The sequence below is a fragment of the Piliocolobus tephrosceles genome, chromosome 8 (assembly GCF_002776525.5).
Source record: "Piliocolobus tephrosceles isolate RC106 chromosome 8, ASM277652v3, whole genome shotgun sequence".
NCBI lineage: Eukaryota > Metazoa > Chordata > Mammalia > Primates > Cercopithecidae > Piliocolobus > Piliocolobus tephrosceles.
The window spans coordinates 143,522,232-143,593,856 of record NC_045441.1 but is presented as its reverse complement, the minus strand read 5'-3'; the positions used below and the strand labels follow the sequence as shown (position 1 = coordinate 143,593,856).

Genomic DNA, 71,625 nt, shown 5'->3' with positions numbered 1-71,625 from the left:
ATTGAAGCAGAAAAGGAATTGTTAAAGGAATATTTAAATATTCCTTTAAATTATTAAAGGGATTATTAAAAGAATTATATATTGTCTAGCTCAAGGAAAGGAGGTGGCGTGGGGAGGAGAACGAGTTTCCTAGGCTACCCAAGTAAGAAAGATGCTGGGGAAAAAAGACACTGGGACCCGCTCCAGAAGTCTCTACCGCCAGCACCACTGGCTGCACACACAGATGGGACCTCGGGCTGGAGGCTGGAGGCTGGAGGCTGCCACTGGACCTGCTGACACCTCTGCCCATGGGAATGGTGTGGTCATCCAGGACGGTGTCTGAGTCATCTGTGTTCTGGGAGTCACGAGCTTCCCGGCAGGGCAGGCTTGCAGCTGGGTTCATGGGTGTGAGTGCCCCTGTGGGCAAAGCGAGTGCCAGCCCCTGCACTTTCTGAATGTAATGTAGCAGATCCCGTGTCCCGAGCTGGGGGATTCACCAAACACTGGGAAGGTTTTAGATGCCTGGTGGCCAAAGAAAGGATGGCAATGTCCACCGTGGCAGAAAAGCTCTCTGAAAGTCCAGGAACCACTGCTGGAAAGCTGTGCTTGGGAGCCGGGTCAGTGCAAGAATGGGAGGGTGCCCTGTGTGGCTGCAAGTGGCAAATTCAGGGCATAGCCAGGGTACACAGTTCAGCCAGATCAAGTGGCCTGGCCCAGAGCACCATTATTAAGTTCTACTATGGAATGGTGCTTGTGAAGCAAAGGGCATTCTAGACCATGTAGGGAATATGCATTGAACACAGAATATGCTAAACTGAAATAGTGTCGGCTGCTGTGACGAACCTGCCGCATTGCATTCTGGGAATGTACAGAATGTACAGAACTTGAGACATTAAAATGAGGGCCATTGATGCTCTCATCATCCTGGAAGCCAGAAGTTTGAAGTCAAGGTGTTGGCAGGGCTGGCTCCCTCCGAGAGTGGGAGGAAGAGTCTATTCCAGGCCTGTCTCCTGGCATCCCGTGGTGGCTTGGCATCCTTGGTGTTCCTTGGCTGTGGACGTGTCACCCCAAGCCCCGCCTCTGTCTTCTGGGGTCTTCTCCCTGAGAGTCTTTGTCTTCACAGTGTGAGGCGTCTTCTCTCTGGAAAACAGGTTATCTGCTTCCCAAATGCAATGGTGAGACAGGCAGAAGAAAGCCAGTCCCCTTCCAAAGGGGAGAAATTGGAGGGGAGATGCTGTCTCGGGTCCTAAGCAACACCCCAGCCCCACAGGGCAGGTTCTGTTGGGTTCAGGGCCTGCGGTGACTGTGTGGCATGTGCTCTGTGCCCTGCGCCCCTGCACCAGGCTGGAGTCAAGGCTGAGATTCAAAGCAGGGCACAGCCTGAAAGAGCCACTGAGCCTTCTGCAGAGACACAGTGGTAAACAGTGGAACGGTCCGGGCCGTCTCTGAGGAATAAAGACCGCAGCCTCCAGCCAGGAAGTGGGAGACTTGTTCACTCTGGCTCCTGCCACCGCATCCAGGGAAAAGGAGGCCGGCGGAAAGGTTTCGTCCCAATATTCTACAATCAAACTTTCTGACCGCTGATGCACAGAGATGATGATGACACGTATGGTTTAGGCTGTGGCCGAGAGGACACAGGTCCTCACGATTTAGGGGAGTGGAGAGTAGGGACAGCACATGAGTGTCCTGAGTGCCGAGCATCGGTTAGGATAAAGCTAAGTTGCTGAAACCTGAAATCATGGGTGCTGCTCTCTGACAGGACAGCTCCTGGGGGCTGACCTGGGTCAGGGGTGCAGGCCCAGGCTGCCGTCCAGGGACCCAGGTTCTCCTGGGCTGAGATCTGCCACTTTCTGGCAGAGTCCTCCTTGTGGCCCATTGTGGCTCCTGCTGGCTGGAGAGGGAGAGCAGAAGGAGGTGTAACTGCATGCAGGCTGCCCCTAACCTCATCTCCTGGGTGGAGAGCTCAGAGCCACTGTCATGCAGACCCTGCTGGCTGCCCTGCTGGTCCCACAGTAGGTGCTTGGTGAACACACGATTGCTCATAAATCAACGCACAGCAGAGGCCAGCCCTCATCACAATGGAGCGAGCGGCCTCCTCCGGCCCACACTCCACTTACCGCCTCTGGAGGTTCTGTCCTGTGTTTCTGTGGAGCGGCAGTCGGCAGCTCAGCACTTCCTGCACTGGGCTTGCTGACCACATGTCCCAAAAGCAGGGGCCCAAGCGTGCGAGCAGGAAGGACATTGAGGAAAATGCAAGGGACCTGAGAACAGGCTGGGGACACGGGTCACTGAGTGACTGCATTATCCTGAACCTAGGCCAGCGATGCTTCTTTTAAGTCAGAGAAGGTTCCCCAGGGCCAGGGCGTGTTTACGAGAAAACTCCCTTGGCAAGGGGCCTGTACTATAACTTGGGGATATGATTTTGGCACAGTGAACCCAAACCAAGCTACGGGTAGATGGGGATGTGGCAGGGCTCCACCGTTTACCTGACAGTTCAGATGAGCTCCTTGGTCATCATCCTGTAGATTGACCGCCTGGAAACAGATGGTGTTTCATCACTGAGAAAAGATTAGCCTGGTTCTCATGAGGACTCAGGTCCATATGTATCACCAGTTGAGAGAACTGCTGATGGTCCTCAGACAGGGTGCCCATCCCTGTCTGTCCTCACCCATCTCTCAGCCTCCACACGGCCCAGGTGTGACACCCTGAGTTTGCAATGAAACAAGCAAAGGAAAATCAAACAGTGACCTGGACACTCAGCTCTTGGGATATTGTCCTTATAGTAGTTATACCTACACATACATGTGCTGCGTGCATCTCCACAGCTCTGTTGTGTGAGTACACACACATACACACACACACACAGAGGGGAGAGAGAGAGAGAAAGAAAGAAAGAAGAAGAAGAAGGAGGAGGAGGAGGAGGAGGAGGAGGAAGAGGAGGAGGAAGAAAAAGAAGTCCAGAAGCATATTCATGTAAATTTAGGCTGTATTTCTTCCTGGAGGTATATTGAAAGAACAAGTCTATGGAAATTATATATATATATACACACACACACACACATATATATATATACACATATATATACACACACACACATATATATAGCTTTAATCCCCTATAATACCACTGCATTACTTTTGTAATCAGAAAAAATATAATCGTGATATAAATCAAAGTTTAGGTTGAAATATTCATGTCATTGGGATGATTTTCCAGCTTGAATTTATCCACATGATTTCTTCCACTGGATCTTCACTCTCTGCAGGGCCAGTGTTACTCATGCGTGTGGTTGGAAGGAGCCCAAGGAATGTGCCTACTCTGAAATAGTTGCTACCACCAGGCCTGGTAAAGGCCTTAGGGACATTCACAGCCTTAGGGACTGTCCTTGAGATTAGGGCATAGTGTCTCCCTCCAAGATCACGACTGCAAAGCAAAACCATGCCACATCTCCCCTGCTCCCAGTTCCCTGGGGAGGCCTTGGGGGGACAGTGGCACAGTGAGATTGAGACAGACCTGGGGGTGACCTTGGGAGGGCACGGGCTCGAGCCAGTGGGAGACTGTGGGGGTGGGTAGGAGAAAAGATGGGGACAGCCTGAGGCCAGATGGCCACGAGTGCTCAGGCCAAGTGAGGACACGTCGGGAGCGCGGATCCAAGGAGGGCCTCATAGGACAAACTTCCTGTGTGTGGCTGGGTGTGGACGGCCTGGTCCCTTGGCTGCCAGGCATGTGTGGGATCAGCCCAGCCGGCTGCTGGGTCTCGCCTGTGCATCTCAGTGAATCATTGCTGGGAGCTTTCTGGGGAGGCAAATGGGCTTTTCCGGGACAGCACCGCCAGATTCCCCTACCCTCGAACAGCATCCCGTGGCTCGGCCTGCTCCTTCCAGCCTCGCCCCAGCCCTGTGGCTGGATCCATGCTTGTGGCTAAGCCTCTTGGCAGCTCCTCCTGGATCGCTTTCAAGTCCGCGCTACCACTCCTCGCCTCTGAGTTTGTGAACTTCTCAGGGGACCTTCCACACGGTTTATAATATTGTCCTTCCTCTAGGCTTACGCTGGTTGACTTTCCCCAAGTTGGTGTACGCCTACTTCCCCCAGAAGTTTACAGAAGCCGGAAGTCCCATCAGCGTATTGGGAGGAAGTGGTGGGTTTAGGCTCCTGGCCTCCTTGCCAATGGTCAGGATCGGGTTCTCCATCTCCTGTGCCAAGGAAAATATAGGCTTTGGTTATGAGAGATTTTAGATTGTGCTCAGCTTAGTCCCAGGCTTCTTTTTACTCAAAGACTTTGATACTCAAAGTCTTTACTCAAAGACTGATACTTTGACCTTGCCAGGCACTTCCAATTACTTTGTTTAATCATTTTCTTCTATTTTTCTGGGTCTAGGAGCATGGGAGTTCTTTGATGTGGCTTAACCTGGTCTGTACGAGCCACTGGTGCAATGGCTAATGATGCTTATTTGAGGCAAGTGTTTGCTAAATTCTCTAGGTTTCCTTTTTTCCATGTAAAATTCTGACCTTGAGGAAGTTGGGGACTTTTCTGTCATTTAGGCCAACACTGAGCAATTAACTTTTTAACAATCCCAGGGCTTTGCATCTTTGTTTTTTCACTTTGATTCTTTTATGTCTGACAGTGGGAAAAGGTAGCATCTGGAACAAATTAATATGTGGCCCAGGGGCAATTCGAAACAATTTGGGCAAAAGCAAAATCATATTAGCTGCAACATCAGAAGCCGGAGTGACCCTTGACTATGGACACAATTCCTGTTTGTGCTGGGAGAGGCCTTTAAAAAAAAAAAACCCTGAACCTTTTAGGTTTTCAGGAGTAGATAATAGTGGCAGTGGATTCTTTCTACCCTACTCCAAAGTCATTCCATTTCCATCTGGAATCCTTAGCACTTGTCTCCATCTCTTAGATACACGGGTGCTTTTTTATGCTTTCTTGTCATTTTCCATGCACACAGAAAGTGGGTAAAGCAGTAATGCAGGCATAAACCGGAGTTGTGGTCTTGTCCCTCATGACATGACAAGCCTCATGAACTCGGAGACTATGGACATTTAATCTCTGCACACAGCACCAAGCATAACAGCTCACTCACAAACCCTGCGATGCTGGATATGGGGTCTGCTTGGGCTTCAGGGCTTCTCAGCCTCCTCCCCCTTGCCCCAGGCCTGCTAGGGACAGTTTGGTTTTGCTGGATCATCTGCAGGCTCTCACCATGCAGAGTCAGTGTCTTAGCACAGGCGGCCATGGCAAAATACCACACAACTGGGAGTTTCCACAATAGACAGTCATGTCCCCCAGTTCTGGAGGCTGGGAGTCTGAGATCGGGGTGCCAGCAGGTCAGGGTCTTCCTGGGCTGCAGACAGCCAGCCTCTCACTGTGTCCTCACATGGTTAGAGAGCAAGTCCTCTGGCCTCTTCTTATGAGGGCAGTCATCCCAGCACGAGCATCCCATCACCAGGATCGCACTGAACCCCGATTACCTCCCAATGTGCTTGTGTCCAAGCCCATCACACTGTGGGCTAGGACTTCAACATGCAAATTTGTTGGGGGGAGGCACTAACACTGAACTCATAACAACCAGTAGAATGGACTGGAGTTGTGTGGTCTTCGACGTAGTCCTCAGCCACAGGTGGCTTTTGGGAATGTGGCCAGTCCAAACTGAGATGTGCTTACGAGTGGAAGAGGCACACTGCATTTCAAAGGCTTCTTAGAAGACAAAATGTAATGTATCTTATAAGTAATTTCACTGGTATTTTGGATATACTGGGTTAAAGCATAATATTAAATTTCATCTTTCTTTTACTTTTTACACATGTCTATGAGATGATTTCAACTCATGCGTGAGACTGGTGATGCATTTCTTTTTTAAGAAATGCATGTGTTTAAGGTGTGCACATGATTTTGAACATTTATGACCAGCTGTTTTGATATCCATAGACATGGTGATTACGACAGTCAGGCAAGTTCTCATATCCATCACCTCCCCGTCCTCCTCCTCGTCCTCTTCTCCCTCTCCCTCTCCCTCTCCCTCTTTTTCTCCTTCTTCTTCATTTTGGTGGTAAGAGAGTCTAAAACCTACTCTCCTGGTGAATTCCCGGGGTGTGCTGCAGTGCTACGAACTGGGATCGTCCTGTAAGCTGGCCTCTGGACTGATTCCTCCTACCTCACTGTGACTCTCTCCCCTTGACCTGCATCTCCCCATTTCTCTTTAGCCTCCCTGGTAACCCCCTTTCCATCTGCTTCTATATAGCTGGGAATGTTTTCCACTGGATGGGGAAGTAGAAGAGCCCAGAGGGACGGGGCTGGGGAGGAGCTGGGGGCCTTGCTTATGACTGGTTCAAGCAGGGTCACTGTGGGCACAGGGCACTGGAAAGGCTGAGGCAGGGGTCCTAGAGAAACGCGGCTCCTGGTTAGAAGCACCAGAGGTTAGGATTCCTTTTCAATGATCTTTAGTTTCCGGACTTTGAGTCTCTGAATGTGACCTTATGCAAAGAATGAGCCACAAGGAGCCGCTTTTACCTGGCTCCCACACAGGATTCTTGAAGATCTTCACACAGCACAGCATCCCTGCAGGAACAGAAAAACAAGGTTATCACAAAGGTGAAGGCACTGATGGTAAATTCAGTCCTTGCAGGCATAGAACTTTCTCAATCCATCGAGGCTCCCCGAAGATCGTGTTATGGAATAGAGGAGAGGAAGTTAAAATGAGACGTGGCCTTCCGGGTCTCATGTTAACCCTGTAGAGCATCCAACTGTTGTCGAGGTCTGAGCGTTGGCTGGGGTTGGGGAGTGGAACCTCAGACCCACCACATTTTTGAGCCTGGTGGCTGGGAAAAGGGACTAGGAAGTCATAGCTGTCTCATCCTGCTCAATCTTACTGCCCTTTGTATTGGAGAAGGTGCAAACCATTTCAGAGCAGTCTCTATCGTGCTTCTCTTCTCCATTTCTTTTCTGTCCTTTTCTTTCCATTTTTCTCCTTTTCTTTTTCCCCAAGGGAAGAGAAGAAAACTAAACAAAAGGGTTTGGGCCAGATAGTTCAAAATAGAAACAAGATGGCAGGGAACACATTCTTACGACTTCATTGCACCAGTGCAATGCATGAGGCCAGGACGAAACCACTGAGGTGTTAGGGTTAGACTCAGGAACCCTGCAACCAGCAACAGTGTTTCCTCGGGTGCTGGAGAGCAGAGGAATGGCCTGTCTTTTCGGGAGCACAGCATGGATTGAAAACCCTGAACCTAGGCCAGGGCGGGCAGGGCATTCAGCACAGGTGAGCGCCTGACTCTTACGTGAACCCCAAGAGGAAGCAGCATGATCCTCGTGTTTCCGGTGAGGAGACCGTGAGGTAGTCACCTCCTCAGGCCACCCTGCTAGTTGGCATTGAGGACAGGCTGGGCGCCTCCCGCCTCTGTCCGGCAGGTGTGCTCAGCCTTGCCAGGTGTGCTCAACTTTGCCAGGTTGTTACACTGTTTCCAAGACATTGCAACATTGTTGCCATCAAGTAACAGTGAGATAAAGAAGACAGTACTGCAAGCTACCACAACCAGGGGCTGGGCTCCTTCTAAATAATTGGGGAGTGAGAAGCTTGTGGGCCATGGAGCTTCCAGAGCGTCAGGCTTGAGGTGGGTCTCCATCAGCGTTGAGTGGGTGGGGAAGAGCCATGGGGAATAGCACAGACAAGGTACGGGGTGTGGGAGGCACAGGTGTTTTTGAGGGCTGAGGGTCTGTTCACATGGTGGAGACGTGGGGCATGTGGCTGGAAAGTGAGGCGCCAGGAACTTAGTCTGGCGGGAGGCAGTTTTCTGCAAGCAGAGGGGAGGGAGCCAGTGAAGGTTTCAGAAGGATGGTGAAAACAGAGCAGGTGTCTTCCACACATCAGTCAGGAAGTGCAGACTGGGGGCTCCGGGGATGCCCCCATCCAACCTCTCAGCCTCAGAGGAGGAGGGAGCTGGAAAGGAGGAATGCTTCTCCAGGTTCCCACAGCCAGTGACGTGCTGTGGGCCCCACGCTCCCTTCAGCTCCCCACCAGGGGCCACTAGCCCTTCGTGGTTTTCTTGATTAACATTAATTAAAATGAAATGAAAATGTCTGTTTCTCAGTCACCCTGGCCACATTCACTTGTTCCACCGTCACTTGTGCCGGTGACTGCTGTCAGGATGTGCCAGGTCTGGGACGTTCCTATCGCTGCCCAAAGCTGTGCGGCTTCTCCTGTGGCTGCTTCTGCCACGTGGTCTTGAAGGAAACCCACGCTACAGGGAGGCTGGGCACTGCCTGCCCCAGGACCCTGGGTGGGAGGCTGGGCACTGCCTGCCCCAGGACCCCGGTTGGAGTCCCCCCTGGTGGCTCCCTGGGGCTCAGTCACGGCCCCTGAGCAGCTTCCAGCATCCCAAAGGCTCTGCCCTGGGTCCGAGACCATTCCAGGTTGCTCCCTGCTTCCTTTCCTCCTCTGCTCCCTGCCCCCTGCTTGTGCCCTTGGCAATGCCCCGCCCCAGTTCCTGCCCCAGAGCCGCTGGCCAGAAATGGTTGAGGCTTGCAGCTGGAGGAAGTGGGCCTGGGCTGACGAGGTGGCACCACTTTGTCCTAGAACGTCCCACCCCTTGGCCTGGGTCCCTCTTGGGAAACAGGCGAGGTTCGAAAGGTGAGTTTTGAGAACTGTCCAATGGCGAGCTGTCACAGTTGTGTGTACCCTGGAGCTCATCCCACCATGGAAACCTCTGGAATGTCTGTCTCCGCAGTCCTCGGCAAGTGGCCCCAGGAGTGGCAATGTTTCAAACTTTTGGAATATTGTTTTTGGGAAATAAAGTGACTCCTGCTCACTTAGCTGTGCCAAGTCACTTGTTTGTCTTATTCTTTTTGCTCAGCAGGTGGCATTTTTGTTCAGTGATTTTATTTGTATTCGCCTGTGTTCATCAACTATGACATATTAATCATGCAAATTAGGATATGATTAATGAAGGAAAAATTAATTCCGCCACCGTGTCTGGGTCTGCTGTGACAGCTTAGTGAATGCCCTCAATCTCGGATGCCATCAGCAACTTCTCCAGGGCCGCTGCCGATTGATACATTAATGTTCAGGGTAAAGGTTAGAGACTGAAACCCAGAGAGACTTTCCTCTCCAGGCTTGGTGTTACAAGCACATATTTATTTGAGAGTGCACATTTTTGAGGCCGTATATATTGCAAAACCCCGTCCTCCTTCCCACTGTGTTAGCAGTTTGTAGGAGGAGGGAGTTCGTTCTGTCTTTCAGTGTCTTCTAGACTGAAGCCCGCTATGACCAGGGCAAGCTCCCCGACCAACTCCGACTCTTGCTGTTTCCAAGGTTCCGGCTTCTTGTTTTCCAGATGCTATGTGCAGACCACGCGGTGACCCATTCATCCTTGGTAAGTGCTCCTTCTCTTCAGGACTCTACTCTGGAAACATGAGCTAGGGCTGCCATAAGTTTATCTTCATGATACAGAGTCCTGCAGATAATTTAAATGAGCACCCCACGTTGTTTTCTCCCATTTTCCTCTGGTTAACCCTGATTTCCACCCGACACCTGCAGCTGAGCCATGATCTGCTTACTCTTATCTGCTTTCACTCATGTGCTCCGGTGAGCCAGGTCCACAAACAGAACGTTTTCTTGGAACTTGGATAACCTTGCCCTGTGCACCGTGGGAACACCCCCTGGGACAGATTGTACTGTTCTGGAGACTCTCTAGGTCACACCACCTCTGTCACAGGACTTGGCTGAACCTGAGAGAGTGAGTGGGTAGAGAAGGTAGGACACCAGGTGCCCCATCGGGGAGGGGACCAGGAGGGCCTCTGGCCACCAGAGACCTTGGAATCACAGCCTGTGTTCCCCCTGGGCCGACTGTGGATCCAAGCCTGCCCAGGGACCGCAGTTTACCTCTACCCCACCCTGAGGCCATGGAAGGGAGAGGCACAAGACCGGCAACTGAGAGTTTGCTAAGCCACCTGCCTTCTCAGGTCTCTTCACCCTTCCTTTGTTTGTTTTGTTTTTGTTTTTTTGAGATGGAGTCTCACTCTGTCACTTGGGCTGGAATGCAGTGTCATGATCTCAGCTCATGGCAACCTCCGCCTCCCAGGTTCAAGCGATTCTCTGCCTCAGCTTCCTGAGTAGCTGGGACTGCAGGCCTGTGCCACCCACCATGCCCAGCTAATTTTTGTATTTTTAGTAGGTTTCACCATGTTGGCCAGGCTGATCTTGAACTCCTGACCTCAGGTGATCTACCCGTCTCGGCCTCCAAAAATGCTGGGATTACAGGTGTGAGCCACCATGCCCAGCTTCTTCACCCTCCTTTTGATATTTTTGTGACTTCTATTGCTGAGATGCTCTGAGCCTGGGTCTCCACCTTGTGACCTCCCTGCTGTATAGACTCATCCTAATTCTTTCTTTCCCACCAGCATCCCACCGCTTCCCTCCCATTTCTATTTGTCCTGTGTCACCCGCCTTCAGGTGCCCTGAGGCAGGTGGTGGAGAGAGACGAATTGCAAATGAGACCTAACCCCAGACTGGGAGAGGGAGAGGATGCTGGGAGCTTGTCATGGGAGCCGCAAAGCATCACAGACCAGCAGGTTACACAACAGGAAGGACAACCCCACAGTTCTGGAGGCCGGAAGTCCGAGACCAGGTCAAGGTCTGCAGTGTTGACTCCTTCGGAGGCGGTGAGGGAGAATTGGCCCCAGGCCTCTCTCCCTGGCAGACTGCTGGCATCTTTGGCCTTTTGGCTTAGCAGCGACCTTTCTCCGTGTCTTGTTCTTGGTCTTCCCTCCATATGCACCCCTTTCTCTCCACAGGGTATTCCTTTTATAAGGAGCGGTCAGATGAGGGGACGCATTCCTCCAGGATGACCTCTTCTTAGCTAATTGCAGCTGCATGGCCCTATTTCCAAACAAGGTCACCTCCCGAGGTGCTGGAGGCCAGGGCTTCCTCATAAGAATGCGGAGAGGAGGAGATGCAATTCAGCCCCAAACAGGGCAGAGGTCAACAAGGGGACAGCACCTGGTGACAGCACCCCTCTGGCTCTGACAGCCTCCATTCCGCCCACCTGTAAGGGGCTCTTTCCATTGCGGGGTTGTGAATCTCATGGCAGCCCCTCCTCCTGCTGGAGAAAACTGTACTTATGGGGCCTGCGAGGTCTCTGACTCATGACACCTCCCACTGCACTTCTTTATTGTTTGTTTGTTTGTTTGAGACAGAGTCTCGCTGTGTCACCCAGCCCACAGTGCAGTGGCAGGATCTCGGTTCACTGCAACCTCACACAACCTCCACCTCCTGGGCTCAAGTGATGCTCCTGCCTCAGCCTCCCAAGTAGCTGGGATTACAGGCGCCCGCCACCATGCCCAGCTAATTTTTGTATTTTTAGTAAAAACAGGGTTTCACCATGTTGACCAGTTGGTCTCAAACTCCTGACCTCAGGTGATCTGCCCACCTTGGCCTTCAAAGTGCTGGGATTACAGGCGTGAGCCACTGTGCCCGGCCACCTCCCTGCTGCGCTTCTAAGGAGATGGAAGGCTGGGTAGGGGTGGCCCCAGCCGCTACCCCCTCCCTGGAGAGTTTTGAGACCCTGGAAGACACAGGCCCTGGCTGCACAATGGAAATAAACCATGTCACAGTCATCTTACCTTTGTTACCTGGGAAAAGCGTGCATCAGCGAGTGCTCCTTCTCGGGTGTAAATAGAAGAAATCCAACCCAATTCATGTTGGTAGCAGGGGAAATTTATTGGAAAATTGATGCAGCTCCAGGGAAGGCAGGGACACAGCTGCCTTCAGAAACAGCAGGGCCTCTCTTCCCCTCCCTATCCTTGCTGTCACCAGAGGTGGCTGGGAAAATCTTTAAGGAATCTTGAATCTTGAGGTTGAGTTCCTTCCGTGTTCTTTAGGACAGAGACTGGAACAGTGCCGAATTACCCCTGGGTGTTAGAACAACACCCCGACATTACTGCATCCGTCCTGAGTGGAGGGGGCCTCTCCTGATCCACCTGCCCCCTCAAGGTTTTCAGCTAACCTCCCATGGAGCCAAACACGGTTGCTAATGGGATCCTGATACCTGTTGAGGATTGAATGTTTGTGTCCTCCCAAAGTTCTTTTGAAACCCACGGTGGTGGTGCTAGGAGGTGGGAAGTCTGGGAAATGACTGGGTCAAGAGGGTGGAGCTCTCACATTCTCCTCAGCACCTGGGAGACACTGAACGACCGGCTCCCAGGGCCCTTTACTCACCGCCTTTCAGGTTACTGCCAGGACATTCCAGCTGCTCTGGACATGGAAGGAAAAGCTGTCATTAGGGAATCAGAGGTGACTTGGCCACTTCTGGCTGAGGGAACTAGGGCAAGATGCATCCCCTTCGACCCCAGGAGAGTCAAGCTTGAAGGTTTTGCAGGGTTTGTGGGTGGATTAAAACCATGTAACACCTGTTATGGGCTGAATCGCATCTCCTCAAATCCATCTGTGGAAATCCTGATCCCCAGGACCTCAGAATGTATTTGGAGATGGGGTCTTTCAAGAGGCAACTGAGTTAAGTTGGGGTCATATGGGTGGACCTTAGTGCAATATGGGAAGAGCAGGTTAGACACGGACACATGCAGTGGGAAGGCCTGTGAGGAGGTAGGGAGAGGATGCCATCTACCAGCTGAAGAGTGGGAAGACGTGTGAGGAGGTAGGGAGAGGATGCCATCTACCAGCTGGAGGAGGAGGGGCTAGGGTTTGGCTGTGTTGCCACCCAAATCTCACCTTGAATTCTAAGAATCCCCATGTGTTAAGGGTGGGGCCAGGTGGAGGTAATTGAATCACTGGGGCGGTTTCCCCCATACTGTTCTCGGTAGTGAATAAGTCTGTCGAGATCTGATGGTTTTATAAAGGGGCGTTCCCCTGCACAAGCTCTCTCGCCTGCCATCATGGAAGACGTGCCTTTGCCCCTCGTTCACTTCTGCCATGATTGGGAGGCCTCCCCAGCCACGTGGAACTGTGAGTTCATTAAACCTCTTTCTTTTATAAATTACCCAGTCTCAGGAATGTCTTTATTAGCAGCATGAAAACAGACTAACGAATACAGGAGGCCTCCGAGGGCAGCAACCCTGCTAGCCTTGGTCTTGAACTTCCAGCCTCCAGAATGAATGAGAGAATGAATTTCCTGTGTGAGTCCTCAGTCTGTGGGACGTTGTTATGGAGCCTGAGCTGATGTGTGCAACCCCTGAAGCCCTGTCCTCACCCCGAGCAGCACACGACAGGCTCGGGAGATGTCCACAGCGGGCCGGCCGTCCTCACGGAGCACCGCACCTTGGGCATGGACACTGTGTCCCTGCTACATCAGGTCTGTGAGAGACACAGAGCAGCTGGGCTCGGCGTCTCCAGCCTCATCGCTCACCACCTCTTCCAACCCAGGGCTCTGGTCAGATTCGTCATCCTGGCCTAGATTCAGTCACGTCCCCTCAGAGAAGCTGCCCCACGCATCTCACCTCCACAGCCAGGTGAGATGCCCTCAGGCATGCACATTCTCACTGTGTCCGCAGTTCTGAGGCCTCACTGTGTGTTTCTTTTCTTTTCTGGTCTGTCTTCCCACTACGTGAGAAGCTGCCTGAAGGCAGGACCCTTCCCGACTGTCCTGTCCGGTGGGTCCCCCACAAAGATGGTCCCCTGGCAGGTAAGAGGAGCCGGGACATGCTTATGGATGGACACAGAGCCCAGGCAGCAGCGGGTGTCCAGGCCTGAGCTGAGGACATGGGGGCCCTGGACTCCCAGTCACTTCTCTGGACCTCCGATCCCTTCTTCTGGAAACACGCAGTTCTTGGGGAGCTCTGTGAGGCCCCATGGGACAGAGACGTTGATGTCATCAGGCAGCACACGCTGCTGAGCCCCGAGAGTGAGCAGGTGAACAGTACCTGGGCCAGCCTGTGGGAGAGCCCCAGCATGGGGCAGTCCCAATGTGGCGCTGAGGCCAGGGGACCGCCGAGGAGATGGAGAGGAAGGGCCCGTGTCTGGGAGCCTTACCCCAGGTTGGAACTGGGCCTGGGGAGGGGTCCTGAGCCCCTCAGCCCCTCTCTGGGTGGCTGAGAAACCCACCGCTCATCTTTGGTTTCTGAGCAATTTACAGAGAATTGCTAATGGTTTTATGAATCATGGGAAACAGAGAATGCTGTTTTATTTTTCTGCTTCTGACCTCTCAAAAGAAATTTCCAGATGCCTCATACAAGTTGATTCCGTATAATCGAGTCAAGAATTTCATGACGGTGACTCAGCATTTAAATCTCCTAAAGGCAGATATGTAACCCGAAGACAGAGAGTTACCGAACTCTGATTTTGCCATAGTTTCCATACAGGTTAAACAGAAAAGAAGTGGTGCATTGGGTGGGAAAGCTTTGAAACAACCTGGCTCTTTCTTCTCCCAGTTCCCCTCATTCCTGGAGACCTGGCTCCTCTGGAGTCTGGAGGTGCTCCCCGCTGCATAGCCACATGGGCAGCAGCTGAGGGGTGGGCAGAAGAGTTCGGGCAGGCTGGGCCCTCGAGACGCTGGACCGCAGGTGTGTCCCGGTAGGTCCAGGGCCCCTGCATCCTCAGTGCCCTTTAGGAAGCACTCAGCTGGCTTGCACGATTAGCAATTTGGAGCGTGTGAAGCTGGGAGTTCAGAAATGGAGTGCGTTTTGAAGTGGGCTCATCAAGCACCTGACCCCCTTCATCTCCTCTTGAGGACCTGGGCCTGCCTGTCCCCCACTCTGTCCACAGCTCCAGCCTCCCTGCAGCCACCTCCCTCTCCCTGGGAGAATGGCTCTGGTTTCCTTGTCGCAGACAGGATTTGCTTCCAGGAGAATGCCAGGTGCACAGGGGTCTAAATCCGGACTCTCCAACTAATCGTTGATGACAAAGAAGACACCTCCACACTGGCTGAGAGTAGACTCAGGCCTAGAACTGGTCAGTCCCCTAAATGTCATTGCTAGTAAAGGAGAGGGCAAGGGAGGGAGAGGACAGACACCGAGCTTTCAGCCGTGGTGTGCACCGGGGTCACAGCTGGGCCACTACGGCCATCACCAGCATCTCCTCCTGCATTTGGAAGGAAGGCTGCCTGGTTTTCCAGTGTGGTGAGTGCTGTGGGAGTGCTGAGCCTTTCTGTGCGCAGTGGGCGTTTGAAGGATGTCAGAAATGTGGTTTTGCATAAAAGTAAGGCACCCCTGGGAAGTCCCAGCAATTACAGGGGAGGAAACCGAGGCAAGGTCCTTGGCTAGGAGCTGGGGGCTGAGGAGCCAGGGAGCTCTGGATGGAGCTGTGGCATGGTATTGCTCCCCCACACTGGTGAGGCCTTGGATACTTGGGTCACACTTGTATTAGTGGAGGTGCAGTTTTCTCTTCTGCCCCACTCGGGTACAAGGGTGGGGACTCCTCTTCACACATTCCTTAGGTGTCTGGGCCCCACCCTTCCTCTGGGCTGGGGCAGGGGCAGGGGCAGGGTGGAGCCCTGAGGCAGCTCCTTGGGCAGACAGAGCCCACAACTTGATCCACCCGCCCACTCGGACGTGTCGGCCAGCCTCTCATGGAGCCGGACAGGGTTGCTAATGGGATCCTCATGGAGCCGGACAGGGTTGCTAATGGGATCCTGATACCTGCCATGGACCGAATGTTCGTGTCCTCCCAGAGTTTTGATGTTGAAACCCACGGTGATGGTGCTAGGAGGCGGGGCCTCTGGGAAGTGATTGGGTCAAGAGGGTGGAGCCCTCAGGCATGGGATTAGTGCTGTTTTGAAAGAGGCTGGGAGGAGGCTGAGGCAGGAGAATGGCGTAAACCCGGGAGGCGGAGCTTGCAGTGAGCTGAGATCCGGCCACTGCACTCCAGCCTGGGCGACAGAGCCAGACTCCGTCTCAAGAAAAAAAAAAAAAAAAAAAAGAAAGAGGCTGGGAGAGCGCCATCGTGCTACTGCCACTTAAGGACAAGCAGGAAGCCCTCTGTCCCCCAGCCTGGAGGAGGCCCTCACCAGAGCCTGAGCAGGTCGGCACCCTGTGCTGAGGCTTCAGTCTCCAGAACCGTGAGAAATAAATGTGTGGTTTATAAGCCGCACAGTCAGTGGTATTTTGCAATAGCAGCCTGCTGCACAGGCTAAGACAGTCTCCTAGAATGCGAGATTCAGAAGGAGACTGTGTTGATGGGGAAAATGCGCTGGGGTGTGCAGAGGGCAGCGGGGCCAGGGCAGCAAGCCAGGCCCCACTTCTTGCTGCCTCGAACTTATCCTGAGGACGTGGCATGCGGCATGTGGGGATCGGGAGAATGTGTTTGGTGCCTGGGGTGATGCTGGTGAGGCCAGGCAGAGGCTGAACATCCCAGGGCCTTGCGGGGCACGAGGCTTCCCAGTGCTGAACTTCCATGTGAGCAGGATCTGCTTTGGGGCTCCCATGGGCCTGTCCCAGGTAGACTGCTCCCAGGGAACATGGCGTCTGCAGGAGCTCCATCCGCACAACCTCTTCTGGCCTGCTTCCTGCATTCTGTCCAGTCAGTAGCTTGAGTCGGTGGACGTAGGTGCACGTGGGCTGAAGTGGGATGACACAAAAACCCACTGCGCATTAATGACAGCTGCAGCCCCTGTCAGAGGCTGAGGGAGCCCCAGCTTCTCAGGGGAGTCCTGGAAACCCTGGGGACCTGTATCGTATCCTGAGATCTGCCCCTCAGTCCCCTCCGCTGGGTCATCGCAGGAGCTAGATGGTGTGTGCTGCTATGACGTAGATAAGGTGGGTGAAGAGTTCCTCATCCTGGCAGGAGTGGGAGGCCTGAGCCCCGAAGCTGAATGAGAACCCATGCCACTGATGGCTCCACAGTGACCAGGGACGCTGGTCACCAAACCAGGCCTGGACTCAGGGACAGGTGCCAAGCCACAGACACACCCTCGGTTCCACTTCATTTCAGAATCTAAATGTCACACCGGAGACCTGTCAAAGTACCTGGTAATTAGAAGCGAACAAGAGGCAGACGTGGACTACAGGTTAGAGACCATGCGATTCTGGGTGTGACACTGTATGTAGCAGCTGAAGTCAGGGGCACGCCACGTTCAAGGCACTGTGTGTGCTTCTCTTGGGTTCTTTCCCTCTGTCTTTCCTGGGAGGCGTAGGGCGTTGTAACCCCATTTCACCCGAGGCACGGTGTGGGGAGAAACGTCACATTATTGGTCATAGGTGACCGAGCTGGGAGTGGAACCCGGTGCCTTGGAACCTAGAGTCGGGGCCCGGAGCCATCCACCACACAGGTCTGGTGTGTCCATGCTCACAAAGTGCTGCCCGTGTTTCACAGGATTTACACTATGCTGAAGATTCTAGGGGTGTGCAGTACCTGGGCCTGTGTGCATTCCTCTTTGAGCAAGAGTCAACATGTAACCAGCAATATTTGAACAAGATGCTAACAGGTCCACTACGTTCTTGTGTCAATTAAGAAACAAAAACAAAGATGTCCCTGGTACTCCACTGGCTATGGGATCAAGGTGACACTCCCTAGGGTGGCATAAATCCCTTAGGTCTCTCTAGAACATTCCATCCCTGATAAGCTTCCAGATATTTTACACGTGAAGTATACATCTTATTCTTCCTGTCTCCGCTTAGCCTTCCATCTGCCTGCAGCACGCTGTCGCTCCTCCACTTGCTAAAGATCTCGTGTTCTTCTCGACCCAGTTCCAGTACCGTCATTTCTGTGCATCTCCGACTGCCAGGGCCTGTGTTCCTACGCCCTGTGGAAGGGTGCCCAGCGATCACAGTCCCTCCACACGCTCTTGTCTCTTCCGAGGCTTCAATGCCATCTTTCGCAGCTTCTGCAGTCTACAAGCCTGGAACTCTGGACTTGACTGTGTAACTAATGGTGCATCTCCACTTGATATCCAAAGGCCTCTTCAACTGTACAAAACAGAAGCTCGACTTTCTCTAGGTTCTCACATCCAAGTAAATGGCACTGCCTTTTGCCCAGTTGTTCAGGCAGCACCTGAAAAGCGTCCTTTATTCTTCAATGCCTCCCATGCTGCATATCCACACCAAGCAGCAGGACTGTCTCTTTCTCCAAAACACACCTGGATGGGGCCTCTCCTCGCCGCAGTAAGCCCCTGGGCATCACTCACCTGGAGTGTGTGGATAGCCTCTGGTGGGCTCCCTGCTGCAGCTGTTCCCCATCCTCTATTGCACAGAGCAGCCAGTGAGCTTTGAAACACAAATCAGGGCCTGACACTGCCCTGTCCTAAGCCCCAAGCTCTCTCTTGGCCTCCCAGCTTCCCCAGAACAAATCCTAAAGTCTCGACGTGGGCGATAGGCCCAAACCACGCAGCCCCACCTGCTCCCAGCAGGCCGTATCTCTTCCTGTTCCCCAAACGTGACAAGGTTGGCATCGCCCATGCATGTGGGTTTCCCTCTGCCTAGAACCCTAGTTCCCTGCCATTAAAATGGCTTTATCCACATCACTCAGTTCCAGCTCCAAAGCCATTTACTCAGTGAGGGTCCCCCACCCACTCACCCACTCACCCACTCACCTCACCTTATTTTTTTCTTCCACACCACTGATTACCATCTGCAATGGAATGAAATTATTTACCGAATCTTATTTTGTATCGTCATACTTCCTTAGCAGACAAAAACTCAAAATTACGAAAGTAAGGACTTTGCCTTGAGTGTTGTTCTACACCCAGGTGATCAGAACACAGAAGCCTTTGATAACTTTGTGCTGAAACAAGAAAGGCTGTTTCCCTTGTCAGATCATTAGTACCTGAAATCAGGAAACTGCCTGCTGGAGCCTCTGTTCCTGGCATACACTTGGTGCTTAACACATGTTCGTTAAATACATGAACAGATACCTAAATAACATCATTCACTTTTTTCCCTTCTCATTGAGTGAGATGGTTTAGCGGAGTCCCCACACAAATCTCATCTTGAACTCTAGTTCCCATAATCCCCATGCACGGTGGGAAGGACCCAGTGGAAGGTGATTGACACCCCCATGCTGTTCTCATGATACTGAGTGAGTTCTCACGAGGTCTGATGGTTTTATAAGGGGCTTTCCCCCCATTCGCTCTGCACTTCTTGCTGCCACCACGTGAAGAAGGATGTGTTTGCTTCCCCTTCCATCCTGATCATGATCGTGTTTCCTGAGGCCTTCCCAGCCCTGCAGAACCATGAGTCAGTTAAGCCTCTTTCCTTTATAAACTACCCGATCTTGGGTATTTCTTCTTAGCAGTGTGAGAGCGGACTAATGTATCAAGGTTTTCAAAAGAGCTCTACCCACAGATCTTTTAAATTCCATTCTTTTCCTTTGGCTTCATAAATGAGTGAGCTTTCTTAAGGCTTATTATCAAGAGTGGCTTTCAAGTTTTAGGAGCACATTAGGTCTCTGAAGCCTTGTAAATTTCTTTTAAGTCACATGAAAAAGATCTTTACTCTCAAGGAGACACCTGGCTATGCCGGGGCCTTTGGGTTTGCAGGGCTCATCCTGCACTTTCGAGGTGAATGAGAAAATGATGCTCACCCCCTGGCTGCTTCAGCCTCCACGTGTCCAACGCTTAAATGGACAGACGGCGTTCTCCCTCTCCGGCCTCATTATTGAGGGCAAACTAGCCCCGTGACGGAGGCGGGCAGAGGACATTATGAGCTTATCCAGCCCTGCAGAGGCGACAGGCTGGGGATGTTCTCTCCCTAAGGCCAGAGATGCTTCTGAGGATGATAAGCTGATGCAGGCAGGGGTGGGTACTCTGCACAGAGGGCAGAATAGTGCCAACCCCTGGGACGGGTGAGAGGAGGGAGCATCCAGGAGCTGGGCCTGCAGAGGGAGGGACGGAGAGGCCCTGGGCCATGCTGAGGGTTTGAACTTGATCCTGAGGCCATCGGGGGCTGCAGGAGGGCTTTAAACAGAACATAACTAAATGGTAAGATGTAAACATCAGAAAGTTATAGACGGCTGGGGCAACGACACGGATGGCAACGGACAAGAAGCTGGAAGCTGCTGGGAAGCTTTTGGGTGATCTGGGTGAGGAGGGAAGGGTGCTGTGCCAAGGATGGGGGAGGACAGCCACCACTGGGGTGGAGATGCAGGACTTGGGACTGGCTGGGGGGCAGTGAGTCAAGATGGCCCACCCCTGGCCTGGCCACCAGGAGCACGGGGGTGCCATCCAGGAGTGAGACATGCAGACAAGGGGCAAGCCTGGAGGGAGAGATGAGTGCAGCTTTGTTTTTAAAAATTTTTTGTAAAATACACATAAGAAAATTTACCATCTGAATCATTTTTAGCTCTACAGTTGAGTATACTCGCAATGTTCTGCACCGGCTCTCTAGGGCTTTCTTGTCACGAAAGTAAGCCCTGTCCTCCTTCAACACTAACTCCCCATTCCCCTCTGCCAGCCCTGACACCCACCCTGACACCCACCCTTCTACTTTCTGTGTCCGTGGGTTTACTGCCCTGGGGGTATGTAGTGGGATCGCACAGTGCTTGTCCTGTGGCTGGCTCCCCCTGCTCGGCGTAATAACGCCAAGCCTCTTCTGTGTTGTGCCATGTGTCCGAATTGCCTTTCTTTTTAAGGCTGACTAATCTGTTGTCCTGCATGTGTGGGGCACACTGCGTTTGTCCCTCATTGACTGACGGACACGTGGGTTGCCTCCACCCTTGGCTGTTGTGGGTGCTGCTGTGATGTGGCTGTGCAAACTCCTCAAGTCCTTGCTTTCAGTCCTTTGGGGGAGAGACCCACAAGTGAAACTGAGGGGTCACGTGGCACTTCTGTTTCTAAGTTTTGCGGGAACCACCGCCCTGGGCCTAGTTTCTGACGTGTGAAGCTGAGGTCCCTGTGGATGGCACGTATAAGTGCGGAGCTGAGAGACTGGCATGGGCAGGAAGAATGGGGGCAGGGCCTGGGTGATGTCACTGTTTATGGGGAGACCCCCCTTGGCCCTGCCCTGGGCCCTTTCAGCCTTCACTTGTCTCCTGGCCTCTTGGCTCCCCAAGTCACCCCAGACACCACCGAGGTGATCTGGTCTTGGGACCCCTGGGGCACAGCACACAGCATGTGCCTCAGGCCCCAGGTGCTGGCTGCTTCTGCCCTGGGCTTGCTGCTGCTGCTGTGGATTTGGGACGCGCCCAGCACCTAGTGCTGCTACAGAAGAGTCCTAGGAGCGGGCCTTGGACTGAGGATGGTGAGGAGCTCTCCCCTCTTTGTCCTCTTGATGGGCCACCTTGGGCCTCAGTAGCTCAGGGGGGCTCTCAGCCCTGCGAGAGAGCACAGCCAGCTGTGTTTGGAGCCCTCAGTGGCCAGGTGGGACCTCGACGCTGCGTACTTGCCTAATCAGCCTCCTGGCCTTCCCCACCCCTCCTTGGGACTTCCCAGCAAGCGGCAGAGACAAGCTCGGCCTCAGGCTCTGCTTTCAGGGAACCAGTGAGGACAGAGCCAGGAGGAGAGCAGGTGGCAAAACAGGACGAGAAGCCAGAGAGACTTGGTCACAGAGGAGACCGCCCTCATGGAGGGTGCCCGGCTGTGTCTCATGCCACTGAGAAGGCACATTAGAGAGGGGCCCAGCAGCACCCTGGCTCCCTTGGGGGGAAGATTTGCAGGGCCAGGAAAGCAGAGACGGGAGGAAGCCAGCCCCCGGGGGCAGTTTCTGGAGGATTCGCTGCCTGCTCTGGGAGGGAGTCACAGGGCCACGTTTAGGGGGATGTGTTTCTAGGTTAGAATTTTTTCTTTTCTTTTCTTTTTAAGATTAGAGTCTTGGGAATATTTCTCTGCTTATTAAAAATAATAAATTGAAAGGGATAGGCTGGAGTAAAAAGAGAATCAATGGACCAAGGGCCTGGAGGAAATGGGACAGGACCCAGCAGGTAGGAGGGGCTGACTACAAACAGAAGAAGAGTGGGGCCCTGGGCCACTGAGGGCTGAGGGGCACAGACAGGGTGGGGTGGAGGGGTGTGTGTGAGAGGCAGAAACGAGAAACAGACACAGAGAGAGGCAGAGACAGAAACAGACACAGAGACAGAGAGACAGAGCAAGCAAGAGAGACAGAGAAAGAGAGGGATAGAAAGAGATAGAGACAGAGAGAGGCAGACAAAGGGACAGAGAGAGAGAGAGGTGTAGGAAGGCTGAATGTGGGCTTCACTCTGGCTTTCTCATTAGCTCTGTGCACCGGGGGAAGCCCTGTTGCTCCAGCTGAAGAGGGCAGAGGCCTGGCAGCCTAGAGCAGGAGGACAGAACAACTCTCTGAGGATGGCAGCAGCACTGCTAGGCCCCGTGAGCCCTGGGCCGGAGCAGGGATGGCAGTGGCACCCATGTGACTGAAGCTTTCGGAACAGACCTACGTGGCAAGGAGGTGCGCACAGAGCAGGGTGCAAGAGAGCCCTCGGTGCTGGGCCGGGGACTCTGGGAGAGGCTGGAAAGGAAGCGAGGCTGGAGCGGGCTGAGGGGGTGCTGGGTGCCTCGGTGGGTCTAGAAGCACGGAGGTGAAGTTAGAGCTGATGGCTTCAGAGGTGGGGTCGTTTGAGGTGGTGGTGAGTCTGAATGTCACCGCAGGAGTCACACTTCTGGGGATCCTCAGTGATGCTGGGCCCGGAGGTGATGGGGTGCAGTCGCTTTGCCTCCGTCAGAGGCTTGCATGGTGGCCTGGCATTCTCCATGCACAGTGCAATACCGAGCACGTGCCCACTGACGGTTGACAGGGAGCCTGATCTCAGTGCCCAATGCATTTGCTGTCCCTGCTGGGCCACCTAGCATGGCTGTTGAGAGAGACAGTGGGTACATTTGCAAAAGGCGTTGAGTTTGTGAAGTGCCTTCATCTCCAGCGACTGAGCTTACATGACAGGTGCCTCGTACATGGCTGACGAATGGAATTATAGTGGAGAAAAGGAATTCTGGGAACCTGCCCCGGTGGATCTCTTCCCGTGACCACCCCGGGATCTCTTGCTCTTGCAGTGGCATCCTGATTTTCTCTTCTGTTCCCCAGCCTCGGCTGACAGAGGAGGGAACAGGCAAGGTGTGTCTGTCAGAATTAGTTACAACAGCAAGCAAAGAATAATTTCAACTAACAGCAGTGTGAAAAGGATAGAAGACTTCTCTGTCACAGTCAGGAGGCCCGGAAACATTCGATCCTTGGCTGAGACGTGCCCCTGGGGCAGGGACCTGGGTTCCTCCTTAACCCTCTGTTCCACTGTGCTTGGCTTCCATTCCTAAGGTTGCTTCATAGCCCAGGAGAGCTGCCAGGGTGCCAGCTCTTACATTCCTGTTCAAGCCAGCAGGGAGGAAGAAAGATTATGCCCTTCTCTTTTGGAGCACTTCCAAGAAGGTGCCCAGGCCAAGTCTACTTCCATCCCATGTTCTGAACTTTGATGTGGACACAGTTCACTGCATGAGGGGCTGGGACACAGAATCTTGATTCCAGATGGTCACAGAGAGAGCTCCAACTTGGTTTTTCCTGACTGAGGAGGACAGGCAGAATGGATATTGGACACGGTTGACTGTGCCCCAAAGAGAGGCTAAAGAGCCGCATCTTAGGATGATAAAAGGTCACTCAAATGTGCTGTTGCTTCTTATTCTTTCAGGAAACAGGGTAATAATAAAAAGGAGAGTGCGGGACTTTGCCCTTAAAATAATCAGCCTACTGGAGCCAACTGATGCAGGGGAAAAGCGTTTGCACTCATGGGGAAGAACAGTAGCCTGATCTCTGGCCTTTGAGTTTTAATCCACAGCTGATAGTAAACCTTCTTCTGATGTTTATGACGGGCATGAGTCCAATCCCTGACCAGATCAGCCAACGCCATTCCTCCAATGACACAAAGGAACGTCTTCCGAAAGCATGGCTGGCACCTTCCTGTGATCTTCCATTGAAGCTCGCTTATGTCAGCCTCAGGCTATGCTGTTGCCCTAGTTTAATCATTAATCACCTCACTTTTGCTCTCCAAAGTTTCCAGGCTTTGAGAGTAGTCTGAACCACCTGCGTCAGAAGTGCCTAGAAGCTTGCTAAAACGTGGATTTCTAGGTTTCGTCTCAGAAATAGTCATCAAAACCCCTGGACGACTGGGCGCAGTGGCTCATGCCTGTAATCCCAGCACTTTGGGAGGCTGAGGCGGGCGGATCACGAGGTCAGGAGATCGAGACCATCTTGGCTAACACAGTGAAACCCCATCTCCACTGAAAAATACAAAACAACCAGGCGTAGTGGCATAGCGGCGGGAGCCTGTAGTCCCAGCTACTTGGGAGGCTGAGGCAGGAGAATGGCATGAACCTGGGAGGCGGAGCTTGCAGTGAGCTGAGATTGTGCCACTGCACTCCAGCCTGGGCGACAGAGCGAGACTCCGTCAAAAAACAAACAGGCAAACAAAAAAACAAAACCCTGGACATAGGGTCTGGAACGTTGCCTTTTAAAAAACATGCCATAAAACTTGAGAAGCGGTGTTCTCGTGCTGTGTCTGCATCACCGCAGGCCCTCCATGTATTTTACAGATAAGAAAACCCAGGTCTGGGGATGAAGGGACAGAGCAGGGACTTGGACTGAAGTCTCCCAGCTGTCATCCTCGTGTGTTCCCCTACGGCCACCTTGCTGGAAGGTTGAGGCTCTGGCCCTGGTTCCTTGCGGTTCGGTGCCCTCCAGTGGAGCCCTGACTGGTGCCCATGCCACAGCTGCCTCCTGGGACTGTTCTAAAAATCAAATGGGGTAACAGCTGCAAAAGGGCTCGCAGTCAAAAGGGCGTTCGGCTGAGAGCGCGTTTGCCACGTTTACCTTCTGGGTGTTTTGGGTGAGGCCGTGTTTTTGTATGCTTACATTTTTGTTTAAGGATCTAATTTACGACCAAGACGTACCACACTAGGCATCTGGTGGGCGCATGGTGCTGCTGCATTGGCTGAAGCTGTGTGTCTCTGCTGAGTGAGAAGTTGAGCACATGGGAGGGTGGAGGCCTGTCCTGGGTCAGGCTGAATGGTGGCTGAGAGGTCGTCGGGCTCAGAGACGCCAGCCCACCAGAACCCCGGCATTCCCAGCCTCCTTAATGTGCTGGTCGTTCCCTCAAATTATCCACAATCCAGCACCACCCAGAGTCCAAACTGACGCAGCTGCGTGTCTCTGAGGGCCCAGGCAGAGCTGTCCTTTTGAAGCTTGGCTCTGGGCTGTGTCTGCACCAGAAACCGGCTCGGCTTGCCTGCCCTGCCCTGTCCTGTCCTTGCTAACAGCTCCTATTTTCTTTGTTTAAGAAAGAGCATAAATATTATTAGTTGGCAATTTAGTTACAGAACCTAACAGAGATGTCTGGAGACAGATTTAGTGCAGAAGCCAGTGAATTTGAGTCTGCCTGTCTAGTGCCAAGTTTAAAGCTACTTAAAGAAAGCTTTTTTGTTGTTTGTTTTCCTTTCCCTCTTCATTTGGTGAAATGTCCAGGAAGTGTACGACTGGCAGGTTGAAAAGGTCCTGGGAGAAAATAACTCGTGTTGGAGCAGCAAAGTCCTTCCCACTGGAACTTTCTCGACAAGTCCTTTGGGTCACACATTACTTTTACTAGACAAATCTCTTTTCACTGGATGTCTCCAATTTCAGGATGTGTGACAACTCAGACACCAGTTTGTTGGTCTGAAGTTGCCTTCATCACATTCCATGATGAAGGATTTACCAAGCAGATGTCTGGATTATCAATGCTTTGAAGTTCTGTAAGGCCCATTTTGAACTGTGGGAACTGAAATGTTGGTCGATTAGAGGCACTGACGCTCTGGGTATGGCGTGACAGAGTGTGAGAGCCATGTGCAGGGCCTGGGTTTGGAGCCTGGCTCTGCCCCTTGCAGGCTTTGGTCATGGGGTCCCTGTGAGCTGCTTACTCACCTGCCAGGGGAACGAGCGAGTCCTTCAAAAGGAGGCATTGAGAGCCGATGACACAAAAGTACCTTAATACACCTTTGAAGATACTGCCTTGGACTCAGCTCTACCACGAAGACTAAGACGTCTGTTTGTCTGCCCTGTGAAAGCATTTAAGGACATTGCTAATTTCTGCCATCAATACATTTACTGGTCTTATTCTATTGAGTCACTATAAAACTGGCAAGAAGCAAACAGTCTTCAAAAAAGCACTTTGATGCTCATATTACCCTAAATCACTGTGATCAATAAGGATAGAAATCAACAAGGAACAATGAAATGTGCAGGCCCTAAAACAGAAAAGACGGAGGGGGTGAAGCCTCCTGCCTCCTTGCTCTCCCCAGCTTTGCAGCAGGTCCTCAAGTGAGCAAGGGCTGTGGGAGTTTTCTTTTGCTACTATTATGGTAAATTACCACAAACTTAATGGCTACAGACAACATAAATTTATCATCCGAGAGTTCTACAGTTCAAAAGTCCACTACAGGTCTCACTGGGCTACGACCAGGTGTCAGGATGCTGGATCCTTCTGGGGACTCCAGGGGAGCCCTGTTTTCTTGCCTTTTCCAGGTTGGAGGACTCCCACCTCCCTGGGCTCGGGCCCCTTTTGTCTTGCAGCCTGCAGCAGCATCTCTCTGACTGCGCCTTGCAGCACGGCCCTTCCTCCAACTCCTCTCCCGCCCTCCTCACCAGAAGCACCTGGGATGACATTCACCCACTGGAGGATCCAGGAGAATCTTTGGTCTCAGGGACACCGATGAGCAACAGTCATCCTCTGCCGTGGAACCTGACGCATGCTCGCGTTCCAGGGATCCACACGTGGATGTCTCTGGGACCGTTGTTCCCTCTACCACGGGATGGTTTCCACGGGTCGAGGCAGAAATGCCGCATGGCTTGGCCGAAGCAGCTGCAGTGGGTAGCCAGGGGTGCAGGCCTCTGTCCTCCACTTTTAGGCTCTGGTCAGGCGTTTAATTCCTTGCTCCGGAGATATTCCCAGTGAGTCGGCTCTCGTTAAATCTCAGAAAAATCGGTGCTGTGGAGTGGACGAGACTGATGTATCATTGTTTAGGCCTCATCTGAGCCCATGAATTCTGTCTCAGTGATGGGGACCAGCCCAGGTTGCTGTTTCCACAAAAGAATGACTCTAACAGCAGAAATGCAGAAATGCGTGTGGAGTGAGAGACCTCTGGCCTGCCATGTTGGGGAGCCCACCGGCTCCCAGCAGTGTTTCTTGGGCAGTCGCTAGGCCACCAGCGTCTGAATTCCAGGGAACTTGTTAAGGAAGAAACCCGCTCCCAGTCCGGTCCCTCAGAATCAGAGTCCCTGGTAGCAGGGGCCAGGGAAGCTGCATTTTTCCCCTGTGATTTTTACACACAATGAAGCTTCAGAACCGCCAGTGCACGGACATAGACATGGACGGGCCAGCCAGACGGACGGCCACTGCCAAGACGAAAACCTGGGAGGCCTGGTCGGTCTGTCTCCTTCAGGGAGTGCTCAGGAGAGTCGAACGCACCTCATTCCTCGTGGCACTGATGCCCACGCTCACCCTGAAACTTGAGCCAATGTGAGAAACAGCAGCGTGTGGTGATCCACGGGGTACTGCAGGCCACAGACCCCGAATGCGGTTTTTGTGATGGGAGTCCGAGGCGGAATAGCTGCTCTAGAGCCATGAAGGGATCAAGCACATTTCCAAAGCCCCTACTCTGCATGATGACCTTATAAAGTCCACGTTTTCTTTCTTTTGCTGGTAGATAGGATCTTTTCTAACCTTTCCCCCTTAAGATTCATACATATTTCCCTTCGTCGGCATGATTTGTGATGGTTGCACAGTGGGCCGTCCCGTGGGAAGGCCATCATTCACTTCACCAGGCCCCTTTCCTGGGCCTGTAGGTAAATCTACATATTCTTTTTGACGGAGGCTTTTTGGCAACCACACACGAAAGTGACGGTCTGGGCCGGGCACGGTGGCTCACCCCTGTAATCCCAGCACTTTGGGACACCGAGGTGGGTGGATCACCTGAGGTCAGGGGTTCGAGATCAGCCTGGACGACATGGCAAAACCCCGTCTCTAGTAAAAATACAAAAATTAGCTGGGCGTGGTGGCGCATATCTGTAATCCCAACTACTCGGGTGGCTGAGGCGGGAGAATTGCTTGAACCCAGGAGGCGGAGGTTGCAGTGAGCTAAGATTGTATCACTGCACTCCAGCCTGGGCCACAAAGCAAGACTCCGTGTCAAAAAAAAAAAAAAAAAAGAAAGTGATGGTCTGTAGCTGATGCAGTTATCTAACATGCCACACCTTCCATTTTATCATTTTTAATACGGAATAAAATCCGTCCACAAGCTTCGAGGAGACAATGTTCAAGGCTGATGTGGTGTAGGTTGTGTTTCGTGAGGTACTGCCAAGATCACAAGAATTTGACTGTTTTTATGAAGATCAATGACTCTGATCCCCACAAAGGATTCCTCTGTGAGTGAGGGATCAGATGACAGCCCGTGGACGGCTGGCATTCCTCAGCGTGCTGGTCAGACGATGCTCCCCCCACTGAGAATGGCAGGGTTCCCTCGGTGGAGGAGGTGAGCTGATTGGGTCAGCCGGGAGCTAAGTGAGGTCACAGGGAGGGACCCCGACCCTGTGGAATCGTGTCTTATTAAGGAGCGAAAGAGACACCATCTATCGCTCCCCAGGAATCAGCTCCACGTGGTGGCGGGTTCGGGGCAGGGGCAGGTAAACGTCAGGAAAGCGCCAGACAGTGAATGTTTTAGGATTTGTGACTGTGTAACTCTGCGGTTGTAGTGCAGAGGCAGCCGCGGGTGATACCTGGGCAAATGGGCCTGGCGTGTTCCCACGAAAATGTGTTTACTGTAACAGATGCCAAGAGGATTAGGCCACCGACTTTTGCGTGTGCTCTTCGGGCCTGCCGCCTGAGCAGAATGAGGGTTCCCGTGGTGTTCACATCATCAGGATCTCGTGTTCTGCGCGTAAAACAAGCTCGTGAAGTCAGGAGACAACATGCATCCTTAGCAGGCAGGTAGCTCGTGCAGCATCTCACCTCCCAGCATAACAAGCGCTTCTCCATCCATCCATACAGAATTCCACTCTGCAGGGGGCAGTGTTGTGATGGAATATGCTCTGAGAGATGGAGGAGGTGACTTCTGCCAGGAGTGATCAGGAGGACTTCTTGGAGGAGGCAGCACTTGAACTGGTCTTGAAAGATGATGAGATTTTAATGGGAAAAGAGATGATGGAGAAGAACCTTCCAGCAGGAAGGAGCTGCCTTAGCAAAGATAGGGAGGCTGGAAAACGTGAGAAGTGGCACAGGGAGATCAACACAGGACCTCTCCCTTCTGAGCCAAGCTGACACCTACTTCTTGCCATGAAAGGTCCCTCTTCTGGAGACTATAAACTATTTATTTTTAATAGAGAAACTGCCTGAGTTTGAGTTCTGGCTGCCACTTATTTAGGTAAGAAACAACTTTTTGGGCCTCAGGTCCTCACCTGTAAAATAGGCTGAATAATAGGATTGTGCCTCTCTCCAGTGGGCTGTTAGAGGTTGGACTGCATCCCCCCAGTACTCACATGCTGAGGCCTAACCCGGTGTGACTGTACATGGAGACAGGGTGTATAGGGAGGGGATGAAGGCTAAGTGAGGCCACGGGGGAGGGGCCCCTACCCTCTAGAGTCGTGTCTTTATAAGGAGTGAAAGAGAGACCATCGCTTGCTTCTCTCCTGTGTGCAGAGGAAAGGCCAGGTCAGGACACAGTGAGGAGGCGCCCCGCAGCCCCAGGCAGAGCCCTCACCACGCCGCCAGCCCTGCCGACGCCTTGATCTTGGACTCCCGGGCATCTGCTGCATAAACCTCCCCGTCCGATGTATTTTCCCATGGCAGCTTGAGCAGAATGAGGCTGGCGCTTTGGAAGAAGGAGCTTCACATGTGAGGAACTTGGAGAGTGGGACGTGCCGTGTGTGCACATGTGGCTGCTGTTATTGTTATTACCAGGAGTGGCGTATTCCCAGCCTCTGGAAGCTAACCTCATGGTTTTCTTTCTTCTTCCACATTTCCTTTTTCAGATCATGTCTGCCCTTAGCCTGACATCCCCGCCACGTAGGGCTCCAGGACTGCTGTGGCCTCAGCAATTCTGGGCTCCTGGAGGCCCTGGTTCATTGTTCTCCCCTTTCCCCTTGGCTGGCCTAGATGCCATGTCCTCTTTCTTGGGACGGTCCTCACTGACGGGCCCCATGGGAGGAGGGAGACAGGGCCAGCTGCCATGCGGGCACAGCTGTCATGGCATCCCCTCCTCCAGACATTGCCCACCAGCCCTGGCTTCCCTGAGCTTCTCATCAGCCCTGGTGGAAGTGAGCAGACGTGATTACTGATTCTTGTTTTCCCCATCAGGAGGCCAGGGCGGGGGAAAGGCAGTGTGCCGCTGAGTGGTTGGTCGTCTGACTTAGTGCCAGTCACGCGCATGTGATCTAGGGTCTCGGGGCACGGTGCTGGGACAGCTCAGCTGGCAGACCTAGGACAGGGCTGGAGGGTGGGGGGCAGGACGGGGGCCAGAACTCTTCTCCCTCCCTCCCTCCGGACTCAGGGGGGTCCCTTGGGCAAATTCCTTGTCCAGACAGAGATGTGTGGGGCGAGAGACCCCCAGTCTCCCTAGGAGAAGTGAGCAGGTGGGGCCCAAGACAACAGCCCCCTGTGGCAACCTCCAGCCCCAGGATAGTGGCCTGAACCCTGGGTCACCACGCTTACTCCACCCAGTGCAGAATTCTCCAGCGCCCAGCCTTGCAGAGGCAACGCGGCTCTGACAGGACCTGTAACCTCTTCCTGCCACTTCTTTGTCATGCAACCAGCCCTTCGCTTCAAATCTCTCAAAATCCTCTTCCCCAGGGCTTGCTGCCCTGGTCCTCGGAGCAGGCTGTGGACATGGACTCAGTCTGCTGAGCTCTTCCTCCTCTGTGTACCGAGGCCACAGCCCCCACTCCGATCCGCAATGCAGGCTCTGCCTGTGCTACTGTCCCTTGTCCTTCCCTTTATCAAGCCCAAGGGACCCTGTAACCACACGCCCTCCTCAGGGCCTTTTCATTGGAATTCCCACGCTCTCTGCATTTCTAAAGGACTGGTCGAAACCGCAGGGTTCTTCTGAGCGGTGAGCTACTCGAGTGAATCGAAATCACACTTGGTTCCCCCAAATCCCATCTGCAGCCACATTTGTCAGGAGTGCGGCTGCTGCAGAAAGTGTCTCTGGAGCTTGGGAAGCAGGCGCGGGGCCACTCTGAACTCTGCTGTGCTGATCACACCCCCTTTCTGCATCCTGCAGGCACTTTGGTCGGACCCTTTCGATATCCAACACTGATCAGTTGTAATGAACGGCACTGTTCCCACACAGGACCTCTAATGACTACTGAGTTCTTACGAGGAGTGCCTCGTGCTTTGCAGCATCTAACATCTTGATAGTGACCTGCTAGTGCCCGTCCAGCCCGTCAGCAGATCACGGTCACAAACCCTGGGAGAGGTGGGCTTGCTATGCCACTGGCCCTGCTGATTCTCCATCCAGCAGCCGCCTCCTACTGCAGGGTACCGCCGCTCCTTTCTTGGGTCCTGGCATGGCTCATGGCAATTATCTCCCCTCCCCGACCCCCCACAGCTGACGACATGTTCCCGTGTGAGACTCTGTGTCTCCCGAGAAGCAGACACCAAGACAGGATGAGATGGATTTTATTGGGAAAAACACCTGCAGGAGAAAACGGGTGAGCACTGGTGGCAGCTGGGAGCACAGACCGCCGCGGGGTCTGAGCCTGCAGGAAGGGGGTGCGTCCTGGGGGCTGCAGTGGGGTCATCAGCTGGGAGGTGCTGGGGCCACTCAGGCGGCTCACACTGCTCAGCAGGGGAGGCCTGCAAACGTTCCGCGTGTGAGCCACTGGTGACGTGAGGTCGGCTATGCTGCCCCCCGTGGAAGCTGGCCAGCCCAGGCGTTGGGGCACTTTACTTCCCAGAACCGGCCACCGTTACTCCCGCCAAAGCCAGCCCTCAGCAGGCTCCCATGCCTCCCAGGACAGGGCCTGCCTTGGTGTCCCCTGCACCCAGGACTGGTAGGAAGTCTGTGGGAAGCGTGGGCGATTCCCGCAGCAGCAGCGGGGCCGTTGATGAGGCTGCCGTGGCTGGGGGTGCGGGAGGCTCAGTTTCATGGCCTCCACTCTGCAAAACAAAGCCCCGGTTCCTCCCCTCGGTAACCTCTATGGCAGGGGCCCCACCACCTCTGACCTTGTCTCCTGAGCTTCCTTCCCCTGCACAGGGCTGTCCTGGCCATGCTATGCACCTTGTTACCCCAGGCCTGATGCCAGCTGGCTGTGTCACTGGCTCCCATGTGTAGCTTCCTCAGTCCTCACTGCAGGTGTGAGGGGCACTGTGGCTCCCAGGAGCTGATGCTCAGCACATGGCTTGGTGGAGACGGCCCGTGATGGGAGAAGGGCTCTCTGGGCACCGGGGGCAAGACTGCAGCCAGGCCTGGCACTGGGCGGGCCGGCGGCCTGGGAGACAAACTTGTCTCCATTTCTGTCTCTGTCTCTTTGTATCTCTCTCTTTCTCTCTCTTTTTCTTTCTAGGTCTCTGCCTTGGTCTCTCTGATTCTGTGTCTCTGTATTTTTTTCTCTCTTGGTCTGTCTCTGCTTCTCTCTATGTCTGTCTCTCTCTGTATTTTTTTTTTCTCTCTCTATTGGTCTGTCTGTCTCTGCTTCTCTCTGTTTCTCTTGGACTCCGTCTGTCTGTCTGACAGGGTCATCAGAGCCTGAACAAGCCCCTCTCCCAGTGACCTTCCAGGTGGTGCCAGGCCTGCAGCAGGCACCTGGATGGGATCAGCTGCTCTGCTTCACGAGGCTCCCAGTGCCATCTCAGCAGGTAGCTGACGTGGCCTCTCTGTCACCTCCAGGGCAGCCAGTGCCCCTCACTGGAGGCCTCTTGATGCGAGAGAATTCCCCGCTCTTTGTTCCTGGCGTTCTTATTGCGGGGACGCGCCTCCCCTGTGCTTCTGGTTGGCAGGCAGGTCCCACGTGCTCCATAAACGCCCTGGACGAGGCTCGAGTGGATCATAGCGTCGGCTGTGGAGTTCACTTTGTCTTCCGTAGTCGCTCATACTTACACTGTGGCACGGGCTTCTGGCAGGCTATGTGTGTGAATCCTGTTTTTCTGAGAATTTATTACTTCGGAGAGGCTGGAGATGAAGGCCCCCAAGGTCTAGGAAGAAGGAAATCCCTGGGAGGGAAATCCATGCACTTAAATGGTGCTTGTGGAAACTCTGACTTCCAAACGCCACTGCTCTCCGATCCCGCTCCTTCCTTCCTGCAGCAGCTGTGGAGCAGCCCATGGAACATCACACGGCATCCAGCCAGGGGTTCGAGCCCAGGGTCCAGGCCAGGGTCTGCTGCCCACCAGCTGTGGGCCTGGGCAAGAGCGCGGTCCCTGCCCGTCTGTGTGCTTTCAGGTTCCCCCTCTCTTCCTGGGAGCTGCCCTGCTGTGGGAAGCCTGATTGAACCCTGACGCCTCTAAGCCCCTCACACAGGTTCCATGGGAGAGTGACGCTAACCTGGTTTATTTGTTTCATAGCCTGTAAATACTGACTGGTCCTTGTGTCTCAGAAATTCTTTTTAAAAAGGCAGTACACTTTTATTTTTTAAGAGAGACCACAGCAAAATTTAGGGTGGGCCTCAGGGGCCTGCAGTTGCCTTCAATTGATGGCTGTGGACAGCAGAAGAGGCTTGACTCTCGCTGAATTAAGACAGAAGAGAGAGGTTCTTCATAAACCCCAAAGAATTCATCTTCTTAGGAGGAGGCGCAGGCACAGGGCACAGAATGGGACAGGCACCCCAGAGCAGTGGGACGGGGCTCCCTGCCTCCCAGCCCCTCCCTGGATGGCCTCCTGCTCCTGTCTCCCCAGCAGCCCTCCGCCTTCTCAGGTGATGTTTATTCATGGCCATGCTTGCCTCCGTTCAGGCTTATTCCTGCAAACCCTGCCAGGGTTGTTAAGGAACATCTAAAAGGCGTGAGGCCCAGAGCTTTGATGCGGCTGCTTAATTGCCTTTACTAATCACACCAAGATCAAGAGGATAAAAACAGCCTCCAGGGTCGGGCGGAGAGAGTCACCTTGATGGGGTTTTGAAGAGCAGGGAGGAGACAGTTCTAATTCACTCCTGGTGGCGGCCTGAAATCATCACTTTAATTAAATAAACTAACCTTAGCCACTAGAGCTATGCAAACAACTTGACATGAGGCTTTAGATTATTTAGAGAGAAGCAGAAAGAAAATAGGAAGGCACTTCCTGGACAGATTTCAATTGTTTTCGTAAGTGCTCTGTCCCCAAGCAAAATGAAACATTTCTCCCTCCTCTTCTCTCTCCCTGCTCGCTCTTCCTCTCCCTATCTTTTCTCCTCCTTTCTTCTCTCCTCTGTGTCTATTTCTCTCCCTTCCTGTCCCCTTTCCTTTGTTTCTGTCCCTCTCTGGTTCTGTCTCTCTGTCCCCCTCCACCAGTGTTTTATCTTAAAACAGAATCTTTGATTGAGAGGCTTGTGTTTCTGAGTATTTGCCTTCTCATTTAGGGATATTCTCCTGGTCACCTCTCATGGTCTTTAAAGCCTGGCTTGAGTCTCCCCCACTGCAGGAAGGCTTCAGGATGACTCCCATGTCTTTCCAATACATTTCTTGTCATTTATCTCAGCCCTTGTGCAGTCACCCTTTGTAGTTGTAAACCAAAAAGTGCCGGAGACAGGCCTCAATCAGCTCAGAGGTTTATTCTGCCAACTTTCAGAATGTGCCTGGGGAAAAGGAACACGAAACCTCAGGAACAACCTGAGATCTGATTTTTCCAAAGAGGATTTTGATTTAATACCGAAAGGGGGAAAAGCAGGCAGGAGGGGAAGGGGAGGGGGTGTGGTCACATGTCTGAATCCACACGTTGCCCTGGAAAGCAGGGGTACAGGAATCATCCATCATGTATTTGTCTGGTGCTCAGCACATCTTTGCATAAGATAAAGTCAGCATAAGAGCAGCTCCCTGTGGAGACCCCTGGCCTGTTCTCTGCAGCGATTTGCTCTGGAGCAGAAGGAAAGGTAGAGGCTTACGGGCCTCAGCTCCCAGCTTAGCTTTTCCCTTTGGCAGAATGAACTGAGTCCTGAGATTTTCTTTTCCTTTCACCGGACTGATTTTAGCACTTCATCTGTGTATTTCCTCTTTCCAAATAGGTCTACGCTGCCTCAGGTCTGAAATGATGTCTTCTCTTTCCTGTTTTCTGAGTGGCTCATTTTGCTGCCCGTCAAATAGGCCCTTTCCCCAGGACCCTTGGGGTCCAGGTGAGTGGAGCAGCCTCCCACACGGGAAGCCCTGAGTTTTCCCCATCTGGGCCGTTCTTTCTGTCCCTGACATCCAGCTGGTCACCAGATCCTGGCGGCTGAAAGTCATTCTCAAGTCCAGCCTCCTTGACCCACCACTGCACCTCGGTCCACGTTCCTGGATGTCAGTCTCTCTGAGCGCGATGTGTGGCTTGCCTCTGCGGCTGAGAAATCCTTTCAAATGCATGCCTTCCCTTGTTATATGCAGCATAGGATCTGACCCGGCAGGACCTCAGCAAAGACTTGTGGCTGCTTTCAGAGTGGACACCTGCCGTCACATTTTCCTCAGCATTTCCCTATGCTGCCGGTGCATTGGGGAGCTATACTCAACCCACAACGGACTGCAGATCTTTTGGCCGCTGCGTTCACAACTTTGTCCGAGCCACTCCGTGGAAGGCATCCCGGAAGTCTATCGGTCTTCCCATGAGCGTTCAAGACTCCCAGATCCCCACAGGCCCTAATACCATCTCTGTGTGAGCAGCTGCCCGTGTATGCGGGAGGCAGAGGGAACGCAGCATCCGTTCGGAGGTGGGTGAACCTCGCGTGTTCTGCACAGGGCATGAGGTAGGTCTTGGAGAGCAGCCCTGGCCCCTCACCAGGGGACAGTAGGTGGGGTTCTAAATTATGAGTCATTCATCTCCTCTTCATATGTCTAAATTATTCATACATTCCTTGTGGTTTGGATGCTAGTCTATGAATATGTAGGCAAATTGTTTATTGTGGCATTTACAGGGATTTTGCAAAAAAGTTATCCAGAAACCCTTTAGGTTCAGTGGTTGAATTTAACAAATATCTACTGTGCACCTACTCTATGACAGAAATTGTGATTGGTGTCAAGGACATAAAGATGAATAAGATAATAAGCACCTGCCTTCAGTGTGCTCTGGGGTTAGCAGGGAGAACACACAATCCAACTGGTCTACAGAGACTGACTTATTATCAACGTTTATCACAGCGTGTGGGAAATATGAGCTAATCATATGTCAGATAATAACACGACCACGCCAAAACCAAACCAAATCAAAACAGGTCAAGAAGCCAAACCAACAAACCAACCCCACCCCCACAACAGAAACTAACTCAAGTAACATTGAACATGGAACCTTGACCACAACCCTTGACCTGCAGACAAAATACCTGCAAACAAATATCTGCAAACTCGACTTGTGGGTTTGCTTTCACTTTGGCGCAGGGCAGCAATTCTGTAATGATTTTCTGTCTTGTAGGATTGAGCAAATACAAGATTCCATCAGTGCTGTTGGAAGCCAGGATTCTCGTTTTTGGAAAAGGGAGATTTTCTTTCTTTCTTTTCTTTCTTTTTTTTCTTTTTACCTCCCTCCCTCCCTCCCTCCCTCCCCCCCCCCTCCCTTCCTTCCTCCCTCCCTTCCTTCCTTCCTTCCTTCCTTCCTTCCTTCCTTCCTTCCTTCCTTCTTCTTTTCTGTCAAAGCACTTACAATCTCCTCACATACTATATAATTTACTTATTTATCATGTTCCCCATTTGGTGTCTGTCTTCCCCCCGGGGGCAGTGCTCTTTGCTGCTTCGTCCAATATGTGTTCACGTCTGAGTGCCTGCAATAGTAGGCGTGTGCATATCTAGTGAATGACGGGCAATGATGGTGGAGATGCAGATTAGGACCAGGTCACGGGGAGTACTGGATCATGAGAGTGACCACATTTGGATTTCAGCCTGTTGGAAAATGAGATGATGCTGGAAGTGGTGAGTGGGCTGCAAGGTGATGAGAGCTGTAGGCTGGGGCAGTGCACAGGACCTGAGGCAGGGGTGTGGTCAGAGGCTTGGGAATCCAGGGGATTTGTTACAAGTGACGGGAACCTGACTCAAACCAGCCTGAGCAATGAAGACAGTGACCTGTCCAAGGGCACCTTTGGTTTGGGTGTGGCTGTGCCCAGGACCTGCTCACCTGGTGGGGAAAGGAGAGGGAGAGCATTAGGACAAATACCTAATGTATGTCATGTTGGCGACTACGTGAACTCGAGGGCCAAGCCCAGGTCTCCTTGTCTCTAAAAAGGGGTTCAGAAGCTTGACCTTGATGGGGGTGAGCAGCGAGAGAGCGGGCGTGTGCTGGGCCCAACACATGACTAGTAAGAGGAGGGTTGGTGTGCCCTTGAGCTCACATGTGCCTCCTGCCCTGCACAGGACACTCCCTCCTAGAGCCCAGCCAGCCCGGCAGGAGGGCAGGGCATGTTCAGAGAGACAGTGGCTGAGTGGATTGAGGGCTGGCCCAAGTCTCAGCCAGGAGTGCTCACTGAGGCCTGGTGGGCTGGACTTGGGGCAGAGCACCTGGCCGCTGTCCCTTCCTGGGGTTTGCAAAGCCCATCGTCCCGCAGCGCATCACGCTGTGCTCTGCCCCGTGTGTGTCTGCACTCAGCTGTGGCCAACACTCAGCCGTGTCCTGGCATCCCCCGGGCAGCACCCAGCAGGACCCAGGCTCTGGGTGGATCTGGATAACCCAAGGGCACACCGGGGAAAGGCTGCCTTTCTCGCTATGGTTCCAAAGCCCAGAGGACGAGTGAGCCCAGCTGTGATTACACAAGACAGGCCACAGAGCCAGTAGAATTTTCAATCAAAAAATTAACATCAATGTATGCTTACCATGGAAAATTTGGAAAACACAGGAAAGAAGAAAAAAAAATTAAAATCACCTTTAGTCTTACCAGAGATAACCAATATTAACACATTGGCGTATTACCTTCTAATCATTTCTCAGAAGCCTGTGTATGCCTGTGTGTGTTAGAAAATTGGGGCTATACTGCAGATGCTTCTGGGGTTTGCATTTTAAACTTTTTTATATTTCAAGTACTATTCCATCATTTTAAACGGCTGCATTATATTTTGTCACACATCAGGGTCTATCAGAATTGATCTAACCTTCATCTATGGGCCTTCCAATCTTTCATTGTTTTTCACATTACTAAATGTAGGAGTGTTTGGGGGAATGGAATACGTGACTCAGAGAGGAAGGCAATGAGAAAACATTCTCCATTCTCCGTGTGCTTTTAACAAAATTCACAGCAGCTTAAGGAAGAGTTCTAAATACGGTAGACAGCAAGAGGCAGAGATTCGTTAGTAAGATGGCTTCTTATCACTCTTCTGAGGGTTTCTGAGACCCCCTTGGAGAGGGGCAAATGGAGGGCAGTTGGCGCAGGGCTCAGGAATGTTCTCTGGAGGGGCCTGGCGTCCTCACCTGAAGGTCGCCTGAACCTTCTCCGGGGCAGCCCCGCCGCAGTGCACACACGTCCTGGGCTTCAGAGGATTAGGACACCTGGCGTCACTGCCTGGAATTTTCCCATCGAGAGACCTGTCTTTGGTCTTGGGATTCTATGGGGGCTCCCTAAATCCCGAATTTTTTGCAAACTGTAGCTCTCATGTTCAGTGTTCTGTGTAGGCAGCACGGTAACAGTCATCAGATTCTGAAATCAGCACGTGACGCCCGCATAGAAGAACCCCCATTTAGGCCCTCTTTTACCATGGAGGCAGGTCACTGGGACGGTGGGTCCAAGCGCTCACATTGTGGGGGTAAGTGGGATGGGGCTGGAGAAGCTTCGGGAAGCATTAAGCTGCTTCTTCCTGAAGCAGTGGAGTTGGGGAGCCGTTCCCAAGAGGGACCCATGGGTGAGCCAAGGAATGCAGGAGGGGGTGTTGTGGGGAGGGGCTATGAGCCCGAGTGTCCAGGACGGGACGTGGGCAGAGCCAGCAGGCTGAGACCCCAGTGGCTCCGAGGACAACCACTGTCCTACATCCAGGGAGAGATGGGGACCGTGGGGTCCTCACGGGGTATGGGCATTGCGGGGGTTTCTGTGCTATGCTGTTCCACACCTCTGTGTCTTCACAAGGGTGAATTGTTTCTGGAATTTTCCTCCTGTGCCTTCATGGGTAGGTGGGTACTGGGGTGCCGGATCTCCACTGCAGCCTTTGTAGGGACTGACCAAGCTCCTCCTCCACTGGCTGAGAGACAGGACACAGGGCTGGGCCCAGTTCCTTCCCTCAGCTGGGGGTGCCCGGAGGCTGTCTGGCTCCAGAGCTCCCTGCAGGGTGGCCCCAGGCCTGGCAGGCCCAGGGCAGCTTCATGCCTCCCTCCCTGCACACCTGTTTCCTACTCTTCCCTTTAAGGGCTGACTTGACTTCCACGGACCAACATTTATTAAGAATTGAGGTAGGTGGTTCCCTGACCTTCATGGATTAGGCAAGTGGAGGAGCAGGCACTCAGATAAAATCCCCGTGAGATGCGCTCACTGCTACAGACACCCCAGCGCTTGGTGTGGTGGCGCCGCCCTTTTATTACGTTTTATGCACCACGCACTGGACCCAGGACGCTCCAGGAATGGCATAGCTGGGGAAAGTTAGATGAGGTCAAATTTTGAAAATTGCAGCTCATTTTTATACTCTGACTGCAGCAGAAACCCCCTTTCTCTGGCTCGTTGGCTGATGAATAGGGAAGTTGTAAAGGTTGGAATGATTTAATAAAAATACATCTCTCTTACTTAAATTTCAAACATACAAAGTACAGTTTCACTTCTATTTTTAGCGTAGGGTGATTTGGGAGTTGGGTTCACTACTGACCAGGGCTTTCTGCCCCTTCTTGTGTAATCTCACTCCTGATTATGATCTGGGACTTCTGGCAGGGTCTCTAAGTGGAATGACTGTGCCAGGGGAGTCCAAATGACTGTGACATCCTTGGGGTTGACAGACACCAACCGACGAGGGCACTAGGGAGCTTTCTGAGTGCTGGAATGTTCTCTGTGTTGAACTGTATGGCCACAGGATCGGAATTCATCAAGTTGTACAATAAAGACTAGTCTTATGTCTTTCGTGGCTCATTAAAAGATTTTAAAACACGGTAGATTGAGAGTTAAAGATAATCGTAGGTGGAATTCTGCCTGACTTTTATGATTGTTTCCATCTTTTATTGGTGTCTCGCCCACACATAATACTGTATCTGGATGTGCATATTTTACATATTTTTTAGAGATAGGGTCTTGCTCTGTCACCCAGGGTGGCACAATTGCAGCTCGCTGCAGCCTCGAACTCCTGGGCTCAAGTGACCCTCTCATCTCAGCTTCCAGAGCAGCTGGACCACATAGGCAGGTGCCACCACACCCAATTGAAATTTTTCTTTTTTTTAGAGACAGGGTCTTGCTATGTTGCCCAGGCTGGTTTCCAACTCCTGGTCTCAAACCACTTTCCCACCTCAGCCTCCCAAAGCACTGGGGTGACAGGTTTGAACCACTGCTCCTGGCCCCAGTATATATATTTAGGCATGCTCTTTACTGAATCTTTCCAAAGTAGTTCATCTACGTTTTCATAGAAACAGTCACTCATTCTTTTTGCACTGTTTCTGCAGTTGCTGTGTTATTTAATTAGATTCCTTGATTGCAATAAGTTTTAGGAACAAACATGACTAACTCCTGGGAAACACGTGGGACATGCTGCTCCCAGCCCCTGGCGCTCAGAATCCCCTGGGTATGGGTCAGCCAGCTCTAGGGGGAGCAAGAAGGTCTCTCCCCAGGCCCTGCCGGTCAGGAGCAGCTCAGCCCCAAGTGAAGAACCACTGAGGGAGATCTGTTGACTGGTAAATAGCCCCTCATGCTCACTTCTGTAAATCTGGATCTTTACCGTGTGTGTGTTTTAATTTTACGAAACAGCTTTTATGGAATGGACCAGCATGTCACCTCCTCACCATTGACATGGGTCTCTGATGTCCTCTGCCGTCAGAGTATAGATCACAGACATAGAAGCCGCCAGCTCTCATCCTGGCTTCCCCATTAAACTGCAGTGTGGCCTCAGCTGAGTCACTTCATTTGCCTCAGTTTATTCATCTATTAAATGGGAATATGAGCATTACACTCCCACAAATGATTGTGGTGAGTATTGATAATAAAACAGGCCTCACCCAGATGGAGCCTGGGCCCGAGGGCTGCCCACTCTGGGCTCCTCAGCATCAGGAGGTCACAGGCGTCTCCAGTGGACCACTGGAGAGCATGAGGGTGCTGATGGAAACAGGCTCCTCTTGTCATTGCACTGCTCCCACCGGGGCCTTCACCAGGAATGAGCTTCAAGAGCAACCAAAGAGGAGAAAGAGTAGAGGGAATGAGGAAGAACATAGAGGACTGTGAGGCAGATCCAGGGACCAATGAGGCACCCAATGCGTCCTCCCCGCTGACTGCCTTGGGTGGTGTTGTCCAGTTTCTGAAGGATTCTCTGCAAGGCCTAGCCCCAAAAGGAGGCTTTCTGAATACATTCAAAGACGCTTTCACTGGAAAAAACAGTACCACAGGCAGAGATGCAGCTGTCATATGTGGTATTGTCAGGAGCTGGATTATGTCCCCTCCAATTCGGGTGTTGCAGCCCTAACTCCCAGGACCTCAGAATGTAACTGTATTTGAAGATAAGGTCTTTGCAGAGATGATCAAGTTAAAATCTCCAAGTCTGGTGGGGAGGAGAACCTGGGGAAATGAATGGTGATATCTGGATGAGGAAGTTTGTACTGGGCAGACGAGGGGGCCCTAGGCCTTCAGAAGGCCCTGTCCAGGAGCTGGGAGCCCCCTTAGGAGGCTCATATGAGAGCGGGGATCCAAGGTCCCAGCTTCACAGGGCCACTGGGGCAGAAACAGCCCAAGCAGCATCATTCCTCATCTGTCAATGCTGGGGGACAAATGAATATTTAAGGGAACATTTACACTAATCTGCAAAGGACAGCTGTGAGGTGGGTAGCGGCTGCCAGGGAAAGTAGGGGATTTGGAGGCTGCTGAGTCAGATGTGATGATGGAGGTCACAGGATCGTTCCTTCGAGGCAGTTTGCCTCTGATAAATATTATATAATAAATAATATAAATATTATATGTATATATTATATTTATAATATGATAAAATATAATGTATAATATAATATATTATAATATATAATATAATAATATATATTATAAAATATAATATATAATATATCATACTATATATTACATATAATGTATATTATCTATATATAATATAATATATGTATTATGTATTAGAGATGATCAAGTTAAAATCTATTATATATGTATTATATATGATATAATACATATATAAATATATTATGTATAAGTAATATATATTATATAACATATTATAACAATATATTACATATGTTATAATATATTCTATTATGTTATATTATATATAAATAATATATTATGTATAATTATTAATATTTTCATCCGTGGTATATTCTTTCTCATCTCCCTCAGATGTTTGAGGACAATACATAAAAATGCACGATTTCAAACCACTGCTGCATTTTTGTTTTTTTGAGACGATGTCCTGCTCTGTCGCCCAGGGTGGAGTGCAGTGGCACAGTCTCAGCTCATTGCAACCTCCGCCTTCTAGGTTTAAGTGATTCTCCTGCCTCAGCCTCCCAAGTAGCTGGGATTACAGGTGCGCACCACCACGCCCAGCTAATTTTTTTTTATGTTTAGTAGAGACGGGGTTTTGCCATGTTGACCAGGCTGGTCTCGAACTCCTGACCTCAGGTGATCTGTCTGCCTTGGCCTCCCAACACTGCTACTTTTAAAATCTTTTCTATTTTCAAGCAGCAGCAGCTACTGGCAGGTTTTTCTCCAAATGACCTTTATTTTGCGTCTAACAAAGTGGATGGCTTTCCGGGAAAATTCCTGATGTGGGTGCGGGGGAACCAGTCGGGCAGGTCCCTTCCCGCAGGGTCCTTGTTCCTCCCCGCAGTTTGGACTCTGCCTGGGAACCAGGCAGTGCCCCCACTGGTCACCAGAGCTGAACAAGCCCACCCCCGATCCACTTTTCTTGGAAGCACTTGGGCTTACAGCCTGGACTTGATTTTGTCAGTATTACGCTCGCAAAGCTGTTTTATTGACTGACAACGTGGAATGCAATAAATGTTCAAGACATCTGTAGCCAGTAATCGTTTCCTCTGTAGGCAGGTTCCCAGGAAGCCCATGACCCGCTCAAGGTCCTCTCGTGACGAGGATGCCACCTGAAACAGTCGGCTGTAGTCGCCGCCGTCCTCCGGCTCCCACTCCGCTGGGGTCTCTCTGCTGACCCGGCTTCCCCAGCACCTCTGGTTCTTCCGGGCCCGATGTCTCTCCACTGTCGTCCTCAGTGCCAGCCTGTCTCCCACACCAGCTCGTAAACTCCAGGGTGGCGACTTTGTCTCATTTTCTTATGTGTTCTCAGCACCTGACCTGGGCAGCCCGGGAGGCAGCTGTGTGAGGGTGAGGTCTGCTCACGTGCCTGCCCTGTGATGAGGTGTCCTGCTCACCTGTGGGGTCATGCAGGGCCGCCGCTCCCCTAATGACATCCCATAAACGGTGCAGAGGTTGTCTTGGGGCCCTCGCAGCTGCAATGTGGCACCGCCGCTGAGTGTCACCCAGAGGACAACAGGGCAGGAGGGGCCGAGCTCTCCACCTCCTGCTCCCCCTCCTCGCTCTCTAACTTTTCCTGCTGCCGTTCTCTTCCTGGGGCTGGGCCTGAAGCCTGAAACCCCGGCATCATTATCTCTGCAAACTCATCTCTGTAAACGCCCAGGCAGGCGTCCTCCCTCCTCCCACCCACGGACCCCCACTTAGTCCAGCTCTTACCTGGGTTCTTGCAGAAACTTCCTAACCGGTGTGTCCAGGAAGCACTTCAAATGTTTTCTCTGCTGCTTCCAGTTATCTTTTAAATCAGAGATAGGGGGAGTCAGGCCCCATTTAAACGTCTCCTGGAGCCGAGTGGGAGGGCAGCTCTTGGGCGTTGCCCGGGCTGGTGGGACCGGCTCCCTACTGACTGCCCCGCTGTCTGCCAAGAGCATTTTCCCCATTTTTCCAGAGTCCAGGCGGTGGCCATGACCCCGAGCACGCCAGGTGTTACCACGGCTGAGCCTCAGGAGTCTCTGGGCTTTCTTCATAGGTGCTGGGGCTCTCAGCCATGACAGGGACACACTAGTCCCACCTCCCAGGAGAAAGCACCTCTTTCCCCGCCTTTCTGGCCCCAGAGGAATACAGCTTTCAAGACAGAGTTTGTTCATGACAGACTGAGACAGAGTTAAGAGACAAACTCAGGATTCAAGCCGAAGACGTCAGGTGCGCTTGGCTGTGGGAGGAGAGATCCACCCCGGCCCTGGGTGGAGTTCTGACAGTGGTGGGTGCCACTGGGGCCGGCTCCTCTGCGCTGTGCCAGCGCCATCTCCCCCAGCCTGCTGCAACGGGGGCTCAGCTGCCTCTTCCAGAGATCGTGGGGGGTCGTCTCAACTGCGGGGTCACCCATCCCAACCATTCTCAGCCAATGACTGACAAAGGGGCTCCGGGCCTCCAGGAGGGACCCACTGTGCAATTGACACGTCAGGGCGGACATTGCAGATGTGAATCACTGCAGAGGGAGGATGCCTGACAGGGACACTGTCTGTCCCAGGAGACGGGAATCCTCACATTTCCCAGACAAGGCCAAACTGGGTGCGTGGGATTTTCCACACAGTTTTAAAGAAGAAAATGTTCTGTTCTGAAATTATCCTAATTGTTGGTATTAAAACGTCATTTATTTATTTCGAGATGGGATCTCGCTCTGTCACCCAGGCTGGAGTGCAGTGGCGCCATCTCATCTCACCGCAACCTCTGCCTCCCCAGGTTCAAGCATTTCTCGTGCCTCAACCAAAAGACTTCCAAAAACCTCAAATCCTGAGCCCCATGCCTCAGGATATTCTTCAATAGCCATTGCAGTAGTATAACCAAAAACAACCATTATCCCTCCCAAATAAATTAAAAACATTATTAAGCCTATATAAGTACCCCCATAATTTAAAATAATTACACAACCAACCACGCCGCTAATAACCAATGCTAAACCCTCCCAAGTCGCTGGGACTACAGGTGTACAGGTGCATGCTATCAGGCCTGGCTAATTTTTGTGTTTTTAGTAGAGACGGGGTTTCACCATGTTGCCCAGGCCGGTCTCAAACTCCTGACCTGAAGTGATCTGCCTGCCTCAGCCTCCCAAAGTGCTGGGATTAAAGGTGTGAGCCACCACGCCCAACCAAAATGTCTTTTCTTTAATCCGGTAATGGTGATAGGCAACGGTGGTGACCTTTTACAAATCGTTGCTTGACAAAAGAAAAAGTTGATCACCTACCTCAGTCCTCATATGTGTTCTGAAACATTCATGGGCACAGCTTCTAGAGGCTGTGAGCCACGGCTCTGCAGGCGTCTGGCTCAGACGCCCTCTCTGGTTCCCCTTGGCCCCCACTTCGGCAGCTCTTCCTGGGCTGTGATGCTGTTTCTGCAGAGTGGCCACCATTCTGCGGAAACGGTCATACCCTCGGGGACCCTCTGCCTCACAGAGGCCCCCGTGTTCCTGGGCCCTCCCTGAGGGGAGCCTTGTTTCTCCAAGGAGATCTTGGGCTCACCGGTTATGTTTCGGGGACCAACAGGACAGGATTCCTGGCTCTGGTGTTTAGAAACACACTCGAGAGAGCCAGGTCGAATGCCCTCCCTGGGTTTGTGACCCTGCTTAGGTGGTCAAGGTGGGGACGCCTGCATGGGCGCTGGGGGGCTCATGCACAGCTTGCTGCCCTCGTCCCTGGATTGTCAGCGCAGACCCCTGGGAAGCCTCCTCGCCTGCTGTGGTCTCTCTTCCAAGCATCTTCAGTGGTACAGTGGCTCAGGCTCCTGCTGTGCTCAAGGTACGGGCTGAACATCACACTCAGGCGAAGGCCAAGTCCCTGACCTCCCCACACCACCCACCCCTGTCTAGTGAGGACGTGCTACTCTAGCTAGGCCATCCTCCTCGTCCACCCCTGGCCGTCAGAGTCACATCTCAGAACTAAAACGTAGAAGCTGATTTTCAGCATAAAGAGCTTGTTTCCACACATCTCAAGATCAGGAAGTGACATGTGCTTGGAGAGATGAATGCTGACTTTTCATGGAGGAAATGGACAAGTTCCTCTCCTACTGGCCTGGCCCTAGGCTAGCTGATCTCTTCTGTGAGATCTGGGATGTGGGGAACTGGGACGTAGGCCCTGCTCCCCTCTGCTCCGGGCACACAGCTGGCCAGAGACCAGTGCTGCAGGAGTTGGCCTGGGTGCGGCCCCCGTGAGCCCTCACTGCCCTGGCCTGTGTCAGCCCTGCACGGTGGAGGCTGCCCTGCTTTGCAGGAGCAGGTGGCTTCCTCTTGGCTGCTCCGGCTTGCTTGGTTCTGTGGTTTGAATGTGTCCTCTAATTTCATAGGCTGGAAACTTACTCCCCACCCACATTCACATGTTGATTGGAGGTGGGGCCTTTGGGAGGTAACTAGGATTAGACAAGGACATCAGGATGGGACCCGATGGGGGATGGTGGCCTTATGAGAAGAGGAAGGGAGACCAGAGCTGGCATCCATGCTCTCTCACCATGGGACACCTTCCATCATGGGATGATGCAGCAGGAAGGCTCTCACCAGATCCGGGCCCTCCAGAACTGTACGAAATAATTTTTTTTCTTTATAAACAGCCCAGTCTGTGGTGTTCTATTATAGAACGCCTGTTGGCATTTTGGTGGGTAGGTCTCCCTTGCGGGGGGCAGTGTCGCACCTAATGAAAGGTGAATAGCGACCTTGCTCACCCATCACCCCAATAAAATCCAGGAGCACCCTCAGTCACTGTGACCCCCAAATGGCATTTGTTGTATCCCCCAAATCCATATGTTGAAGTCTTAACCCCCAGGACCTCAGAATGTGGCTGTATTTGGAAACAGGGTCTTTCAAGAGGTAATTAAATTAAGGTGAGGCCATTGGGGTGGGCCCTAATCTAATCTGACAGTTGTGTTTAGGATGTAGTTTGGGTATTTGTCCCTGCCCAGATCTCATGTGGAAATGTGATCCTCAGTGTTGGAGGTGGGGATTGGAGGGAGGTGTTTGGATCGTGGCGGTGGATCCCTCATGAATGGCTTGGTCTAGCCCCTTGGTGGTAAGTGAGCTCGAGCCCTGAGTTCACACCTCCCGGTCCTCTCTCTCCCTCCTGCTTCCTCATGTGATGAGCTGGCTTCCCCTTCTTCTTCCGCCATGACCGTTCCCGTTTCCTGAGGCCTCCCCAGAGGCAGATGCCATCATGCTTCCTGTTCTGCCTGCAGATCCCTGAGCCAATTAAAGCTCTTTTCTTTATAAATTACCCAGCCTCAGAGATTCCTTTATAGCCAGGTGACAATGGACTAACGGCTTTACAAGAATAAAAAGTTGGGAAGCAGATGCCGATAGAGGGATGACATGAGGACACAGGGAGAGGATGGCCGTCTGCAGGCCAGGGAGGGGCCTCAGGAGGAACCAGCCCTACACACACCTTGATCTCAGACTTCCAGACCCCAGGACTGCGGGGAAGGGAGTTTCTGTTGTTCAAGCTGCTGGGTTCATGGTACTTTGTTATAGGAACCATAGCAGACTAATATGCATGTGTGTGCACACACTCACACAAACACACACACCAACACTCACACGGTGTGCACACACACACTCACACACACACACACCCACACAAACACACACACACTCACACACTCACACAAACACACACACCAACACTCACACGGACACACACACTCACACAAACACACACACTCTCACACAAACACACAAACACCACACACACTCACAAACACACACACCAACACTCACACGGTGTGCACACACACACTCACACACACACACACACCCACACAAACACACACACACTCACACACTCACACAAACACACACACACTCACAAACACACACACCAACACTCACACACAAACACACACACTCACACAAACACACACACACTCTCACACAAACACACACACCAACACTCACACGGACACACACACCAACACTCACACGGACACACACACTTTCACAGACACGCAGACTGACACAGACAGGCGCACACACAGACATACACACTCTCTCACACACAGACCCTCACACAGACGCACATACACACGTTCACACACACTTGCACTCTCTCACAAACACACACACTGATACAGACGTACGCTGACACACGCACAGACACACACACAGTGACACACACATTGGCACACACACAGTGACACACTGACACACACAGACACACACACTGACACACAGACACACACACACTGACACTGATATACACTGACACACTGACACATGCTGACACACAGACACATTGATACACACGCTGACACACACACAGACACTGACACACACGCTGTCACACACGCTGACACACATACACACAGAGGCCCCACATTTCTCTGCCTTTTGAGGTAGTACATCTCTGGAAACCACTGAGTCAGCTCATTGAAGATGGCTGTTAAAATGCAAATGCACTTTGGAAAGGACACAGTGGCGTGAGTGGCAGGAAGGCATGACTTGGCTTGTGAGTCAGCATCTTAGAGGGCGTGCGTCTGGACTCTGAGGTCGGATGGGAGGCTCTGGGCTGCCTCCTGACTGCCACTTCCCTGCTGTGCGGCCTCCATCCAGTGTCTCCACCTCCCTGCCCTTCGTCCATAAATGGGGGGTAATAGGACCTACTGCAGGCATTATAGGACGGTCAAGTGGTTCCATATCTGCAAAGAGCTTAGGATGGCACCTGGAAAGCGTGCAGCGTCTGCCTTCCTCCCTCACTGGGAAGCTCGGGGGATGGGCCACACGGACACGGGCGGCTGGCTGAGGGAGCAGGGAGGGGCAGAGACACGATCTCGAGCCCGGGACTCAAACACTGGGTCTAAAGAGCTATGGAGGCCCTCACGGAGCGTGTGTTTATGGGGGTTGAATGCAGCCACGATGCCACATTAGAAATCACCAACGAGAAACACTAGACATCAAAACTAAGAGCATTTCAAATACCCATTAATTCATTAAAACAATCATAAACCTGTTATATGTCAATGTAAATACCTTATGCCAAACAGCTATATTTTCCAAAACAAAAAGCATTTAGGGAGAGGCGTGGCATTGTCTTCCTGTCTGCAGAGCTCTCGAGTGTCTGACTCGGAAGAGTTGGACTTTCCTGCCTGCTCCTGCATTCCACCTGCTTGCAGAGCACGGAGACAATTCCGTGTGACACAGACGTGCAGCTGGCAAAGTGGGTCCCTCAGGGGGTTTCGGGGATGCCAGGGTCCAGGAGCCTCGCTGAGAGCTTCCGATATGGTCTCGAAGGTGCTCCGCAGAGCCAGGGCAGTGGGGGAGCTGGGGAGCCAGACTTGGGGGCTGGGTGCCCCCTCCCTCATCCAGAACAGCCCCATTCCTATCAGATACATGTCTCGGGCTCCGAGTCAAACGCTGTGTGTACAATACAGTGGACACGCCTGCTCTAGGGCCTGGGGCTACACTGGAAAGGTGAAGCTTTGGGATGGGATGGTGGAGGGGAACCACTAGGGCCCTGGGAGATAAGGGCAAGAGGCCTCAGATGTGCCCAGGTGGGTGAGCCAGGGCGTCTGCAATGCTGCTGGTCCAGTCCCAAAGCCAGCACAGAGGCCCTGCTACCTCCACATGCTGACCCCAGCTGGACTCCAGGAATCGCTCCTGGCAGCAGCAGGGGGTCCTGTGGCACCAGGGCACAGAGCCACGTGGTGCAAGGGTGGCTGCTGCCAGGAGTGGAGAGGTGGCGTGCACACAGGTGGCCTTGGGTGCACAGGTGCCGTGTGCACACACAAGAGGTGGCTGGCCCACAGGATGTTGCTATTCCTCCACCTCCCCAGTGCACTTGGTCCACATACCTGCCGTGCTGCACCTGGTGCCACACCCTTGGGAGCACTGCCAAGGCCCAGAAGTCCTGGGCATGAGTGTGGCCTCCTGACAGGTGGGGCTCTGGCTGTCATCTGGGAGCACGGCAGAAGCTCTTGTCTGGGAGCATGGCTGTCCAAGCCCGTGGAGAATTGTCCTCCAGAGCCACCTCTTGCTGGAGGCAGAGCGCCTGCAGCAGGATGCGGGCCTCACATCTCAGGGCCTTGGCCTCCCTCGTGCTTACCCCTCCTACAGGCTCCTCTGCCCTTGCCGTCCTCACCTGGACCCTCTCCAAGATCCCCGAGTGCCCATCCCTTCAGGAGCCACGGGCACAGTGTCTGTTTCTTGCCTCGCTTTCCTCTCCAGGGTATCCCCTGCTGCCCTGCATGAGGCTTCTTTACCTGCTGTCTGTTCACCCCGAGGCAGGAGCTTCCTGAAAGCTGGAGCACCGACGGCTCGGTCCCTGCAGAGTCCCCAGCACCCAGTCAAGCCGCTGCGAGGAGGACTTGGGCCTCAGGATGCACATGCAGCCATGGAGACCCCACGGGGCAGCCCCTCGGATGATCCCGGCCTTCTAGGTGGTCCCCGAGGGTTTGTTTCTTTCTGGGACTTTCTAACAGGAGGCCGTGCTCCTTGCCTCCGACTCAGCCGTGCCTGTGGCTTCCCCAGTGGGTCGGAAGTTGCCGCTCACCCGATGCTGGGCGTCCTCCTCCCCCTCCTGCACAGCCCCCGGGACTCCAGAAAATTCCACCTCAGCCCGACAGGGCTCTCCCTCCCCCACCTGCACAGCCCCCAGGGCTCAGCCTGACTGGGCTCTCTCCAGGCTGGTGCGGGTGGGGATAGGCCTGAGAAGGTCTTTTCTGGGTCACAGGCAGCCCTGAGCACATGCTGTGCAATGCACCCACCCGACCCACTGACCTCGACCGTTGACCCCGACCCCTGACTCTGGAGACACGGGACCCTCCCCTCAGGAGGTCTGGCCTCACCTCACTGGCTAGTGGCCCCCAAAAGCAGGAGGAGCCAATGTCCACTCCACAAAGCCCTAGGCCAGAGGCCAGGAAAGGCACCCACAGGGCCTGGGGTGAGCAGGGACACGGGAACTCCATGGTGAGGGCCCTTGGGAATTAACCACCCTCTCCCTGGTGGGTGTGGTGGCTGCCACTGTCCAAGCACAGGAAAGCAGGAGAGGGAAGCCCGGCCCCTCATCTGAGTCAGGCAGCCCGGGCCCGACTGGGGCTGAGCCAGCAGCAGGATCGCCCCCCAGCGGCAGAATCCTGATCCCAGACTCGGACACCAAACCCCAAGGGCAGCCCCCAGCCTTCCACCCTGTGTCTCCTCCCCACTCCGCTGGGCTGCCCCCTCCCTCCCTGTCCCTTCCCCTCCCCCTCTTCCCCCAAATCCCCTCCTCTGCCTCCTGCTCCTCCCAGAAGCCTCTTCTCACCCGAGGGCCCTCCTTCAGGCTCTTAGCCCCACAGCCCTCACCCGAGGACCATCCCTGGTTCAAGGCCAGCACTGGAACACTGGGGTGCTCAAGGGCCCTGGGCCCTGGTGAGGGTGGTGTGTGCCAGCACACCCTGAGCCACCTGTGCAGAATCCCCCCAACCTCTGGCCACTGAGTCTACCTGGCGTCCTGTGGGGAAGGTGCCGCTGCGTTCCAGGGGGTGCTGAGAGAGGGGAAGCCTCCAGGGCCCTCTGCCGTCAAGGGGCACAAGCAGATTCCCTGAGCTGCACTGACTCCAACCTGAGCACCCACCGTCTCTCACTTGTACCATGAGGTCCCAGAGGGCAGGAGCTGAGGGTCATCCGTGTCCCTCCAGGATCTGCGCTCAGTGCTGCGTGCTCAGTCATGACTCCTCAGCCATACTCACCGTGCCCAGCTCACCGGACAGACAGGACCCTGGGCTGGGCTTCTTTGCAGCCCTTGTGCTTTGAGTCTAGAGCACAGCCCACAGGGGAAGCTGCCTGCATACACAACACCCTGGATACCCTGACCTTTGCAGCCATCTGAGAGCCTCAGGCTCACGCTCACCCAGGAGATGTCACCACTGTATCTTCTGCAGAGCTGGAGTCAGCAGCAGTAGCAGCTTAGAGCTTTAGACCAGCGAGCCACAGCCAGTCCTCCTCAAGGGCCTCTCACCTTGCCTGGTGTGCTAGGAGTCCCCAGAGAAATAGAACCGAAAGGATATATAGGATATCTGCATAGAGAGATTGATGATGAGGAATTTTTCATGCCGCGTGGAGGTGGAGGCTGACAAGTCCAAAACCAGCAGTCGGCAGGCCAGAGGCCTGGACGAACCACTGGTGTGAGTCCTGTCTGAGTGCAGAAGACCGCTAGCCCGGCTTGAAAACAGGCCGAGAGCGCCTTCTCCCTCGCCAATGCTTTTTGTTCTCTTCAGGCCCCCAGCTGCTTCGAAGAAGCCCAGCCACACAGGGAGGGCCACCTGCTTTGCTCAGTCCACTGATTCAAATGCTAATCTCATCCAGACACACCCAGAACAATGTCTAACCAAATATCTGGGCACCCTGTGGCCCAGTGGAGCTGACACGTTAGAATGAACGCACGCACTGGTAAAGGCTGCCTGGGCTCCTCCCACTCCCAGGCATCAGGCCTCGTGGGCTCGGTTTTACTGACTCCATTTCACTGATTTTACTGTCTCAAGGACAGTCCTCCGTGGAAGTTCTGTCACTGTGGGTTCTCCATGAAATTGCCAGCATTTGGCCTGAGGGATCTCCCAGCTCTGCTAGCCAGTGCTGGTCCCACGGTGCCTCTGAGCATGGCAGGCATGGTGGGGCTGTCCCTCTGCAGCTGCCTGCCAGAGTGTGGGGTCTGAGAGGCCTCGGGCTCCAGCCTGGGAGACGTTGCAGGGAACTTACCTCCGCTGAGCCTCACCCATAGGAGCCAGGATTCTTTGATGGGACCCCACCTCCATGGTCCCAGTTTTAAGCCCATCTGATTGTTTTTATGACTTTACTCTCCCCAGAAATTTGCTTCCAAGCAGTACCAGCTGAAATCAGCACCTTTTAAAAAGTCAGTCGAATGAAAAACAGTTTTATGTTTTAGGTTTTGCCGCTTGCAAACCTGAGGCCACCCCCTGCTCTGTCCTTCTGGATATGCAACAGCGGAGCCATGAGATGGCAGCAGCGAAGGGGTCTCCGAAACGACCTAGTGATGCAGGAGTTAAGAAGGAATTACTTAGGCAGAGAGCAAGGGTATGGCAGTCCTCCGTAAGGCTTTCCTTTTTAATGAAAAGCAGCCCCAAATCATTTTCTAGCAAAGAGCAGCCTGCGAGCTGGGAGCTTGCATGGGTGAATGCCGGCAGGAGCTAAAGACTAGACATTTTCATTTATTTATTTTTTTATTTAGAGACAGAGTCTTGCTCTGTTGCCCAGGCTGGAGTTCAGTGGTGCAATCTTGGCTCACTGCAACCTCCACCTCCTGGGTTCAAGCAATTCTCCTGCCTCAGCCTCTCGAGTAGCTGGGATTATAGGCATCTGCCACCACGCCCTGCTGAATTTTGTATTTTTAGTAGAGATGGGGGTTTCACCATGTAGGCCAGGCTGGTCTTGAACTGCTGACCTCAGGTAATCCACCCGCCTCAGCCTCCCAAAGTGCTGCGATTACAGGCATGAGCCACCGAGCCCAGCCAGGGCTAGATATTTTCCGGATGGCAGTTCCATCTTCACTTCTCTGCCAGCCACGTGTTCTGTAAGGAGCAGACAAGATGGCCCCGATCAACTGGAAAACCCATTTGCATAATAAGAGCAGCCTTCTCCACGCACCGTGTAAACCTCACACCTGATCGAACCAATCTGTGATCCCTACATAAATCAGACACTGCCTCCTCAAACGACTATACAACACAGTGCATTCACCACCAGTGGGTTGTTTCTGCTTGGAGACCCCTTCCTCCACAGAGGAAGCTCTTTCTCTTTCTCTCTTCTACCTATTAAACCTCTGCTCCTATACTCCTCCTGTGTGTCCCTGTCCTAAATTTTCCCGGCAGCTGACAACAAATCCCAGGGGATCTACCCCAGACAATGTGGCTGCTTCATTAGGATACTGAAGCCTGGAGAGGAAATGAGAGTCTCAGGACTCATTCCACACCAGCGGGTCCATGGGCCCTTCCCTCCGACCTGCCCAACACAAGCTCTCCCCCAGCTGTTTGAAGAAGGGAAGGAAGTGAGAAATAAACTTTAAGCAGACATCAATGTCAGTTGAAATAAACATCAAGCTTTATTGACTTAAGAGGTAAATATTGACAGAACTGAAATGCCAAATCAATATTTACCTCCAGGGATGCTATAGCCTGAATTTGAAGTTGGGCTATGTGCACATCAACGCATCTCCAAGTCCCAATGTCTTCATCAGCAGTATGTGATCATTTCAGCGACGGGCTAAAATTGAAAGGTGTGGTGAGAGATTTCCAGAGGGTCCTCTCATGGAGGGCTGGGGAGAAGTTCATGATCACCATGGGGGGTCATCAGCACAGACCCGGAGGGTCAGTGTCTGAAAACTGCATCCCCCTGGCACAGAATGACCATGACCGAATTTGCTTCACTTTTTGCTGAGTACTCACCCGACAGACCATAAGATTCCAGCCAGAAAGGCACTGAGCACCTGTTTGCCAGGCCTTGTCAGCACCTAGCCGTGCAGAGCCTGCACCAGCCCTGAGATCAGGAAGCAGAGAACCCATGCCTCTGGCCCGCCTGGCCTCTCAGCCATGGGAAAGACAGCCTTCACTGGGACAATGGCTTGTTCTTTGTTGGCTTAGAAAGAGGAGTTTTAGAAGATGCCAAGGCCAAGAAAAGACTATGAGAGACAAGAAACCAAAAGTTAAAATCAGGCAATTCTATCCCCTAACTTCCCCTGCTGTGAATTGGAAAAAGTTGGCACTGGGCCATCTTCAAGGGCCCGTACCCAGCCTCCAGCATCCTGGAGCCTGTCTGTGAATCTGCTTTGTTCCACCAACTATCCTTGATGGATAAAGACACTCAGGCTAAGGAAGCTGTCCTGCTCCCTCAGATTCCAGACAGCCTCGTTTTCTGCTTCTATGCCTGGTAAGTTTTCCACTAGAGCAGTGATTCCCAAACTGGCTATACATTAATCAACTGGCGATGCTTAAAAAAAAAAAAAAGATACCTCCACCCCCCATCTATTGCGTGTGAATGTCAGTGGGGAATATCCTGGGTGATTCAGTACACAGCTTTGGTTGGGATGAGATCTGACTCTCAGGCTCCCTTATCATCGGATTGGTGGAGGAAGGGGCTCTTTTTCAATGCTCCCAAGCTGTATTTGCAAAGTGTTTTGTGGAAGGTCCTAAAACTCAAAGGGTCTTGAGCTAAAACCAGTCAGCACTGAGAGTTATCTGATACTTACGGAAGAGTTCCAGGGTGAGGACTTGGGTCAGCTGCAGGATGCTTGGATTGGAGGTCACTCCGAAAGAGGGGTCACCTGTGCCTTGTTCAATGCAGTGACCGCCAGGTTAAAGTGAGCATCCTGGTGGCTGCAGTGAACACTGGGGTGTGGGGCCCATATCCCCCTTGGGGCTGAGGCCCTCATCGCCTCATGGCAAGAGAGCTGCTCTGTCCAAGGCCATGTGCCCCTCAAGGAGAGGGTCCCACGTGGGGCAGCGCTGCAGACCAGCTGCATGCAGAACTCAGGCAGTGGTGGCTGGTTTGATCCTGGTGGCCAGCACTGAGGATCATCATTAACTGTGATGAATATAACCACACCTTTCTTGGCTTCCATGTCCCGGTCTGTGACATGTTGGGTGACTCCTAATGATCTCCAGTTCCCTTCCTGCTCTGCTGTCACTAGGACTGATCACACCAGTTTCCAGTGAGCATGGCGACACGGTTGCTGTTGGAAACAGCCCTGAGTGGCTTAGCCACCATTTCTGACGGTGGGTCAGGCCTCTGGCCCATAGCGATCCTCTGCCCTCCTGCATAGTCATGCCTGTACATTCACGGAAAAACGTCTGGATGACACGTGACACAGCACTGGGCAATGAAGGGTGAGCCCTGGGGAAGGAGAAGATGGGGAAGGTGGTCTGGGGATTTTCACTCTTCTCCCTACATCTATCTGAGCCTAAGTTTTCTTAGCTGTGAAAGAGTTCTGAGACTTTTCGTCACCAGATGTCTTCATAAAGAGTAAATGAGATGACATACAGATTGGCCTTAGAGATATTGTGGGTTGGGTTCTAGACCATCTCAATAAAGTGAATATGGCAATATAGTGAGTCACACACAATTTTTAGTTTCCCAGTGCATATGAAAGTTATGTTTATACTACCTGTAGTCTATTAAGTATACAATAACAAGATGTCACTCCAATGTCTCCGGACATTGTCAAATGTCCACAAAGAGTCTGTGTCCAGCAAGGCCGTGGAAGTCAGACCTAGGACAGGAAGTAAGGTGTGCAGTGTTGTTAAATATCTATACCTGAAGTGGATATTTAAGTCTATGAACTGCTTTACTTATATTCTCAACTCTAATATTTAATGTTTGCACTATTGTTGTTTCCCCGAAATTCTGTAATTCACTTTGTATTTCCCTCTGACTTAAAAGTTGATTAATAAGGAATCATACAATTTATAGGTTGAGGCCCTTTTAGTTTTGTGACTTTCTTGTCAATTTCTAGTTTCATTGCATTATGATTAGAAAATGTTTTCTGCATTATCTCTCCACTTTAGAATTAATGGAAGTTATTTGTGTGGTTTATTATTTAGTTAATTTTGCAAGTGTCCCATGGTCACTTGGAAAGACAATATAGTCTATATTTTTAGGATTTAAAGTTTAGTATATATCCCTCAGGTATACTAAATTGATCATGTCATTTTTGTCTTTTATATTGTTACTTCCTTTTGTACATTTGCTCCGATCTGGGCTGAGAGAATTTGCATTTTTCTATAACTGACCACTTGTGCCAGCCAAGATGGAATAAGTACACCGCAGTCCCCACTGGAAATGCTGAAAACTGGGGGGAACGTAAGAAACAACTCCCTGAGCCCTCTAAAAAGTAAGTAATGACAAAAGGATTGGCAACTAATGTCAAAACTTGGTAATAACCCCAAATAGGGGTGAGTTTTGCCTTTTCCCTCTTTCTTTGTCTCTTATCTCTGCCCTGAGGGTAGGTTGAATCTCAGAACTGTGTAGTGGGCCCAGAAGACAAAAATCTGGGATAAAACCTCTCTTTCCAGCCAAAGGACTAGGAAAAGGGACCCCTGCATGTCAGGGAGGGTGGGGGAAGTTTTCACCACCCCTTTTCTTTCCTCTCTTGACCCTGACCCAAGGGCAGCCCCACCTGTGGAGCTGTACCACTATGCTGCTGGTCCTGGTGCTGGAAGCCCTGAAACTTTGATGAAAGACCCAACTCTCCAACCAGAGGAACTGGAAAAGGAGTGGGGTGAATCCCTGTTTATTTCTTCCTCTTTACTCTTGCCACTTGGCTCCAAAGATGGCTCCAGTCATGTGGAACTACATAATAGCACCAATAATTAAAAAGCTAAGAAAAACCTGATGTTCCAGACAGAAAAAACTGGAAAAAGAGCTCGTTGTTTTAAAGATGTGGGGATAATCCCCATTAATTTTTTTGTCTTTTCTTTTGCCACTGTATTCCTAAGGTAGTCCTAGTCACGCAGAGTTGCATGGCAGTGCAGGAAGCTAAATCTTGGAGATAACACTATCTTTCTGTCCAGAATAACCAGGAAAGGAGGCCCCTGAATGCCAAAAATTGTGGGAGCTATCCTGGAAATTGTCAGTGAGCTTGAAGGTTAATTAATAGGAATTACACAGCCTGCAGATTTAGAGAAAAATAAAGTAAAATAAAACAAAAGCAGAGCCTCAAGCACCTGCGAAACAATATCAAAAGGTCTAATACTCTTATTATTGGAGTCTCAGAAGAAGAGAAGGAGGATACTGGTGCAGAAAAATACTGAAGAAATAATGGTTGTAAACTTCCCAGACTTGATGAAAAACATATATGTGTAAGTTCAAGAAGGTTAACAAACTCTAAACAAGATAAACTTAAAAAAAAAGCATTGTAAATGAAAATCAAAGGTAAAGGAAAGACAATTAAAAGCAGCCAGATAAAAACAGTATACTACGTATCAGAAAACAGTACTTTGGATAATTGCAAATTTCTCATCAGAAATTAACGGAAGCAGGACGATGGTGGAACAACATCTGTAAATTACTGAAAGAAAATGATTGTCAACCCAGAATTCTATATCTAGCAAAATATCTTAGAAATGACAGTGAAATAAAGACACACTCTGATTAAGGGAAAGTAAGAGAATGTGTCACTAACAGACCTATAAAAGAAATGCTCAGCCAAGTTCTTCAGGAAGAAGTAAAATGATCTGGAGGAACACTTGGAACTTCAAGAATGACATTAGAGCAACAGAAATGGTAAATATCAGGTAAATATAATGAATTCTTTTTCTCTTCTTAAAATATTTAAACTGTGTATGACTCTTGAAAGCAAACATTGTAACATTTTCTGGGTGTAATTATTATTTAGATGTGGTACATATGACAGCTATAACATAAAGAGGGGAGGATAAATGAGCCAATAGAATTGTAAGCCTTCTATAGTTTACTTGAAACGATAAGATATTAATTCTAAGTGGACTATAAAATGTTAAATGTATGTATTGTAATCCCTAGAGAAACTACTAATAAACGAATACAAGAACATATAGCCAGAAAGGACAATGGATTATTTAAAATGGAATAAAAAATATATTCAAATAATGCAAGGAAGGCAGGACCACGAGAAGAGGGTAACACAAAGCAAAAGAAATGAACAAAATCTCCTGAAAATCATGTGTTTTGCCTATTTTCTTTGTCTCCTCTGTAATTTCTGCTTTTTGAAAGCCTCTTTTACAATACTTAGTCTGTTGATATTCATGACTGCTATTTTTTTTTTGTAAATTATGAGGCAAAATGATTCAAAGTACCTTGACATTATTTCATTTAATGTTTTTTGTTTGGCTGAAAAACCACCTTGATTCATACAAGGACTGAGATCCCTGCTTTTTCTGTGCCTGTGCTTTGATTTTCAACCTTTTAAAATAACTATGTTTTGGGTGAATCTCTTGAACACAGTCATGGAATTTTACTTGATTCCTGATTGTACTAGGCATCCTACAAAATGGCCCTCAATAATCCTCATCTCCTGGTCTTCACACCCTTATGTAGTCCCCCTATGATGAAGAAGAACTGATCTCTGTGACCAACAGAATATGACAGAATTGATGGTGTGTTGCTCCTGAGGTGAGGATATTAAAAGCACTGCAGCTTCTCCATGGAACTCTTGGTTTCTTCATTCTGGGGAGAGCAAGATGCCATGTCAATGAGGACACTCCAAAAAAGCGTGGAGAGGCTCATGTGGAGAGAAAGCAACCTGCGAACCAGGTGAGTGAACCACCTTAGAAGTGAGTCCTCCAGTCCAGTCTTTGAGAGTTGCAGGTCCAGCAGGGAGCTGACTGCAGCCTCGGGAGACACCTGAGCCACAGCCATCTACCAATTCCCTTTAATCCCTTTATGAGTACCTGACCCGTAGAGACTGTGAGATGCAACATAACTATTGTTGCTTCCAGCCACTAAGTTCAATAGTGGTTTGTTACACAGCAACATATATTTAACACGATAATACAATTTAGAAGTGTCTTCCATTTTAATAGGTGAGTTAAATTCTCAAACATTGGTAACTCTCTAGATTCCTCAAGTCTTTATATTTCTATATAGCTATGTCTCTCTCTCTATATATAAAGATATTCCTCAAAAAATCATATATTTAAACAGCAGTTTCCACAAATATATATACATACATATATCCTCATACAGACAGTGTATATTATCTTTTACTATATATATTATATATATATAATCTGCTATGTGGTCTTTTCCTATAAATCTTTTAAATGTTAATTATTTTGAAATTTAAGAATGTTTGTATTGTGTTCAAATAGCTTTCTTTAGACTTATACCACTTTATACATTTTTCTCATTCTTTAGGCAGTATCTGCTGGTTCCCTATGTTGAGTAGCAATAAAATAATTCCTCTTCTCCTCTTCCTCCCTTTTCTGCTCCTGCATAACCTAGTGTTAATTTTAATAGCATCTTTCTTAGTGTGTATTGCTTTTGTACAATTACATATTCTTATGTAATTCTTTTGATTGATTTGTCTGCTTTAATGGAATCTTTTGCTTTCCAGTTATGACAAAGAAAAAGAGAGTGTTAATTTATGTTCTGCTGTATTTTTCCTTTTAATTTTTGTTGGCTTATGGTTTCCACATTGTCAAAGCATGAAACATTTATACTCTGTGCTTTCACTATCACCCTCTCTATTTCTGGCTGAGATATGCAATTAAATACATTCAATGTTCTTGTTGCTAATTCTTTTGCCCAAGTTTTTCCACTTTGCTCTTGGTTCTAGCTCATCCCCTAGGAGTTCCCTCATGAAAGATTTATGTGCAAAATGTTTTCTGAAGTTCCTTTTTATTCCAAACAATTTGTCCGTGACCTTTACACATCAAAGACAGTTGGACTGGATAGAGAATCATTTGCTCCACTGTATTGTGCTATTGAATGTGGTCTCAAGTTCATCGAGGTGAAGAAGTCTGGTGTTAATCTGATTTTTTCCTTCATGAGTAGTTTGATCTTTTTGTCTGGATGCCTAAAGAACTTTTTCTTTCTATTTAAACTCCATTAACTTAAGACATTTCAAAATCAATTTTATCCTTTATATTTGAGGTTTACAGCATAATGCTAGAAATTCATATTGTTGGTAAAATGCTTACTGTAGTGAAGCAAATGCAGGCAAATTTCATTTTATTGTGTTTCACTTTTATTGTTCTTCATGGACATTTAATTTTTTACAAATTGAGGGTTTGTGACAACCCTACACTGAGCAAGTCTATCAGCACCATTTTTCCAACAACACGTGCTCACGTCATGTATCTGTCACACTTCGGTATTTCTTGCAATATTTCAAACTCTCTCATTACTCTTACAGTGACCTGTGACTGGTGATCTTTGATGTCATTATTGTAATTGGTGACACCACAAACCATGTCTATCTAAGAGAGTGAACTTAATCAATAAATATTGTGTGTCCTGACTGCTCCACTGACCAACATTTTCCCCCTCTCTCTCCCTCTCCTTGGTCCTCCCTATTCCTTGACACACAATATATAGAAATTAGGCCAATTAATTACCAAATGATGGCCTCTAAGTGTTCAAGTGAAAGAAAGAGTCACATGTCTCTCACTTGCAATCAAAAGCTAGAAATGAGTTTGCTTAGTGAGAAAGGCATGTCAAAAGTCAAGAGAGGTTGAAAACCAGGCCTCTTGGGCCATCCAGTCAAGTTGTCAATGGAAACAAAAAAAATTTGAAGGAAAGTACAAGTGTTCCTTTTGTAACACATGAATAGTAAGAAAGCAAAACTGCCTTATTGCAGATATGGAGAAAGTTTGAGTGGTCTGGATAGAATATTAAACCAGCCACAACATTCCCTTCAGACAAAACCTAATACAGAGCAAAGCCTTAGCTTTCTTCAGTTCTATGAATACTGAGAGAGGAGAGGAAGCTTCAGAAGAAAAGTTGGAAACTAGCAGAGGTTGGTTCATAATGTTTAAGAAAAGAAGACATCTCCATAATATAATAGTATAACATGAAGCAGCGACTGCTGATGGAGAAGCTGCAGCAAGTTCTCCAGAAGATCTAAGATCATTGATGAAAGGGGCTCCACTAAACAACAGATTTTCAATGTAGACATAATAGCAAGGAAGGACATGCCATCTAGGACTTTCCTGGCTAGAGAGGAGAAGTCAATGCCTGTCTTCAAATCTTCAAAGGACAGGCTGACTCCCTTGTTAGGGGCTGATGCAGCTGGTGACTGTAAGTTGAAGCTGATGCTCATTTACCATTCTGTAAATCCTAAGGTTCTCAAGAATTATGCTTTATCTACTCTGTGCTCTGTAAATGGAAAAACAAAGACGATGACAGCACATTTGTTTAGAGAACATGGTTTGCTGAATATTTTAAGCCCACTGTTGAGACCTACTGCTCAGAAAAAAGATTTCTTTCAAGATATTACCACTTATTGACAACACACTGGTCATCCAAGAGCTCTGCTAGAGATGTACAAGGAGATGACTGTTGTTTTCATGCTGGCTACCACGGCACCCATTCTGCAGCCCATGGATCAAGAACTAATTTCAACTTTCAAGTCTTATCATTTAAAAAACACATTTTGTAAGGTTGTAGTTACCATAGATAGTAATTCCTCTGATGGATTTGGGAAAAGTACATTGAAAACCACCTTGGGCCAGGCATGGTGGCTCAAGCCTGTAATCCCAGCACTTTGGGAGGCCTAGACGGGCGGATCACGAGGTCAGGAGATCAAGACCATCCTGGCTAACACGGTGAAACCCCATCTCTACTAAAAAATACAAAAAACTAGCCAGGCAAGGTGGCGGGCGCCTGTAGTCCCAGCTACTCGGGAGGCTGAGGCAGGAGAATGGCATAAACCCGGGAGGCGGAGCTTGCAGTGAGCTGAGATCAGGCCACTGCACTCCAGCCTGGGCAAGAGAGCGAGACTCCATCTCAAAAAAAAAAGAAAACCAACTTGAAAGGATTCACCATCCCAGATGCCATTAAGAACATTCATATTCATGGGAGGAGGTCAAAATATCAGCATTACTGGGAACTTGGAAGAAGTTAATTCCAAACGTTATGGATGACCTTGAGGGGTTCAAGTCTTCAGTGAGGAAGTCCTTGCAGGTATAGTGGGAAGAGCAAAAGAACTAGAATTAGAAGTAGAGCCTGAAGATGTGACTGAATTGCTGCAATCTTATGATAATACTTGAATGAATGAGGAGTTACTTCCTATGGATGAGCAAAGAAAGTGGTTTATTTATTTTAATTTTTTTTTTTTTGAGACGGAGTCTCGCTCTCTCACCCAGGCTGGAGTGCAGTGGTATGATCTCAGCTCACTGCAAGCGCTGCCTCCCGGGTTCACACCATTCTTCTGCCTCAGCCTCCCCAGTAGCTGGGACGACAGGCGCCCGCCACCTCGCCCAGCTAATTTTTTTGTATTTTTAGTAGAGACGGGGTTTCACCGTGTTAGCCAGGATGGTCTCGATCTCCTGATCTCGTGATCCACCCACCTCATCCTCCCAAAGTGCTGGGATTACAGGCGTGAGCCACTGCACCCTGATAGAAAGTGGTTTCTTGAGATGGAATCTACCCTGGTGAAGAGGCTGTGAATATTGTTGAAATGACAACAAATAATTTAGAATATGCCATAAACTTAGCTGATAAAACAGTGACAGAGTTTGAGAGGACCGACTTCAATTTTGCAGGAAGTTCTGTTGTGGGTAAAATGCTGTCAAACGGCATTGCATGCTACGGAAAGCTCTTTGGTGAAAGAAAGAGCCAATTAACACGACAGACTTCATTGTGTTATTTTAAGAAATTGCTACAGTTGCCTCAGTCGTCAGCAACCATCACCCTGGTCAGGCAGTAGCCGTCAACATCGAGTCAAAACCTTTCACCAGCAAAAAGATTGTGACTCACTGAAGGCTCAGATGAGTGTTGGCATTTTTTAGTAATAAAGTATTTTTAAATTTTTTAAAATTAAGTGATGTACTTTTTTTTTTTTTTGAGGCGGAATCTCTTTCTGTCACCCAGGCTGGAGTGCAATGGTGCAATCTTGGTTCACTGCAACCTCCGCCTCTCAGGTTCAAGCGATTCTCCTGCCTCAGCCTCCCGAGTAGCTGGGACTACAGGTGCGTGCCACCATGCCTGGCTAACTTTTTTGTATTTTTAGTAGAGACAGGGTTTCACCATGTTAGCCGGGATGGTCTCGATCTAGTGACGTCGTGATCTGCCTGCCTCGGCCTCTCAGAGTGCTGGGATGACAAGCATGAGCCACCGTGCCTGGCCCTCAGTGATGTACTTTTAAAAGACATAATGCTAATGCACACTTAGTAGAATGCAATACAGTATAAACATAACTTTTATTAATACATGCACTGAGAAACCAAAAAATTTGTGTGACTTGCTGTATTGTGATATTTGCTTTATTGTGATGGTCTGGAACCAAACCATATTCCTTATGTCTGCCTATAAACTTTTCTATCATCTCACATAGTTATTTGTGTGTGTGACAAGAACAACTAAAATCTACTTATCTAACAAAAATCCCGGTAACACTATGATTTGATTAACTCTAGTCCTCACATTGTACGTTAAGTCCTAGACTTGTTCATCTCATGTATCCACTAGTTGGTATTCTTTGATCCATTAACTTTTCTGAGCTGTGTTACTGTTGACTAACCAATTTTCTCTCATACATGCAGATTCTATTTTTTTTGTTTCAGAAAATTTTATTTTAAAAATTTGTTTAATATTTAAATAAACGTCAAAATGTTGGTTAAAATGTTTGTCTAGTGTTTTGGTTTTCTTCTTCAGAGACTCTGATTAGGTATACGTTGGCTCCCTTTTACTGTCTTTTCTACCTATCATTTTTGTTTCTTGCTGTTTTTTATATGTATCGTTTTCATCTTTTCCCTATGTAGCTCTGTTTCATTTTATCCACTTCTTTCATCTCCTGTAATTTAGTCATCAGTTAAAAATTGTTGTTTGATTATTTTTCTTTTTTAATTTATGATTTCAAAAGCTTTTGGGGTACACGTGGTTTTTGGTAACATGGATGAACTGTATAGTGGTAAAGTCTGAGATTTTAGTGCACCTGTCACCCAAGTAGTGTATAACCAAATATGTGATTTTTTTATTCCTCCCTCCCCACCCTCTCTCCCTCTTCTGAGTCTCTAAAATCCATGACATCACTCTATGTGCCTTCGCATACCCGCATCTTAGCTCCCAATTATGAGTGAGAACATACAGTATTTTGTTTTCTTTTCCTGAGTTACTTCACTTAGAATAATGGCCTATAGCTCCATCCAATTTGCTGCAAAATATACTATTTTGTTCTTTTTTATGACTGAATAGTATTCCATGGTGTATGTATAACACATTTTCTTTATCCACTCATTGGTCAATGGACACTTAGGTTGGTTCCATAGCTTTGCAGCTGTGAATTGTGCTGCAAATAGGCATGCGGGTATCTTTTACATATATTTTTCTTAAAAATACATTAATTTTTAAATATATTTTTTCTTATTTTTCTTGGGGTAGATACCCAGTAGTGGGATTGCTGGAAAAAAATGGTAGTTCTATTTTTAATTCTTTAAGAAATCTCCATAATGTTTTCATTGAGGCTGTACTAATTTATATTTCTACTAGCAGTATATAATCATTTCACCACATCTGCTCCAATATCTATTGTTTTTTGACTTTTTAATAAAGGCCATTCTTGCAGGAGTAAGGTGGTATCTCATTGTGGTTTTAATTTACATTTCCCTGATGAGCATTTTTCATGATTTTTTGGCAATATGTGTATCTTCTTTTGAGAAATGTCTGTTCATGCCTTTTGCCCGCTTTTTAAGGAGATCATTTGTTTTTTTCTTTCTGATTTGTTTGAGTGCCTTGTAGATTCTGGATATTAGTCATTTGTCAGATGCATAGGTTGGAAATATTTTCTCCCATTCTGTGGGTTGCCTGTTTTCTCTGATGATTATTTCTTTTGCTGCACAGAAGCTTTTTAGTTTAATTAGGTCCCATTTACTTATTTTTGTTTTAGTTGCATTTGACTTTGGGGTCTTTGTCATGAACTCTGCCCAGGCCAATGTCCAGAAAAGTTAAAAGTTTTTCCTAGGTTATCTTCTAGAATTTTTATGGTTTCAGGTCTTGGATTTAAGTCTTTGTTCCATCTTTAGTTGATTTTTGTAATAAGGTAAGAGATAGGGAACTTGTTTCATTCTTCTATATGTGGCTTGCCAATTATCCTAGCACCATGTATTTAATAGAGTGTCATTTTCTCAATTTATATTTTTGTATGCTTTGTCAAAGATCAGTTGGTTGTAGGTGTTGGGTTTTATTTACAGGTTCTCTATTCTGCTCCATTGGTCTATGTGTCTACTTTTATACCAGCATCATGCTGTTTTGGTAACGATAGCTTTGTAGTATAATTTGAAGTCTGATAATGTGATGCCTCTAGATTTGTTCTTTTTGCTTAAGATTGCTTTGGCTATTTGTGCTCTTTGTTAGTTCTATATAAATTTTAGAATTGTTTTTTCCTAATTCCGTGAGAAATGATGTTGGTTTTTGATAGACATTGCCACTGATTTTGTAGATTGCTTTGGGCAATATGGTCATTTTGATGATGCTGATTTGCATTATTTTTCTTTTTCTACCAGTTTCTTTCTGGTATAATGCCTATTGTCTCACTATCTCTTTGTACATTTGTCTCTGAATTTGTACATTTCTGCTTGTCTCTTACTTCATTCCTTACTTTGTATCAATAATTTTAAAAAACTCATGTAGGAATATTGGGTTACCATTCTCATCTAGTTTGTGTTATCACTTTTTATGTTGAGTTTTTATTATTTGTAAGAAAAAATGCTGCTTTATCATCTTTTTTTCTTATAATGTCTTAGAAAAGATGCTCTGTACTTTCTAGTTTTTAAATTCATATTTGAAAGAGGTGGATTTTCCTAGATTGGAAGGAGGAGTTTCCTGTGAGGTAGGAAGTGCCATGGTGGCTTACTGAAGCCACACCTCCTGGTCTCCTGCTTCTCTTCCATAATGTTGGTCTCCATGGTTTCCATGAGGGGAGCTTTGAAGATTCAAAACTAAGCTGCCACCATATTCCCAGGAGAACAAGAGTCCTGTTTATTAAATCTGAAGGTCCCTCTGCATTCCCTTGGGTCTTCCACTTCTTTTTGCATAAAGCATGACAGACAGGTATGGCTGAGCCTTGCCATGGCCTCTGCCCCATCCCTAGCCCATCTTTCTTTCTTTCTAGTTAAAAATTTCTATTTTCTTAAACCAAATTGGAACTTCTCAGGGTTCTCCAAGGGGCTTTTGCTCCAACACCATGACAAGTCGTGGGGGATGTGCCTTTGGTCATGGATGTCAGCTCTTGCTGGCTGCTCCTGAGTCTCTGGTCACCGGCGCTGCTCTCCTGGGCCTTGCCCGGGGTCCATCTCTAGCAAGGCTGGCTGCTATCATCGAGCATATGTTCTTGTCCCTGACGGCTCACAGGTGTCTATTTTTCCCCCTGGAGGATCCCCTTTGCTTTCTGGACCCTGATTCCTCTCCAGTTATTCCCCTGTCCAGGCACACCCATGACAAGATTCTCATTTGCGAAAGCCAGGAAGGGCAGCCAACTGGCCTGCCACAGACATCCTCTTGGGCAAGCCAGCATGACGCCTGGCTGTGTGCTGGAGCTGGAAACATAAAAGGGGAGAAATACAGGGAGAAAAAAACTATAAACTACAGGCAAAAATGGTTCTGTCACGTTCTTCTATTTATGTTCAGATTTTGTGTTTCAGATTACAGATCGCTAACATACGTTATTAAATAATGTAAAAACATAACTGTGTTATTTATTTAAAGTCTGTCATGCTCATCAAGTGGTTTAATCCTCATTCTAAGGACGGGGAAACAGTTTTGGAAAAGTCAGTTAGCTGCCTCCTGCATCCTCCAATACTGGAGAAAAGATCAGACGCTGCCTGTAGAAATCCAGAGTTGATAAAAGCTGCCCAGAGACAACACTGACACCAAAGGCAGCCAACAGGAAGTCACCACCCTTCGTGAGAAATCAGAGCTACCCAGGCGAAAGAGAGAAGGAACATTCTAGACAAAGGTGCAGCTCCAGATGTGAGAACTCAAAGAGCGAAAGAACAACCAACCAAAAATCAAACAAAGAAACAAACAAAAAACAAATGAAAACCAATGCACAGTGGTGTCTTTGATAGTAAAAAGCTGGAAACGAAATGTTAGAGAAGTCGTTGACTACATTGATTATTGTTCAATCATAGGATGGAATTCTATGCAGTATTTAACACAATGCTCTAAGAAAAATGTGAATCACATTGAAAAAGATCATACACATTGTCACATCATAAAGCATTTATAATTATATGCAGTATGATTCCAAATAAGTGAATGCCTTATATGTGGAAAGAGAGAAAGAAAGAAAGAGGAGGTGGCGGAGGAGGCAAGGGTTGTAAAGTCATGTGAAAAGTCACTTTACAAGGTGACTTTATCCTTTTTAATTTTTGATTGTATGTGCTTTTCTAAATGACTAAAAAGTAAACGTAAACTTATGCTCCTTCAATGTCTCATTCACTGGGACTTAAGGCAGGGATTTCCCTTGGAACCACAGCAGAGCCTCAGGTGTGGACCTTGCTGACGTCTTCCTACATCAGCAGAGCCTGCAGCTTGGAAAGCGTGGCCCCTCCTGCAGGTCCCAGGGCTGGCGACATCCTCCAGGAGTTGACTGCAGGCAGTACACACAGGTGCCGGGCTGAGCACCAGGGAGTGATGCTCCAAACGCCCACACAACCTCTCCTGGGACTCTGGCCACAAAGAGAAAAACGTGGAATTTGGAACAAAAACCCAGTTTCCAAACCCAGCTCTGCTATTGCTTTATTCTCTTGGGAAGTCAGCAGGCTTCCCTGAGCCCCATCTGTAAAGTGGGCCTAATAATATCTGCCACTTCTTGTCTTAGATGTTACGCTTGATCCAACAAGCAAATGTACATGAAAGTGCTTTGTCAATCCCTATAGCAGACCCAATGTGATTGTTATATCAATGTAGCTAAAGTCTACAATTCTCCTTTGGTCTTTCCACTAAATTGGCAGCTTTATGAGGTGACTAAGTCTCTGTCATGAGAGGTTTGTTGAGGGAGGCCTTGTGTGTTCTGGACCCAAATGCAGACCTTCACATTTGTCCCTGTAAATTAATACCTTGTTGGTCATAGCCTACTTTAAGTATCTCTCCAAGCTTTGTTCAGTTTGAAAATGTCATTAATTTTGCTACCAAATTTTTGCCCAGGTTATTCATAAAATGTTGGCCCCTTCTGGGTCCAGGACAGAGTTCTCCTTGAACCTCAGGTTAGCCATCGCTAACCTGAGATGATTATTCTGCTTGGACCACAACCATGTAACCAATTTCATGTCAGTGCAGTTGCTTCTGGGGTCTTCCTCGCTGCCCCACCCACCTGTCTTGGTTCCTTTTTCTGCTTTACTCCTGTGGTTGTGACACTCACCAAGTGTGTGACCTGGAGGCTGATTGGGGTTTCTATTTTGCATCATCTTCAACTGCAAAATGGGGACTGATCCTGGCATCTGTTTCACATCAGCCAGTGGATTAACACGTTCGTGACAGGTAAAGCCCCTATGCCAGGCTTCCTCAGCCTCTGCCCCATTGACACTTTGGGCCCAGTGATTCTCTGTGGCAGGGGCTGTCCTGCACCTTGCAGGAAGTTTAGTAGCATCCCTGGTCTCCATTCATTCACTGATGCCAGCAGCACCCTCCACACCCCTCCCCAGCTGAGAAAATCCAAACTGTCTCCAGACATGGCCAAGCTTGTCCAGGGGGACGAAACCTCCCTGGATGAGAAGCACTGACCTGGACAGCAAAGCACAGGTTTGTGCTGTGTGCGTGTTCGCTGCCGTCTGCGTGTCCCAGCTCTGTCCTGACGGCATGGAACACAGAGGTGTATCCTCCTCCTGGAGTTCTCAGGATGATTAGGACGCCCCACGCTCCCAGGCTTTCTGCAAGGCTGTCATGACTGCACAAACATCCTGCAAAGTTGCAGGTTTCAGCCCCCGCAGCACCCCGATCCATTGCCCCTCGGACCCTGCTCAGGGGCAGTCCCACCCCTAATGAGGGCAGAGGAGGTGGAGGAGGCACTGGATATAAAGCTGCTGTGTAACACACAAAGCACTGTCCAGAATTCAGTGTTACTATCTCACCCTGGATGGCACAGAGTGGATTTAGGAGCAAAGACAAATTGCTTGGCTCTTGAGACTCTGACCTCTGGATCATATTTGCTTCTCCGTGAACAACGCAGATTGTCCTCCTGCAAGCTGTCTACAGCTGAGAATAAGCAGAGGGCAAAGCAGTTAGCCTCCTTCAACCACGGCTGCTGCATCCTTAACCAATGGTAACACCTTCCTCACAGAGCGCTGAGAAAGAAATTAGGCACTTGTTAAACTGTAAAGCACTGAAGAAAGTATAGGTTGGTGTACTGATAATGATGCATAACTCTGTAGCTCTGGCGTTAGTTCTCAAAAAGCACCTTCAAACTTTCTGATTAATAATAGCACTGTCCCACTAAGAACGTAACCTCCTTACCAGATGCACATTGGAGAAAGTGTGTTCAAAGGATTCACTATTGCTTGTTGGCTATGCCATGCATTATAGATCATGCCCCAACTGGTTTTAATACGACCTTATTTGCCTCTCCAAATTCTTTATAAGTAAAGGATGATGCAGTTAAAAGAAGGAGTAACAATGAACCATGCATCAGATGTGGGTGAACAAGCAGGCCCAGGCCCCACTATGGGGTGATTCAACTCAAGAGAGTGGGAGGAGGATGGAAGGAAACAGGGAATGTGGCTTCTGCACCGTCCCCTCCACAGCTCAGTGTCTGCCCCCATGCCATTCTAGTTTTGCAATTTCACCTTCATGAGTCTGTCTCTTTGTGTGATTTTGAAGCTGTTCTGTGGAGACTATCATTGCAGTATCTTCTTTCATTTCCTTCTCCGGAAATTAATAAGATTTGCTTCTTAAAAATAAAGCTGAAAGAGTGAGACGAGATTGCACCACTGCACTCCAGCCTGGGCGACAGAGTGAGACTTCGTCTCAAAAAGAAAAAATAAAAATAAAAAAAAATAAACCTGAAAGAAAGCAATTTTACGTATGTGTTAAATTACGCTGTAGATTTAGAGCTTGTTCCACACATTCCTGTTCTGAAAGGGTCCCGGGCACTGAAAACTCTTGGTTGTAGGGTTGAGGATGTGGAGAAGGGACCTGCTGAGCTCTGAGGATGGTCTGCGGTTGGAAGCCGGGGTCAGTGCTCACAGGAGCAGCCCCACATACCCCATCCGGGTGGGTGCTTTGCCATCTTCTCCTGGGGAGAATGGGCTCCTTCCCCTCCCCTGGTGTTGGGGCTGGCCCTGAAGCTTGCTCAGGGATGGGAGGGACGACGCTGGGTAACTTCCTCTTCAAATGCCTGGAGCTCCTGCTTTCCTGTCCTGGGAAGTGTCCTCTTGGAGGCCAGCACCTTTGTGAAGTCTGACTGCTGGGACCGCCATGCTGGGAGGCAGCCCAAGTGCAACACAGAGATGTGGGGGAGGGCGGCGATGTGTGTCCAGTTGCCCTGTGGTTCCAACCATCTCAGCTTAGGCATGTGAGGGAAGGTATTCGCATCCTGGGGTGGCTGCAACAAATCACCACAAACTAGGTGGCTGAGAACAACAGAAATATCTCCTCTTGCTGTTCTGCAGTCCCCAAGGTCTGGAATCAAGGTGCCAGCAGGTCCCACTCCCTCCAGAGGCCCTGGAGAGAATCCATCTTTGTCTCCTGGTGGCTGCTGAGATTCCTTGGTTTGTGGCTGCATCCCCCAGTCTCTGCCTCTGTCTTCAAGACCCTTGTCTCTCCTCTGTGGTGCTTCTGATGTCTCTCTGTCTCCTGTCTTGGGGACACATGTGACTGTACCTAGGACTCCACCGGATAGCCCAGGATCAGCAGCTCCTCTCAAGGTCCTTCACTTCATTGCGTTTTTCTGTACAACATAACAGACCCCCGCCCCAGGGC

General features: G+C 50.2%; 1 long non-coding RNA gene across 2 annotated transcripts; it reads left to right on the top strand.

Moving 5' to 3' along the window:
* The first annotated feature begins 15,868 nt into the window (after window positions 1-15,868).
* LOC111551528 lies at window positions 15,869-45,035 on the top strand. 2 transcript variants are annotated; one of them, XR_002734390.2, is made up of 4 exons: window positions 15,869-15,954; window positions 35,019-35,126; window positions 35,374-35,729; window positions 43,112-45,035. It is a non-coding gene; the product is annotated as an uncharacterized LOC111551528 (long non-coding RNA). The 2 variants fall into 2 exon arrangements; XR_002734389.2 differs by lacking the exon at window positions 15,869-15,954 and adding an exon at window positions 30,762-31,535.
* Window positions 45,036-71,625: the final 26,590 nt, after the last annotated feature.